The 65,564-nt window shown below is 44.6% G+C and overlaps 2 protein-coding genes across 2 annotated transcripts; one reads left to right on the top strand and one right to left on the bottom strand.

Annotated features, from left to right (window-relative positions):
- Nucleotides 1-7,317: 7,317 nt before the first annotated feature.
- Nucleotides 7,318-27,048, bottom strand: PLEKHJ1 (pleckstrin homology domain containing J1). The gene is made up of 6 exons (XM_044268970.1): nucleotides 26,856-27,048; nucleotides 25,553-25,620; nucleotides 20,011-20,077; nucleotides 16,052-16,142; nucleotides 8,260-8,323; nucleotides 7,318-8,180 (listed from the first exon to the last, which is right to left on the bottom strand). The coding sequence occupies exons 1-6, from the start codon at nucleotides 26,947-26,949 to the stop codon at nucleotides 8,115-8,117; spliced, it is 450 nt and encodes a 149-aa protein (XP_044124905.1). The 5' UTR covers nucleotides 26,950-27,048; the 3' UTR covers nucleotides 7,318-8,114.
- A 14-nt stretch (nucleotides 27,049-27,062) lies between these two features.
- Nucleotides 27,063-43,019, top strand: SF3A2 (splicing factor 3a subunit 2). The gene is made up of 9 exons (XM_044268962.1): nucleotides 27,063-27,124; nucleotides 31,273-31,435; nucleotides 32,743-32,814; nucleotides 33,507-33,553; nucleotides 33,650-33,759; nucleotides 33,835-33,884; nucleotides 34,106-34,246; nucleotides 40,056-40,124; nucleotides 42,372-43,019. Exons 2-9 carry the CDS (start codon nucleotides 31,310-31,312, stop codon nucleotides 42,927-42,929), a joined length of 1,173 nt encoding a protein of 390 aa, XP_044124897.1. The 5' UTR covers nucleotides 27,063-27,124; nucleotides 31,273-31,309; the 3' UTR covers nucleotides 42,930-43,019.
- Nucleotides 43,020-65,564: the final 22,545 nt, after the last annotated feature.

Here is a 65,564-nt window from a genome sequence, read left to right as displayed (position 1 = left end):
CTCAGAATGCAAACTGTGTTGAACTGTTCTGTTTCCACTACACAAATACTATTTTGGAATACATTAAATGATGCAAAAAAATAAAAATAAACTAGCCTTAAGGCAGGCATGGCCAACCTGTGTCTCTCCAGCTGTCGTAAAACTCCAACTCCCACCATGTGCTGCTGTAGGCAGTCTGGGCACGCCGAGAGTTGCAGTTTTGCAACAGCTGGAGAGCCTCAGGTTGGCCATCCCTGCCTTAAGGTCTCATGCACAGGGCCATGTTTTGTGGATCCCAGCTGTGAGCATGCTGTCATCCCCCCTCCCTCAGCTAAAGAAAAGTCCTAGAAAAGCCACGGAATGGACTTATGGATGCAGACAGCACAAGTGTCCACATAGAGATGAAACGTAGATCGGATACAGACCAAAACTACAGCTGTGTGCATGAGGCTCTATCCAGCTAGATTTATGGAAAATGTTAGGTCTTAAAAAGGTAAGTCAATGAAAACATCCTCATAAAAACAGACCTGGTCCTGACCGGGTTAAACAAGACTTTTATACGAACAGCATTGATAGTTGTCATTGTATGCATGAAAACACAAACCACACATTCATTGTATTCTTTTCAAAAATGTATATAATTTTATTTTTTACATTCAAATAAAAAAAAAAATCTACTAAGCATTTGATGTTTAGATTTTTCTTTTTTAATGCCATCATTTTACAAAAAGTAAATGTCAGTGATTTCTTTACCCTACATATTAGGGCTGTTTTACACGAGCGAGTCCATTGCGGGAATCACATGCCGTGTGCGAGTGTGATCCTCCGCTCTGGACTTGCAGGAGCGCACGGCATTATCAGGATTTATAATGCCACTGCCTTCTCACGGTTTTCCATAGACCCAGTGACCTCACTGGCACATAAAACTAAATGATTTTAAAAAATAATTAAATTTTGACCAGGATGCCATGGCCCTCAGCCGATTTAGAATCCAAATAGACTATTATGGACATGCACGGGCAGACCACAGCTACCACAAGCCTGCTGTAATTTTTTTGGGGAAAACTGCTATCTAACTGACCAATAAATTAGTTATATTCACTGAACCATAAGGGTACAACCGCGCTGCAGGACAGTACTGCAGTCTGCAGATTTGCAGGTGCTGAGCAGCCATTAACAATGCAGACTGACTTAGGGTAGGTTCACACTAGCGCTAGGGATTCTGTTAGAACATGTTTAGAATGGAAAACAGAATCCATAAGACGGAAGGACGGATCTGTTCTTCTGCCCATAGACTTGTATTATGACGGAATGCAAAACGGAAACCTTTAAAAAGGCATTCAGTTTGCTTTCTATCCTAATAGAAGTCTATGGGAATCAAAATTGATCCGTCTGGGTCCCGTTATGCAAGACTGAAAACAAAGTCCTGTCAACAGGACTTTGTTTTCCGTCTTGCATAATGGGACCCAGACGGATCAGTTATGCTTTCCTATAGACTTCTATTAGGACTGAAAGCAAACTGCATACCTTTTAACCTGCTCAGGACCGCCGTACGCAGGATTGCGTCCTGCCGGCGGCCCTGCTCTTCTGGGTGGACGCATATACGCGTCCTCCCGCGAGAGCCGAGATTTCCTGTGAACGCGCGCACGCTCACAGGAACGGAAGGTAAGCGAGTGGATCTCCAGCCTGCCAGCGGCGATCACACGCTGGCAGGCTGGAGATGTGATTTTTTTAACCCCTAACAGGTATATTAGACGCTGTTTTGATAACAGCGTCTAATATACCTGCTACCTGGTCCTATGGTGGTCCCTTTTGTTTGGATCGACCACCAGAGGACTCAGGCAGCTCAGTAAAGTAGCACCAAACACCACTACACTACCCCCCCCCCCCCCTCTGTCACTTATTAACCCTTTATGAACCACTGATCACCCCATACAGACTGACTCCCTGATCACCCCCCTGTCAGGCTCCATTCAGACGTCCGATCGGATCCGCAAAACGCATACGGACGTCTGAATGGAGCCTTACAGGGGGGTGATCAATGACAAGAGGGTGATCACGCATATAGACTTCCTGATCACTTCCCTGTCATTGATCACCCCCCTGTCAGGCTCCATTCAGACGTCCGTATGATTTTTACGGATCCATGGATCGGATCCGCAAAACACATACGGACGTCTGAATGGAGCCTTACAGGGGGGTGATCAATGACAGGGGGGTGATCACCTCATATACACTCCCTGATCACCCCCTGTCAGGCTCCATTCAGGCATCCGTATGTGTTTTGTGGATCCGATCCATGGATCCGTAAAAATCATACAGACGTCTGAATGGAGCCTTACAGGGGGGTGATCAATGACAGGAGGTGATCAGGGAGTGTATATGAGGTGATCACCCCCCTGTAAGGCTCCATTCAGACAAGTTAGCGGAAATTTTAATTTTTTTTTCCCTTCTTACAAAGTCTCATATTCCACTAACTTGTGTAAAAAAAAAAAAAAAAAAAAAAAAAAAAATTAATCTCACATGAATTCACCATACCCCTCACAGAATCCAAATGCGTAACATTTTTTAGACATTTATATTCCAGACTTCCTCTCACACTTTAGGGCCCCTAAAAAGCCAGGGCAGTATAAATACCCCACATGTGACCCCATTTCGGAAAGAAGACACCCCAAGGTATTCTGTGAGGGGCATATTGAGTCCATGAAAGATTGAAATTTTTGTCCCAAGTTAGCGGAAAGTGAGACTGAGAAAAAAAGAAAAAAAAAAATATGAAAAATTAAATATATATCAATTTCCGCTAACTTATGCAAAAAAAATAAAAAATTCTATGAACTCGCCATGCCCCTCATTGAATATCTTGGGGTGTCTTCTTTCCAAAGTGGGGTCACATGTGGGGTATTTATACTGCCCTGGCTTTTTAGGGGCCCTAAAGCGTGATAAGAGGTCTGGGATCCAAATGTCTAAAAATGCCCTCCTAAAAGGAATTTGGGCCGCTTTGCGCATCTAGTCTGCAAAAAAGTGTCACATGTGGTATCGCCGTACTCAGGAGAAGTTGGGGAATGTGTTTTGGGGTGTCATTTTACATATACCCATGCTGGGTGAGATAAATATCTTGGTCAAATGCCAACTTTGTATGTAAAAAAAAAAAAAGAAGAGGGAAAAGTTGTCTTTTGCCAAGATATTTATGTAAAATGACACCCCAAAACACATTCCCCAACTTCTCCCAAGTACGGCGATACCAGATGTGTGACACTTTTTTGTAGCCTAGGTGGGCAAAGGGGCACACATTCCAAAGTGCACCTTTCGGATTTAACCGGTCATTTTTTTACAGATTTTGATTGCAAACTTCTTCTCACACATCTGGGCCCCTAAAATGCCAGGGCAGTATAACTACCGTGGACTACCGTGGACTATAGTGGAAATTCACATTTTTGTACCATAGTTTGTAAATGCTATAACTTTTACCCAAACCATTTTTTTTTTACCCAAACATTTTTTTTAATCAAAGACATGTAGAACAATAAATTTAGCGAAAAATTTATATATGGATGTCGTTTTTTTTGCCTAATTTTACAACTGAAAGTGAAAAATGTCATTTCTTTGCAAAAAAAAAAAAATCGTTAAATTTTGATTAATAACAAAAGTAAAAATGTCAGCAGCAATGAAATACCACCAAATGAAAGCTCTATTAGTGAGAAGAAAAGGAGGTAAAATTAATTTGGGTGGTAAGTTGCCTGACCGAGCAATAAATGGTGAAAGTAGTGTAGTGCAGAAGTGTAGAAAGTGGCCTGGTCATTAAGGGGGTTTCAGTTAGCGGGGTTGAAGTGGTTAAAGGCTTCCGTTTTGCATGCTGTCTGGGGATTCTGTTATTTTCAGTTATAACGGAATCCCTAACGTTAGTGTGAACCCACCCTTAACAATGTGGTCCTAATTAGAGCCTGCTGCAGCTCATGTGGACGCCTCACAACAGCAATGCAACTGCACCATATGGTTGTACCCTTAGCCCAAGATGACTTAACAAGCTTCTTCTAAAGCATGCAGTCTCAATGTAATTCATCTGCATAGCTAGTTTCCATTTAAAATAAAAGGAAAATAATTATGTATTACAATGTAATTTCCATGACTGCTTTTCCATTTAACAGCATCCAATAAAATGAATATGCGGCAATGTAATATGGTCCTTCATAGGTAGCCATTAAAGGGAACCTGTCACCAGGATTTTGGGTATAGAGCTAAGGACATGGGTTGCTAGATGGCCACTAGCACATCCACAATACCCAGTCCCCATAGCTCTGTGTGCTTTTATTGTGTAAAAAAAAAACTATTTGATACGGATGCAAATTAACATAAGAGTCATATCTTACTTGTGTGTCCAGAGAAGAGTCATATTTTCAAGCTCTGACTCATCTCAGGGTAACTTGCATATGTATCAAATCTGTTTTTATACACAATAAAAAGCACACAGAGCTATGGGGACTAGATATTGCGGATGTGCTAGTGGCCATCTAGCAACCCATGTCCTCAGCTCTATACCCAAAATCCCGGTGACAGGTTCCCTTTAAGCAGTTCTGGCCAATAGAGGGATGCGGGAACCACTAATCCCTTTAGGACAGGGAATCGGCAACTCCCAGCACACACTCTTCTTGTAACTCCCATATAAGTGAAAGGAGGATTCTGGGAGTTGTCGTTTCAGAACACCTGGACTGCCAGAGGTTGCGGATCCTTGCTTTAGGGTAGTTTCACATGTCGAATTTTGACTTGTGAAAATACCCTAAAGCAAGGATCAGCAACGTCCAGCTGTTCTGAAACTACAAACTCCCAGAATCCTTGGTGTCCATTCTTGGTGCGGTGTGGAAAACCGCACGTGAAAATACTAGGTCGCATAAACTGTAACACAGCCTCCCATTGAAAACAATGGGATGTGGTTTTAGCACAGAGGCCATGCCGAGACCAGTGCCAAAAATCCAATGTGTGAACATATACTTTAAATGTAGCTGCTTTTGCGGTGTGTCGTAAAATTCTGTCTGCTGATCCATAGCGACTGAAGAAAAATCATTAAATGATTAGAAAAAAAAGGCTACTCTTGTTTACAACCCCTTTGTCAACACATGTGGAGACAGTGGTAATATGCAGTCCATGGCTGAAAGGATCTATCAGAATAATGTGGCAAGCAGTAGGCTTTAGAAAATGTGGGGTGATGCTTAAAAGGGACACTGGATTATAGTGGGAGGAAAAATAGGAAGAGAATTAATGAACACCATAGGAACTATATCCACAAAATGATAAACAGTCATACTACGAATGCTATTGAAATGTGTCAATTAAAGAGGACCTTTCACTGGTCCCGACATTACAATATTAGCACCTGGCCGTGTAGGGCATAGTAAGTAGATGCCCGTGCACAATTTTTTTTTTAGAGATGCGCTGCTCCGTTCCCTGTATGCCAATTAATAGCAATCAGTACAGGAAGGAATCTTCTTCTGTGATTGGCCAACTTACAGCAAGGAAGATGGTGGCGTTTCTCAAGGGGCGTCTCCATCTCCTACTCCCTGTTCCAATGCCATTATTTAGCATACAGGGCAGCAAAAAACAAACGGGGGGGGGGGGGGGTACAGCGGGGGAATGGAACACACTGATCATGCTCTACACTGCCAGGTACTAATATTGTAAAGCTGTGTTAAACAGAGTGCATCTTTCTGAAAAAAAACATGCAACTTATTTTTTTCTACTACAATTAGGCCCCATGCACACCGCCGTTCTTTTGGTCCGCATCAGAGCCGCAGTTTTGGCAGCTTGGATGCGCACCTATTCACTTCAATGGGGTCACAAAAGATGCGGACAGTACTCTTTACTGGAGTGCTTTATAAAACAGCCTACCAACCGGCCTATGAGTGGGGAATAGCCAACAGGCTGTAGTCGGAGCACTCTCCCTGAAAAGAGCGACCCCCAGCTGCTGGAACCTCGGGCCTGGACTAGAAATTCCTTCTCTCTCCCATCATCTAAGAGCACCATCCAAGGCCCGAGGTTCCAGCAGCTGGGGGTCGTTCTTTTCAGGGCGAGTGCTCTGACTAAAGCCTGTTAGCCATTTCCAACTCAGGCCGGTTAGTAGGCTGTTTATAAAGCACCCCATTAAAGAGTACTGTCAGGACGTCTCCCTGCAAAACCGATGAGAGGTGAACAGGGCCAACTGCCAAAAAAAAACCACCTCTCCAACAAAGGAAGTGTGTATAATAGGATTTTTACTAACAGTCTCACTTACTTTAGTAGAAAAAAAAAAAGTTATTTTTTTCACAAAGATACACTCCGTTTAACACAGCTTTCTTTTGAGACCACTGAGTAACTGGAGGGGAAGTCAGGTACGACCATCCACCTCACATAGTGTCCTATTGGGTACTAATATTGTAATGTCAGGACCAGTGAAAGGTCCACTTTAAACAAGGTATCTCTGTGGCACCTAAACCAACATCCTATAAGTTCTACATAATTAATATAAACTACCATTGTATGTGACAGATCGCTTTTGAGCTCCATAAGGTGACCATACACATGAGTTTAAAGTTAATCAAAACAAATTTTCCTTTCAAGTTCGCTAGTTCACAATCTTTGATAAATGTCCCCTATTATTTCAAACTGGTGTAAAGTAAAGCTGGCTTATTTGCCCATAGCAACCAATCAGATTTCTCCTTTCATTTTACAAAAGGAGCCATCAAAAAACGAAAGGTCGAATCTGATTGGATCAGCAACTAAGCCAGTTCTACTTTAAACTAGTTTGATAAATGACCCCCAATGTCCCCAGAAAGCAACCTGAACAACTAGTGATAAATATGGATATGAATTAAAGTCGTATGGCTGCAACTGAGTGACAATTCTTCAGCAGACGATTGCTTGGTCAACCAAAAATCTAACATGTAAAGGGTCATCAGAAAATGTCCTGTGTACAGTAAATCATGTGTTTGTTATATAGTATTTTTTTATTTCCATGTTACTATATAAAAAAAAAAAAAAAAAAAGTATATAATCCTGCAGGTTTCACAATGGTCATGATTTCCTTGTCTGTACAGTAGTGGCCATCTCGTTATGTCAGGCAGAATTACAATAACACCTCTGTATAGATACATTCAGTACTGGTGACATCACCAGGGGTGTATCTATCACAAGGCATTTGCCTAGGGCGGCACTTGCCAATGGGGCAGCAAAATGCCTTGTTTGCTTAGTGATAGTTACACAATATGCTAAATATTTTTTTGTCCCTTGTCCGATCCGATCCTTCACTATGCGAGCGGCATCGCCGGCGCCATATAGTGAAGGAGTTGAAAGACTTACTTCCTCCTCCTCACTTCCTCCAGACCTCCCCTGCCTTTTGCGTCCGCGCGTTAAGGGGTGCCCGAGTTTAGTCTCGCCTAGGGCAGCACAAAACCAAGATACACCACTGGATATCACAGTTTATTTGCTCTCTCCTGAGCTCTGCTTGGGTCACAGAGCATGCCTAGAGAACCCTCCCATGGAAGTCAATAGGGTCCCCTCCAGACCAGTGTTTAAAGCTCATGTAGCTGCTCTCAAAGAAGTGGCAAGTGCAAACACTAAGCGACATGGAACAAAAAAAATATGCTAAGAAAATGTTTAACATAAAAATGTAATTTGAATAGGTCATTTTCTGATGACACATTCCCTTTAAGACTGTCACAGTATCATTACCATTGTATCAATTCATAGAGGGACACAATTCACACACGTTGCTGCTCAGAGGCATGAAATATACAGCAAGTAGACAAATGGTAATGTCAGTGCTGAAACTACTCATAGAAACATAAGTGCACATACATCTTTAAATTAAGACTTATGTAATAAAAGCATTTACAAACGAGCACAGGACAAGGAATGACATCTGCTATGAACTGATCAGCTTCTGCATCATTAAGCCTGGCGAGCACCCAGTGTGAGGTATGATGTCAGGTACAGTCTAGTACTGATTGTGCAATGAAATGACATCCTGAAGCACAGTCCAAAGCTCCAGATGGTGGCTAAAGCCAAAGCCGCCAAGAATGAACATTTGGCTCCTAATTATTTTTTTTTGTAGCCTGGAGCGCAACATTCTGGACTAGGACGATTGTGGTGCTTGAAAAGACAAGACTTCAGATGCCTGAGGGTTCCAGCTGAAACCGAGATTCCTCCGATATCCCGTACTGCTCCAAAGGATCCTACATAGGACAAGCCAAAGTTATCAGAGAGACACCCCCCAAGTGATGTTTAAAAATGACCCCCATCCCCTTAACTCACCTTCCCACTAATCTTCAGAATTTCATTCCTATAAAACAGGAGACTTTTCCTCATGAACTCGTAGCTGAAACACAACGAAGCTTGCTAAATCTACATAGCACTTTTAATGTACACACTATTTTGAGTCTGTGTAAAGCACAATCTCTTTAATCTGGTATCCCATTATGAAGAAGTCCCAATAGTCTATTAAAATAATGCAGATCAGAAGCAGAACATTTAATTTATGCTGCCTTCCAGTAGGTCCAGTTCTGAAAAGGGTTGGCCCATTTCATACATTGGGGGCATATACACAACTATTTCTAAATCTGAGCCCACAGAGAGGAGAGCATACCACGCACATGTGGCCGCCCTTCAATTAATTCTATGGGACTGACGAAAATAGCCAAGCGCTGGCTCAGATATTTCCATTAGCCCCATATAAGTGAATGGAGCAGTGGCCAAACTTGTGCTGTGCTCTTCTCATTAATTTCTATTGGACTTCTGAAAATAGCTGACCACACTGCTTGGCCATTTTCACCACTCCCATAAAAATGAACGGAAGGTGGCCGTACGTGCGTGGTCTGCTCACCTCTCTGCGGGCTCCGTTTTAGGGATTGCTGTCATTCTAATGACAGCATTGAAAATGTATAGGGGGCAGGGCTGGATGATAAATTGTATATAACCTACATAGAAAATGCCAGACCGCTTATAATGAATCAATACTTTATTACAAAAATCACAAATTGACAAACATTATTAAAAGACAATGGTGCAAGAGATAAAAAAACGCCATCACTGGAGGAAACATACAGTGCATATAAGTCCATATACAGTTCATCATGATATTACAAGAATCAATAAAGTGCAAGTGCAAACAATTCATTAAAGTCAGAGGACATAGGACAATTACCCATACTGTGTCTCCACCAGGATGGCGCCAACCCCAACGCGCGTTTCGGCGTACCTTCGTCTGGGGGTGGCGTCATCACTGGGAAACATGGGTTATATACAGCTACCAGCCAATCAATACATACTGCTTATTACTCTGCTCCTCCATCTCCGCTACGCCGGAAGTGACCTAGAATGTTATAACCCGGCGCCTCACAAGTCATGTGTTCTCGATTAGATCACATGTTTCTACTGTGATCATGTGATGAGGATGTTGCCACGTAAACAGTGTACACGAATGCCGCGGGTTTGTGGCCCCACCCTCACAAGACAATGCGCATGTTAGAAAAGTGATGGAGCAATTACTTATATGCAGCGGACCATGAGGACATAAGAGTATGATAAGAGTTATAGAAAAGGTAGAGTGTCTCTTGCAATTTCATGTAATTTTGAAATTACAAGAGACACATTATAAACTGTTATCGAGGTGGTATAGAACACCGGTCCTTCTAAATAGGATCAACAGCAATATACCTGCAAATTGTTGGAGATGTGATGGCCAGGGAGGGTTCCCTCTTTCCTATTTGGGTTTACTACGACAAAATTACACCATTATGGGAAAAATGTAATCTTATTCTATCCGAGATATACGGTTACTCTATTAAGCTAGATAGAGAGATGATCCTATTAGGCCTGGCAAAACAAGATCACCGCCTTATGAGAGACAGATTATTCCCCTTTCTCATCACCACCTTTAAATCGTTAATACCAAAACACTGGAAGAGTACGGACATCCCGACTATAAAAGGAATGGCTATCAGAAATTAACATGACAAATAGCTTTGAAAAAATTAAATGGTCTTCTATTGGTAATTACAAAAAAAAAATACCTCGAGATCTGGTCAAAATGGAACAATTTCATTTCTTCGGAGAAAATTAACGTATACTTAGACTAACGGGTTCTCCGTTAGTAAGGGTTTATTGCAACAAAGGGTTGACATACATGTGACATTATTTTCTGTTATATGTTCTTGTTTTTGTTTGTTACCCTGTTTTCCCCATCTCCAACTAATCCTCCTTCCCCTTTATTCCCTCCCTTCTCGTCCTGGATAAGCAGGTATTATCCGTTATTTCATAAATAGACGGAGGAACAAGAAGGCTAGCTAGCAGGTTTCAGAGTATTAGGATCCTCCTTTACATTTTTATTTTTTTTCGTTCCTCTGGCCTTGATCCTGTCTAGCACCTTAAGGTTCTAACGCTTTTTGTACCAAATACATTTGCCAATCCTTCATAGTGGGAGATGATCTGAGAACATTTAATTTAAGGTTCCTTATAGTATTCTTAATCAGATGATCTCTTACTATTGGGAGATTATTGGAGTTATACAAATATTCTTTGAATTGTTGAGACACCAATGTTAATGTAATCCTGTTATTAAATTCTGATGTGATTACACTTTGTACTTAAGTAATTTGTCTTGAGGTACAGGGTTAGGGAGACACCATTTGTCTGCGTTAGCAGACTGACCTTTGAGTTATTTTTATGATTATCTACTTCACCAAAATTTACCCACACTTGGGGGTAATAGATTTTTTGAATGAAAATCTTTTTGTCAATCATTGTACTCTATGACCTGCTTTTCCATTGTTATATTGATTGGCTTTGTTGCAAAAATTTTTTTACTTTATAAATTTTTTTAATAAAACTTAAAGTTACAAGAAAAAGGTAGAGTGGCGTCCGCCTTCTTCAGATATAGAAAAATAGATACACAGGAATGGGCAAAAATCAACAAATTAGTCGAAGTGTGTATGACATAAAATTATTCAACAGTGTTCAGACATACATTACAAAACACTAGCCCCATGGCAGAGCAAATTCAGAGAGTGATGAGGGAGAATTGGAATATAGTGGAGAAGGATGAAAGCCTAAAAGGGAATGAAAGGTTCTAACCCCTTAGCGGCTTTGGTTAGAAGTTGCTTTGTAGAGTTAAAGTGTGATATGTGGTTGAGAGATTGGGTACCCACTGGAAACCGCCGTTGCTGAAACAGTTCTTATTGTAAGTACAACCCCCAATGGGTTTCATTAACCTTTGAGGGTTTGCAATATAATTACTTTGATCACATGCAGGAGCAAATATGTTGTTTATATCATTTCATGTATTTGTGGCAGATTTTATGAAAGGTTTAGAGAACATTTGAACTCTATTCACACAGGGAAGAGTTGCCCACGATTAATAGAACATGTGAGATTAGAAAATAATAGTGACAGCAAGGTGTTGACGTTTGCAGGGATCGAGTGAGTGTGTAATCCACCACAGGGAGGGGCGATAGACTGAGAACAGATGGATACTGAGATCCGGAGCTATGGGCCCATTAGGCTTAAATGACAATTGATTTAGGCCTATTGCACACGGCCGTTTTTTTTTCCCGTTTACTGGCCGTTTTTTGTGTTCCGTATACGGTCCGTATACGGAACCATTCATTTCAATGGTTCCGCAAAAAAAACGGAATGTACTCCGTATGCATTCCGTTTCCGTATTTCCGTTTTCGTTTTAACATAGAACATGTCCTATTATTGTCCGCAAATCACAGTCCGTGGCTCCATTCAAGTCAATGGATCCGCAAAAAAAACGGAACACATACGGAAATGCATCCGTATGTCTTCAGTTTCGTTTTTTCTGAACCATCTATTGAAAATGTTATGCCCAGCCCAATTTTTTCTATGTAATTACTGTATACTGTATATGCCATACGGAAAAACGGAACGGAAAAACGGAAACACAACGGAAACAAAAAACACGGAACAACGGATCCATGAAAAACGGACCGCAAAACACTGAAAAAGCCATACGGTCGTGTGCAATAGGCCTTAGGAGTATTTCTGTAGATAGTACATCCCTTTGGTTTGTGAGCTCTCTTTTGTTTTTAGGTTATGTTGTAATACATGTTTTTATGTATAGCACCAAACATCTAGTGACGTCTCTAGTGTGTACCGCGCAGGGGTTCTGATGCTTTAAGATGACATTTGCACGTCAGTGGCCTGAGGAAGCGCCGAGGCGCGAAACTGCCGTCGCCTACGGTATGTTGATCCGCCCTATGCCTGTACTGATGTGAAGGTTCAGAAAGAAAGAAACACATCTTCTTGGCGTTTTTCTTGTGTGGGATATATGTATGAAGACTTGAGAGCAGAGCACTGCCGTTAGCGGGGTGGAGACCAGACTAGAGATAGTGGCGATAGGCTGTTAGATGTCACCCGATGTACCATTTATATGGGTACACCTTAATAAAATAGGAATGGTTGGCGATATTAACTTCCTGTTTGTGGCACATTCGTATATGTGAGGGGGGAACTTTTCAAGATGGGTGGCGACCATTTTGAAGTCGGCCATTTTGAATCCAACTTTTGTTTTTTCAATAGGAAGTGGGTCATGTGACACAGCAAACTTATTGGGAATTTCACAAGAAAAACAATGGCGTGCTTGGTTTTAATGTAACTTTATTCTTTCATGAGTTATTTACAAGTTTTTGACCACTTATAAAATGTGTTCAATTTGCTGCCCATTGTGTTGGATTGTCTTTTTTTGCACACCTCCTGACCATACCCAAGAACAGTCACCAACCCAGACGTAAAAAAGGTGGGAAATGTAGGGGTGCTGTCATGAACTCCTGAAAATCAAATTACCGGTAAGAGTAATTATCATTTTCCCCCATCGTCCATGACAGCACCTTGAGAGATCAGAGAGAAAATCTAGGGTGGGACTACGGACTGGAGAACCATATGACCAAAGGACAAGTCAGAAGAAAGATCCAATCTATAATGTTTATAAAAGGTAAATGGAGATGACCAAGTCGCGGCTTTGCAGATGTCTTGGATTGAAGCTTCTGCTCTCTCTGCCCAATAAGTTGGCACTGCTCCTGTTAAGTGAGCTGACCATCCTCAGGGGAACCGGCTTCTGCAGGGAAACATAAGCTAAACAGCCTGCCTTATCCACCTGGCTAAAGAACCTTTGCTAGCCAATTTCCTTCTATTAGGGCCTGCAAACTGTACAAACAAAGAGGTTGCCTTCCTCCACTCCCTGGTAGCCTCTAAATAGGCTAACACACATCTCCTAACGTCCAAATGATCAGCTCAGCTTTCTTAGGGTGATCACAAAAAGGAAGAATTACTTCCTGACCCTTGTGAAAATCCGAGACTACCTTGGAGAGAAATGCTGGATCGGGGCGAATACCATTCCCATGAAAAGGGAGAGAGGAATATAATTAAACGTGGAGAGCGCATATGGGCAATTCCAACAATATTTACTTAAACTTTAGATTGTGTACATTAATATTACACACATAGTGTTTTTAAATACAATTTCATTTTTGTGTGATGGGGTTGACATTTCCATGGAATTGCCCATATGGCTTCAGTCAAGCAAGTAAAGTCGGATGATTGGATTATGGAGGGCTTCTTGTCTCTGAAAACCACTGAGGAAGGGAGAGGCTCCTCTTTTATGCCTGTGGGTTTCCTGTTATGGGAGGCAGACCCTCTCTCATGGTGCTGTCATGGACTCCAAAGAGTAATTATTTATCTTTTGCTACTAATACACGCCACAAAAGGATTTAGAACATATAAATGCACCGCTGAATGGCAAATATATTTTTCTTTTGCCACTAACACACGACAAAAAGTGCAGTAATTTTAGCACTTCGCCACACCAACAGCCCTTTTTTTCCCCCCCAATAATACAAGTCAAAAAATGCTTTAGAACATATAACTGCACCACACAAGGGCAAATAAGACTTAGAAATATCTCCTTGTGATAAGCCCTGTTAATGGCTGTAACACCCCAATAACAAGAACGGTTTGCTGGAATTACAGAGCTGTATAATGGCAATTTGGGTGCCCAGTCAGTGCAGCAAAGTGTAATTGGATTGTTCCTATTACCCAGGCTGTAACCTACCCTACTGAACCCTGTTCAACATAAATGTGGTGGAATGATTCCTCCCCATCCTTTCCCTATACCTTGAATAATCTTTCCCTGCACTTACAAAATTTAATTTTTTTTCCCCCTCACTGCACCAAGTACACTGGAAAATGGGAGAATCCAAGATGGCCAAGATTAAAGATTGCAGAACTTCTTACCGACAGAAGAACAGAGGCAGAATTTAGTTGGAGTCAATAGTGGCGGTAGGGCAGAAGGAGAAGACCACATGGCAGCCTAACAGGTTTGCACAATAGAAACATTAGCCCTCCCCTCCCAAGAGGTAGACTGCGCAAGTAGAAAAGGTTTCCATACCTTCTCACTATTGCCTTTGCTGAATGAATATCAACATCTTTTATCCATGATCAACTGGTGTTACAAGAATGTATTAGACACCAAGTTGGGTAATTTATGAAATACCTCTAAATATTGCATCTATGTCCCCTGATGAGCCCACTTTACACATTGGGGGAAAATCATTGCGATAAAAGGGACCTTCAAATAAATTGCGATGACCTTTGATTCAGTAGCAGTCCCTCACACCGACACAAAGCTGTCCCGTCAGCCATGTGGAGCTGTCCGCTGATCAACACACTAGATAAACTCAGCAGCAGAAGTAGACAGCAAGAGCCGTCATCCCAGCAAGTAAACAGCTTCCCAAGTACATGAGGCCACCAGACAGACTCCAACCAGGCCCCAAAGCCCTGAGGCAGCCAACCAGGCCCCAAAGCCCTGAGGCAGCCAACCAGGCCCCAAAGCCTGCCAACCCAAATATTTGGTGTGTAACTTAAGTAGAGTCATTACAAGGAATGCCTTCTTTCACAGCCATGGGAGCTGCATGATCTAGGCTCCTTCTTCCTCGTCTGAGCCGCATGCTGGAGAATACATGTTCCCATGAGGCAGACCCTCCATGCGATGGAATGCAATACCCCTCTGGGCTGCTTCCTCTTACCCATGTACCTGGGCTTTAAACATCACGTGGCCTTACTCCACTGAGGGGCCCACGCACCTGCTGCAAGAACCTGACAGAGGGCCTTTTATTGTGCAGGTTTCCTGTCCCTGGGGGCGGATCCTCTCTCTCTCTCTCTCTGGTGCTGTCGTGGGGGAAGGGAAAAAGGCGTCTCTCCCCCCCCCCCCCCCCCCCCCCCAAATTCATCTTCAAAGTAGGAATCGGAATCCATTACCTCACCTTTTTCATCCTCATTAGAGAAGTCAATATCGAAAAAATTTGCAGGTGTAGTGGAGTTCACAGAACATGTATTAGGCAGATGTTTCTTAAAAACCTTGATAGAACTAGACAAGAAAATCTGTTTTATGTTCTGGATTAAAGATGGTGCATCTCCCTCTGCAGACAATGCTGAAAAATTGACTTGACATGTGTAACAGACTCATTTTACATATTGCACATACTCTCCCTTTAAATTTGTCTGCTTAGGAATGGGGGTGTCCTTAGCTCCCTATAAGATACAGAAATAATATTGGGAACTAATATACAGTTTTGTAGAGTATCACAGACAATAGTTTTCCCTTCTGGGACAGTTTCCGGGCTTCCTTTTTTTCTTCATTATGCAAGCAGGAAGAAAAAGAATCCTACACAGGATTGATGTAGGACTGGCTGATCTCTGCATCATTTCCAATGCACCTAGAATCCATTACTGCATACAGGAGTCCTGCCCCACTTCCTGGATGACTGACCAGAAGGAGCAGCATATTGTGAAGAAACCACATCTCCCATGTGATTCCAGGACTGAAATCTATGGGACCAAGCTCTGGGACTCCTGCATGGCAGGAAGAACCCCAGCATATCCTCAGAAGCCTTTTCCATATTAGAATAGGAAAGTAAGGATAAGCATCCCTTTTCCCCATCCAGTAGAACAAGATGGCAAAAAGGAAAACTTGCACAATCCCTTTAAGTTCTTAATAAAGGTTTTTCTACTGTAACTTGCATGTAGTCCTCACCTTGCATTGGTCAGTACTTCTACCCACTCATCACGCTGTTCTTGACTGCTGCATTCAAACATGTACCTCCTGTCTGGCTCATCAATGAAGGCTAGAGATAAAGACATTGGTAAGATTTTTTACTATGCATAAAAGTGAAGCTGGCTACATATAGATACTAGATATACCAAGAACTGCTGTAAATATGATTAAAGGATAACTGTCATTTTTTACCTGCTAGTTTATTAGAGCTAGGCATGTATACCCGAGTTAGGCCTCATGCACACGACCGTTGTGTTCATCCATGGCCGTTGTCCGTTTTTTTCCGCGGACCCATTGACTTTCAATGGGTCAGTGGAAAAATCTGAAAATGCACCGTTTGGCAGCCGCATCCGTGATCAGTGTTTCCTGGCCGTGAAAAAAATAAGACCTGTCCTATTTTTTTCACGGCCAACGGTTCACGGACCCATTCAAGTCAATGGGTCCGTGAAAAAAAAAAAAAAAAAAAAAAGATTGTCATCCGTGTCCGTGATCCGTGTCCGTTTTTTCCTATCATTTCAATGGCAAACTTGACTTAGATTTTTTTTTTCATTTTTCATGTCCGTGGATCCTCCAAAAATCAAGGAAGACCCACGGATGAAAAAACGGTCACAGATCACGGACCTACGGACCCCGTTTTTGCGGACCTTAAAAAAAAACGGTCGTGTGCATGAGGCCTTAGTCTGTCAATGATTGCTAAAAAGATCTGCAATTACCTTATAACTAGAAAATCTACAATTTCTGGGGAAATTGTGTGAAGTGTTCTTGCCTCCACCAGTAGTCTACAACTGGAGTGGGTGCAGTAACTGGGTGGAGTGGCTTGAGTAACTGTTGTGTGGTTGGAGTGGCTGAAGTAACTGTGGAAAGGTTGGACTGGGCAGAGTAACTTTATGGAGTGTTTGGAGTGAGTAAAGATGGTAAACATTACACTAACCAATTGATTGATCAAATTTAAAAAGTGCACATGGCAAGCTTGATAGAGTGAGAAATGCATTTCAACTTTTATTTACATAGCACATTTAATTGCAATGTTGTTGCCCAAAGTGCTTCACAGTTACATTAAAACATACATTTATAAAAAAAAAATCATTAGCAGCCAATTTGTATAGGTGGGCTTGAAAATGAGGGAGCGGTGGCAGTTTAGAAATCATCTCCTGATTTTTCAGCTCACACTCTAGCTTTTGTCACTCTGCTGGCTGCTTACACACCTGGGTGCCTATGGCAACTCGCGCTACAGCAAAGGCAAAGCGCGGTTAACAAACAGCTCCAACTTGCTCACTTCACTGGTGGTTGCCATAGTCAAAACAGTTGTAGTTTAAAAAAAAAATTATAAATCCTACAGCAAAGAGCTTTAGGCCTCATGCACACGACCGTTGTGTTCCGTTCTGCAAAATGGGGTTCCGTTGTTCCGTGATCCGTCGTTTCCACGCGTCTTTATTTTCGGAGGACCACCAGACATAAAGGAACGTTAAAAAAATAAATAAAAATATGGATGCGGACGACAATCTTGTGGTTTTTTTTAGCAGTGCCATTGACTTGAATGGGTCCGCAAACAGTTTTCCGCAAAAATAATAGGACAGGTTATATTTTTTTGACGGAATGGAGCCACGGACGCGGATGGCAAACGGTGCATTAGCCGAGTTTTCAACAAACACATTGAAAATCAACGGGTCCGCAGAAAATCACAAAAAACTGCGCAACGGACATGGAATAAAACAATGGTTGTGTGCATCAGGCCTTATATTGTGAGAATCACAAGACCCAGACCTATATTTTGATGCATAGTAGGTCTCTGAAATATTAAAAATGAAGCCACAGTCGCAGTTTAGAAATTGCCCTTCAAATTTGAGGTGGCTAGAGTGGAGTTTCAATGAATGTCAATAGGTGGCGCGAGTTGCAAACAAATAGTCATATTGTGAAAACTATTAGGCCTATGGCTCAGCAGCATTTTTAGTGGCAGCAGGAATAGCTGAACATTTTGATACTAGATTTGTGTAGGTGGGCCTGAAAATGAGGGAGTGGTGGCAGTTTAGAAATCATGTCCTGATTTTTCAGCTCCCACTGTAGTTTTGAACATTCCGCCACAAAAACGCCGATATTTTGTGAACCATTCGGCGAAACATTCCACAAAGTAATAGCACACCAATCGGGAACAATCTGCACGTCTCGGTATATCACTGTCTATGTAGAGTAAAAACTGTGGGAGGAATTAGCGTGGTAAATTTGGCTATAATAAGAATATGTATGTGAGATAACAGTAAGTGGTCTTGCCATGCAAGAACATTTAATAACAGCTTTCATTAATGTCCTCTGTCCCTTTCCACTGCTCCCTTAAAAGACCGTTGCTAGGGCTTATCAGTCTCTGGCTAGGAAGACAGAGGGGCGGTCCTTCACACTGCAAGCCTGCATAAGGCTTCAGAGTGAGGAGGTGTGTCTCTCAGTAGTCCAATCTGATTGGCTGTCAGGAAGCTGCTGGGTACAGCAAGCGTGTATGGGAAGTAAGGTAAGGCAGTTTTGGCCTCAGAACTGGCAAGCGAGCCATCTTGAGAAGATCCTCATATTGTAGGATTCAGGACAGTCGTAACTAAGGGGAAAACTCAAGGAAAACAGTGGTAAGTGAAGAATCTAAAGATTGCTTTACGCATAATGCTGCTGCAGCAGTAACATATGCTAAAATTGTTTTTTTTATGAAAACATGACAGTTCTCCAACATTCTGCACACCAAACCGTTGATATGCACAAAAGTGCTTTTGAATATTTTTTGGAACTTATTTCACAGCAAAGAATTTTCATTCATTGCATTTGGAATCTGAGTTTCTTTGTATATTGTATTGCATATTTTCCCCAATAGTACACTGGTTACTTATTTTTTTCTTAAAGGGTTTCTGTCATCAGAAAAATACTTATGTAGCTGGCTGACATTAGCGATGCTAATGTCAGCAGAACATAACTATAATGACTTATATCTCCCTGCCTGCCGCTGTTTGCCCTAAATAATGACATTTACAATATGCAACTGAGCCTCTAGGTGCTACTGGGGCATTGCTGCAGCACCTAGAGGCTCCGTCCTCTTACTGTTTGGCACGCCCTTGCGGCGTCCATTTTAGTATTCGGTGCAGTGAGTGAAGGACGGCAGCAGGTGAGCATCCTTCACTCACTGCGCCTAATACTAAAATGGATGGTGCAGGCGCAGGATTTGCGGGGCACGGAGGAGACCGAGGAGGTCAATCACCTTTACAAGGGCGTACCAAATGGTGAGAGGACGGAGCCTCTAGGTGCTGCAGCAATGCCCCACTAGCACCTAGAGGCTCAATTGCTTAGTATAAGTGTCATTATTTGACGCGAATGGCAGAAGGGAGATATAAATCAAACAGTTATGTCCTGCTGACATTAGCACAGCTACATAATGATTTTTCTGATGAAACACTTTAAAATTGAGTTTGACCATTAGGCTGTGTGAAGCCTGACCCCCCCCCATAGTTAGCTCCCAGATGGGAAGGTGTTCACTTGATGTTTTGCGTTATGCATTATGTGTGCAGCTTCAACCAAATGAAGGTTAACATGATGCCCTGTATTGTGTTGCGCTGGATAAAAAAAAATAAAGCACTATTTGGACTACCAACCCCGAAGTCTGAGAGTGTCATCGCCGACCCCATTGCAAGTAGACAATCCCTACAGCACTTTTATGTAGTTTCTCTTTTTTTGGAGTACTTTATTTTATTTATTTAACATGCGATTTCATGAATACCAACTGCCTTGGTTTTACAAATTGGTAATATACATCATGACTGTCCCCCCAACTCCTCCTGCCTGGGATGGGGGTGGAAGAGAGATGGGCCAAGAGAAGAAAAATCTGCGCCTCTAGATATAAATATTCTATTCAGCGGTCACCCTTTAAACACTAGCTAGTCAAACTGTAACAATAAAAATAAAGTACTTACATATTGAGAAACTTTTCTCCTCTTCCTTCTTCACTATACAGTGTTCTAAAAGCAGTGCTCCGATGGGCTAAAATAATAAACATACAGCTTGTCTATGACCCACAGTGGTTACTATAAAGCACATCTGTAAATGCTGGCAAGATGGCTCCCCTCCAATAATAATTAGAAAATAGAATAAACATAAAATCTATTATCAAACAAAAACAGATAAGGTTTTAACTAGCAGGAAAAAATAAATAAATACATGTGACACATTCCCTTTGGAAGGTGAAGATTTCAAACTTAAAAATAAAATAAAGTGTAATAGCCCTTTAAGTGTGTTTGTATATTTATATATTAAGAAATCATACAATTTTCTTATATGCATGTATGCGTTTACAATTCTACTAATCTACCTTTCTTTTAATCAGGCAATAGACCCCATCTGCATAGTAGAATGTGTAGAGCCCAATGATGGCTAACCTCCGGCACGCCAGCTGTGGTGAAACTACGACTCCCAGCATGCTCCATTCATTTCTATGGAGTTTTGAGAACAGCCAAGCAAGTGTGCATTTTGGGAGTTGCAGTTTTACCACAGATGGAGCGCCAGAGGTTAGCCATCAGAGGTATAGTCCATTGGAAAGGTCCTGTACAATATATCCGTGGTCTAAGTAAAACATTCCATGTCATGTGACCTCTGACCATTTGTAATCAGTGTTACATGACATACATGTGCAGGGACTGCACAAAGGCCACATTCATGTCACAACTAGAATAGGAGTAATTGTGGAATAAAGATTGTGTTTTTACAATAACTACTTGACTGCCTGTCCCTAGGTGATATTAAGAAAGTTAACTGTAAAAAAAATTTAAACACAGAGGAGACACAGAACAGTTTTATATGCGCTTCTACACAGACATGATAAAATGCTGAATGTATTAAAGGGGTTGTGTAGTATCAGCATATGAATAAAATAAAACACACTGCAACAGCACTCTGCAACAGGGCCGAAACGATTACTTGACTGAATCGAGTAATTCGACACAAAATGCTTTGCATTGAGGATTTGTTTGTGTCTTATGACCACAGAGCAGGAGTGAAGCGCTTGCTACTACTTATCGCTCCATGGTCACCCGCCGGCCCGCACTGCGCTTTCCTCCTGACACATCGTCAGGTCATAGTGCACAGAGCCAATTGGAGGGGGGACACAAAGGGTTATGGGGACCGATGGCTGGGGGTCTGATGAGTTTTTATAAAGGAAAACAGTCTATTCATATTTTTTTTATTATTAGATTACTCGATTAATCGTAAAAAAATAAATCAATAGAATACTCGATTTCTAAAATAATTGATTACTGCAGCACTACTCTGCAAACATAGAATATATGAACTAATGCTATAAAACATTATATAAAATAAATGTGAGGTACTTGGTAAATATATTTAGATCAAAATTATTTGTGCCCATCCTCTCTCGGTGCCAGCAGACCTCCAATGAATCCGGGGAGTTCAGACTACAGATATATGTATTGCACTTATTAAAAACATTTATTTCTTTTTACAGGAAGTGCTGATTTACTTTTGTTTTTGCAGTATGCACTTGGGGGTGTGCCTCCATTTTGGTCATGCCCCTTTCAGACGAGCAAGTTCCACGCATTGGACTTGCAGTACGAGTATGCCGCAGCTACAGTCCTGACAGGATCACATAGAATTATATTCATTTATAATGCTTTGTAACCCTTACCACTCTGGAATGCAGTGTATAGCACTGACATAATGCTGTCAGTGTCATCCAATACATTCTAGAACTGTAAGGGTTACATAGCATTCTAAACCAATATAATGCTATTTAACAGTCAGTGCAGGGAGGTCAGGACGGGAGCTGCTGCATACTCAGAGAGTCCTATGTGTGGAACTCACTTGTCTGAAAGGGGCCTAACCATCCTCAGGTCATCTATATACGATTGGTGGGGGATCCACTCCCGTCACAACCCCGCTTATCTGTTGAAGAACCCATGACTATACAGCTCTCCTGTGAAGCATTACACAGGTCACAGTACAATTTTTCCAGAAGAGTAAAAGTACTCTAATTACCATTTTTGAGGTGTACGAAAGTTGAAGCAATACTAATAAAAATACATAGGCTTACGCATCAGCCTTGGAGGCTCCGTTGCAGATTCTGTCAAAAAGACCAGACTGGCTGCCATGCAGGACTTTTGTCTGGTAAAGACAGGATCTTAAATAAAAATTGGACTCCATCATAGTCAACCAACCTTGTTCCTGTCAGTTATGTGGCCAATCCGGCAGAAATAAATAGTGGTGGTGTGAAAGTACCCCAAGAGGTGGGTAATTATGCAGGTAAACCATTACTAGTCTAAATAACAACCCCTCCCTCAGTTGAGCCCCCTCCAAAAGTACAGTTCCACGTAAATAACCTCTCCTTTCCTGTCAGCTGCACAAACATACAGTCCCATGTATATAACATCTCTCCCCTCCCATCAGCTATTCCAGCTTACAGTCCCATGTAAATAACATTGCTCTCCGCCCTCGGGATGGGCTTAGCAAGACCCTGGAAGGGATCTGGAGTAAATACTCCATAGACAATTATAGCCAAGTGATACAGTACAGTCCAATATGGCGGATCCTCCCTGTACTTTACTACTTGGCTAGAATATCCTGCTGTGTGTTCACTACACACATCGATACATTATACACTGCACCGTCACCTTGTAGTACACATCAAACTGATGGCTCCACTGCCGCCATGTTCACCGGGCGCACAGGTTACAGGAACGGCCCAGAAGCAAACCTTCCATGCCAAGTACAGCCATTATTCCCACTAGCTGCCCCCTGCTCCCCATCCCCGCCCAATAACAAAGCTCATTGTTGTATGGAGCTTTTTTATTGGATACTTCAAGCAGCATCTCTGCGTTGCCTGTGCCGTTGACAGCATGGCCTGCTCTCCTGAATGGCAGGAGTAAAAATGGAATGAAGGTGCATCCATGATGCTTGTACGGGTGGGATTTCGATCTCTGCACAGGACTAAAATGGACTGCAGCATTTCTTCTCTTCAGAGAGGCTTTTGCACAGATGTAATAAAGGTCTGCGAGCAAGTGGAGAAAAAAAAACAAAACAAAAAAAAAAAAAAACCAACAGCACTGCCGTATTCCAAACTGGTCCACTTTATTGGAAGAATTTTTTTAATAATTTTTAACAGGTGTGAGGCGCATCTATGGGGGGCAAATTCTCACCTTCTTTAGCCAACCTTTTCGTGGCGTGGTGGGAGGAGTCTATATTTTTTTTAGAAGATACTTCCTTATCACCATACCCAATATGGTATGGCAGATTTATAGATGACCTCCTCATTATACAGGGGGGGGGGGGGGGGGTTATTCTTGCCAAGAAGACATCATCTCTTTTGTTGGAACCTTTATCGATAACCATGATTGCAACTTGAGTTTCATTTTAAATTATGACACAACGAATATGAATTTTTGGGTATTTGTCACTTACTACATATAATCACGATGTTGTTTCTGCCACTTACACTAAACCCACTGCGGGTAATTCTTTACGACATGCAAAATCTTGTCATCCGTTACATATTGTTAACAATATTCCGAAGGTTGAGTTTATAAGGTCTAGGCGTAACTGTTCAGATGATGCGACTTTTTAGAGTGAACGCCCAAGAATCTCTAGTCCTTTTTTTAGCAAGAGAATATCTCACCTGGTCATTGGATCGAGGCTTTGAATATGCCTCCCGAACTAGGAGGAGGGACTTATTGGCTTCATCTTTTAGGAGTACATTTATGAGCCTGCCCGAAAAGAAAGGTGGTGATTTTTTCCCAGTATATAGCTTGGAGTACAGGTTGTCAACATCATAAATACATATATTCCCATACCGTACCAAGATGAGATTTTTTCAAGAATTTTACAGGGGATATTAAATGAGTTGCTAAAAGGGCCCCTACTGTAGGTTCTATACTTTCCCTTAGCATGTTCCTCTCTGAAAAAACATCATGTACTTTTTAGGTGTGGACAAAAAAAAAAAAAGTTGCCGTGTTGCAACAAAAAAAAACTTTTCATCATATAAAACTAACATCAGTTATAAGATATCTTATATTAATTGCAACACGAAATCCGTTGTGTACCTCATCTGCTGCACCTCTAGACTGCAGTACGTGGGATGTACTACTAATATCTTAAAAACCAGGATTCGGAAACATTTATCTGATGCAAACAATGAAAAGGCATGGAATGCCTCTGCGGTTTCTCGACATTTCCTTCTCTAGAATTGAAAGGGTATTTAAACCACAAAGAGGGGGCGATCGCAGGAAAAAGTTATTGGCAAGGGTAACCTTTTGGATTTTTTGGGCTTGAGACAGATTTAAATAGGAGGAATGTTATTTATTATTATTATTATTGATATTAATTTACCATCTTTATTTCTAGTATCTGTTCATTGGTGTTAATAATGCATCCTGTGTGTGTCTGGACAGTGTTCTATTCACTTGTGCTGATGAATTGTTGAAGCGCATTTCATCCTGTTAGGCCCCTTTCACACAAGCAAGTTTTCCGCGCAGGTGCATTGCGTGACGTCAACGCATAGCACCCGCACGGAATCCTGACCCATTCATTTCAGTGGGTCTGTGTACTTTTTTTTCATGCATCAGTTGTGTGTTGAGTGAGAATCGCAGCATGTTCTATATTCTGCGTTTTTTTCACGCAGCCCTGGCCCCATAGAAGTGAATGGGGCTTCAGTGAAAAACGCACTGAATCTGGAAGAGAGTGCAGATGCGATGCGTTTTTTCACTGATGGTTGCTAAGAGATGTTGTTTGAAAACCTTCCGTGTTTTTTTTTTTTTAATCTAAGGCGTGAAAATGCATTGAAACGCATTGTACTCGTGCGGAAAAAACTGAACTCAATTGCAGACAAAACTGGCTAAACTTGCTTTCAAAATGGTGCGAGTTTCACTTAATGCACTCTGACCTAATCCGTCACGCTCGTGTGAAAGAGGCCTAACCCTAGAGCTAATTTAACACCAGGTTTACTCCCACCTGTTGATGACGTGTCCTCTCTCGATAGGCAAATCTATTTTCTAACGTGTATTTTAACTCCAGTTTTTTCATGATCATGCCATTCTTTTGACAAAGGGCCCGGGTGCCCGAAACGTGTCAAGAAGGTTATACTTTTTATTGCTTGAGTGTTTTTTCTTCCAATAAAGTGACCAGTTTGGAATACTGCAGTGCCGGGTTTTTTCTCACTTTCTCACCGTGACACACCGACAGCCTTGTGGATATTGTGGTTCTCTGAGCTGGTAAGGGGGAGATTCCCCGTATCGGGTTTCTTTTTGTACCATAAAGGTCTGCGAGCAATACATGTATATTACACTATTGTATGGCTTCCTATTCTCTAGTCGCTCAAGGCATCATGTATACCGTGTGTGAGGTCTAGTGCGGTATCCCAGCACTGTAATAGGCATATGACCAAGTGCACTGGTTTGGCTTAGGGGCTTGTTGGTTATTAGACATAGGAAGTAGTAGTCCATTACGTCCACCTACCTCCTCTTCATCAGCCCGGAAGTAAAATAGAAAATTCACAACCAATTTCACCAGACGCTTCTTCAGTACTGAATGAAGAGAAAAATATACAAAAACTGAGTCCACCTGGTCCGCTGCATAAACTGTACAAACTGGCATCAAACACACTCCCATAGACTGAAGAGGCTGGGCAAGGCATTATGGCACAGAAGTAAATCAATAATCACTACTATCAGGGCTGTGCTGAGAACGCACTCCCCCTCTAAGGATGTGGGGTTAGGACTTCATTTTCTTTACTGGTTTCCATTTTCAATGCTGCAAACAGAGGACAAGTTCTTATTCTTTAAAGCCTATTGAGCATATTGCTTGTTCACATTCATTGGAGGCCTCCATCACAGATTCCACTAAAAGGGCGGACAAAAAAGTCCTTCATGCACCCGAATGGACCCAATTATAGTCAACGGGGTTTGTTCAGATCCGCTTTAAAGGAGCAGAACAACTGAACACATGAACATGGCCTTGTTAAAGGCCATGTGCACCTTAGGGGCATTTATTTATTTTTTTTTAAATTAATTATTGCATTGCACAAATTTTTTTTTCAATTAGTCTTTATTAAAAATACAGTGTCCTTTTTTTCTGTGCAGAGCCGACTTCCGCTAGTAGCCCCCTTTGGATTTTCTGTCTGTTCCGTCAGCCCAGGAGCAGACAGACGCCTTATCTCTGCTCTCTGACCTTAGACAGTCATTATTATAGCTCAGTTCTTATCTTACTGATAAGAATGTGGCTTAAATAACTGTTTATGATCTCTCAGTAGTTTAGAGACAAGAGTTATTAGATGACCAGCACAAAGTGAAAGTACCAGTCACACAGTTACAAACAGCTAACCCTTTGTGACAGAATGGCTCACTATTTTTTTTTTTTATAAGGACCAATTGAAAATATGATTTTAGCCAATAATGAGTAAAATGCAATCAAACAAAAATTGCCTCCGAAAGTGTGCATAGCCTTTAAGTATACAAGAGGAGGAGATCCCTCATGAGTTGTATAACGAGAAATCAGTATAGGAATACATGAGCTAGTGAAGGCAGCAGCATCCTGGACACACAGAACTTGGCTCTGTTCTCACCACCATTGGGGGCTCTATCATATTTGATGGGAATAACAGTGTCTGCTCTTCCTGTCAAAATAGCAGAACCCACCTGACACTATTGTAAGTACAGGCCCCTGTCATTATGACTGGTACCACACAAATGGAAGAGTGACCAGACCCTCCCACCCTGCTAGTGATGTCTATGGGAGAAGCAGGGGCCCTCCTGTCACTCACCGCTGCCTTTCTTGGGGACCCTCATGTTCAGCTCCGCCGCTTTCTCCGCTCTCTGTCTGGAGAGAGACAGCAGCTCCTTCTCGTTGTACCGCATCCTGAGACCATGACACTAACACCTGCACACGCTACGGCCGCCCATATTTACATTACACCTGAAACCGGAAGTGCACGGTTTGTTCCGAGGAATAAAGTTATGTTATGGGTGACGGCATATCCGGCTAGTTGAGACGCACTTCCGGGGGAGCGAAGAAAGCGGGGAGCAGAAAGAGGTGAGGGGTTAGCGGGGTTCTGTGTGTCGTCCGTGGCTTTTCAATGTCTGCACACATGTGGCTGTTGGTGATGAAGCAGCCATGCCCGGGGCATCCATTTCTGGTAGGGTTGGACCCTCATGTCTGTGGCCCTCTCATTGCAGCCAGGGGTCGTGCAGTGAATCAGAGTTCCCATTGAAGCTGGTTCTTTGTGAATGGGGTTGGGCAGTTCATATTACTAGTTGCACATGCGCTAGTAACAGTACCTGCGTGCATCTAGTAATAAGCATTACTAATGTGTAATCTGAATAATACATGTTTATACCCAGGTCCCCTGACCAGCGTGCCAGCGCTGGGAACATGATGGAGGGTTCTGGCTTCCACCATGGAAACTAGCGCATGCGCGGTCTGTCCCCAGTATAAGTGAATGGAGGACGCAGATAACCTCCAGCATGGGTTGATCCCCAATCCCTTTATCCCACTTTTCAAAACTAGAGTGAGTGGTGTAAAAGTACAAACTGTCACAAAAAGTGTCTGCAAATGAGCCCAAAAAGTTGCGAACCCCTATTTTGTGACTTTTTGGAGCCAGTATTCTGATGTGCACGGTGTGTTGAATTCCTTGAAATGTTTGTTCCATTTATTAAGGATAAAGAGTTGTTGAAAGCTATACCACCCATGTGAAAAAGTATTTGCCCCCCTTAAAAGTGGGTGATTGCAGTTGTTGCTGCCAAGTGTGGCCTTTGAGAGCTTGTGATTAGTGTTTTACACCACTGTGGGGACTCTTTGTACAACTGTTTTACTGTCTCCATGGGATTCAGGTCTAAAACCTTCATTTTGTTTCTTTTGAGCCTGAGGCGGAGTTGCATGTGTGCTTCAGATCATCATCCTGCTGCATAAACCAACTGCGCTTGAGCTTTAGGTCCTGAACCAATGGGCAGACCTTCTCTTTCAGGTTTCGAGTTTTGATAAGAAGTCCAGGTCCTTCAGAAGCAAAGCAGCCCCAAAACATCACACTACCACCGCCATGTTCTTACGGTGGAATAGGTGTTAGCTTTACACCAGATGCAATTCATCGCTTCTAAAAAGTTTCAGCTTTGATTCCTCAGTCCACAGAATATTATGCCAGAAGTCTGGGCATAGAATTTAGCAGAGCGGCTAGAGGAGCAATGTCTTGTGTGAGCCCTTGGCAGGTTGGAGCGAGTGCAGGGCAGAAGCTCACACTGCTCTCCTGCTTGTGCCAGCTCTGCTACAGCCTGATATAGCACATCTACTCCTGCTGTACGGGAGTTAGTTGGGCAGCCGGAACCCGTCAATTACCCCTCAGGTGGCACACCTGAGGAGTAAAATGATGGGGTTTGGCTGGATCGCTGTTCCCCACCATTACCGCCACATAATTTGTATTCACTGGTAAATTATAATCATTGGTGGTGCAGTGACCACAGGCCCCCCATCCTAAGTATTTTCATTGCTGGCAGCTTCCGATCGGTGATATTGAGGGGCTCCGATCCGTTACCATGGCAGCCAGGACCCTACTAAAGTCATCCATGGCTGCCATGGTAAGCTCCCTGCTTCTGTGTGCACAATGCACAAGGACAGTGTAAAGTCCTATTCACCCTAATAGAGCTCTATTAGGGTGAATATATATATATATATATATATATATATATATATATATATATATATATATATATATATATATATATATATATATAATTTTTTTTTTTTTTTTTTTTTTTTTTTTAAATTGCCCCCCTTTCCTAATTTTGCATATAAAAATATGTAAACAATAAAAAAAACATTAGGTACTAGGCTACATGCACACGACGGCCATCACAAGTCTGTTTTAAGAGCAATAATAGTCTATGGGGTTATTCACACGGCAATTTTTTTGACTGTCCGTGAAAAACGGACATAAAAAAATAGAACATGGTCTATCTTGTTCGTTTTTCACTGACCGACTGTCCCCATACCATTGAATGGGTCCATTTTTAATGTCCGTTTCTCAGAAAGGCATCAGTGAAATAAACGTCCATGAAAGATGTCAGTTTTCACTGTCCTGAACTTTAGCTGCCTGTTTCACAGGAAAAAGTAAAAAAAATAAAGTACAGTAGAAATGATTATTTTTAGGCATTCACTATAGTTTTAATAAAGTGAAGGTTTAGGTCCACTTTAAGTGATGTGTAAATTCAGCAGCTCTGGCAGCAGTCATACCTGTGTGCGACTAGTGAAACTAAAGGTCCCTTTAGATGGGACACATCAGCAGGCGATTGTTAGACAGCACAATCTGCTGCTGGCAAATGACGATTGGAGTCCATTCACACGTCTGCAAAATGGGTCCGCGTCCGTTCTGCAATTTTGTGGAATGGGTGTGGACCCATTCATTATCAAGAAAACATGTGGACAGCACACTTCCGTTCCGCGGCCCCGCCCAAAAAAATAGAACATGTCCTATTCTTGTCCGCATCCTCGGAAAAGAAAAGGCATTTCTATTATAGTGCTGGCTATGTGCAGACCGCAAAACGGTTGCAGATGTGTGAATGGACCCTTAAGGTGTCCGCACAAACAATCCAATTATCTAACAGACGAGTGTTCCACTCATACATTGGGTAATCGCCAGCACCTTTAGGCTAGGTCTACACGACGACATTTGGTCGCACCAATGTCGGACGACAATTATTATAATGATAGTCTATGGTGTCACACTGCGATAGTCGCAAAAAAATCTATTTGAGATGGATTTTTCTGCGACTGTCGCAGCATGTTGTATTGCGACACCATAGACTACCATTATAAAAATTGTTGTGAGACAAATGTTGCAGTGTAGTTGTGCCCTATCTGTCGCGCGGCTTATTGTCGTCGTGTAGACCTAGCCTTACACCACCGGATAATGGCTAATGAGTGTTTCTATGAATTCTTGTTGGCAGATTTTCAGCCCATAGTTTGGGTAACTGGTTGGTTGATTTAGTAGCTAAGGGGACAGTTACTTTTTTGCATACAGCCGGGTAGGGATGAACAGTATTTTTCCTAAAATAAGTGAAATCATGATCTAAATACAGCATGTTGGCCAGAAATCTAAGGGTACTTTCACACTTGCGGCAGAGGATTCCGGCAGGCAGTTCAGTCGCCGGTCCGGCAATCCTGATGCAAATGGATGGCATTTGTCAGAAATACCGGATCTGTTACTCCGGTGTCATCCAGAAAAGCGGATACAGTATTTATAATTTTTATTTTTGCATTTCTAAAGGTCTGCACATGTACAGACCAGAAAACCTGATCCATTTTGCCGGGACACTTAATGCCGGATCCGGTACTAATACATTTCAATGCAAAGGCAAAAAGACTGAACTGAAGACATCCTGATGCATCCTGAACGGATTACTCTCCATTCAGAATGCATTAGGATAAAACTGATCAGTTCTTTTCCGGGATTGAGCCCCTGTGACGGAACTCAATGACGGAAAAGAAAAACGCTAGTGTTAAAGTAACCTAAAAAGTGGCGCAATTTGGTGCATCTAGGGTTTCTGCACTTCCTGGCAACATGCTCGACAAGGGCATGTGGCTTAGTTGGAGGGGGCGGTGCTTTGTGGGAAAGGGGGCTGGGCATAGTATGCACCATTTTGTGCACATTTCTGGTGTAAAAATGAAGATAGGCCAACAGATATTTGGTATACAGCTAGACAAGTCTGTCCCTGCAAAAGACTTTGGTCTCATGCACATGACTATTTATTTTGCAGTCTACAAACTGCGGCTTCACAAAATATGGATACCAGCGGCATGCATTCCATCCGTAGATAAGGTTATTCTTGTCCACAAAATAGACAAGAATAAGAATAGGACATGTTTTATAATTTGTGAAATGGCCACGTGGATAGTACACAAATGAATGGGTCCACTGGCAGTCTGCAAAATATGCATACCAAAACTGTAAATGGATGGACATATAAGCAGCACAGAGCCTGCACCGTTTTCGTGAATGCCCTGGCCCTTTAAACGAGCTGAACACCACAAACCTGGTATTGCTAGTGGCTGCCAATATACTGAACACAGAAATAATGTGCAATGCAGTCTCATGTTCCAGAGTGACTTTTAGAACTGTACTTTATAAAGATTTAATATTCAGTGAGGAACTTCTGATTAATTTAAAACAAGTGTCATCTTTTGTCATTCAGGTTTCTTTCTTAGCGTGTCCCCAAAGACCCGCCAACCATGGATTTCCAACATAGAGCTGGTGGGAAGACTGGCAGCGGAGGAGTTGCCTCTGCATCCGAGAGTAACAGAGATAGAAGGGAACGTCTCAGGCAGCTGGCATTGGAGACAATTGATATCAACAAGGTGTGACAAGAAATATGCACGATATGGGAGGCAATGGGCCGGGTGGCCTGTTATGCTAGCAAATGTAACAAAACTGTAAGCAGTGTTTGAACAATGCCATACCTTGTTTTATTAGCTGGTAAGACACAGGAGCATTGTGCTCTTTTCATAATTGGTCAGATTTGACTCTTGTTTTAGAATCTTAACAAATCTTGTGCACATTTTATGCTTATGACTGGAATTGTGCAAGAGATCCATGCAATAATCCGAGTGAAAACATTACATTGAGTAATAATTGTATAATATAAAGGGGTTGTCCCATTACAACATATCTCCTATCCACAGAATAGGGGAATAGTGTCTGATTGGTGGTGGCCTGACTTCTGGGGCCCCCACTGGTGATAAAGGAGGCCGTGTTGAATTGAGTGGCAGCCACATGCATGTCCACCACTCAGATCTATAGGACTCCTGTAGATAGCTGAGCACACCTGCACAGATATCCTTGGCAACCTCAGAAGCGTGTCCGCTGCTCCATTCAAACAGCAGAACATAGGCCCTCATTCTCATGGTAAGCGGAGGGCCCTAGTAGTTGGGGCAGATTAGAACTAGGCCCAAAATTATACCCAAATTAATTTAATAATATATCTGTAGATATTTTTTCATACAGATGTCCATGTGCCCAGCTTTTACACAATCCTCTCTAAGGCCAGTTTCAGACCAATGAGGTGGGAAACATGCTCAATGTGGGAGTGTGATTTCCTGGCCTGAATTCTGTAATGGAACCTCATTATAATGATGCTGTTTTGTCCCTGCCTAGCATCAGCAGTAGTAAATTGTACTGACGGCATTATGTCAGTACTATTTATCACAGCCAATGTTGGGCAGGGACACACAGCATTATAAACCATTATGATGCTACGTGGTTCTGTTACAGGAGCATAGTTCAGGATGGGAAATCATGCCCCAAACAGTGTTTTCTGCAGACAACTTGCTCATCTGAAACGGACCTAAAAAGAGCTTTATGTGCATATATCAATGCAGTCCCAATCACTGAAGACACAGAAACAACAGGAGACGGACAAAGTTTGGATGTCAAACATGTGGACATATGTAAGCAGGGGCAGTGTGTCTCCTGAGACTCACTCTCTTATGGAAAAATACAAAGGTGCATGCTTGGCATTTATTACGAGATTTATCTTTTTCCCCAAATCGGAATAAGAAAAAATAATGTCGAGGAATTAGTGTGGGATGATGCCGTGTGTCTCATAGACTGTTTCCTGATCTGTACAGTATCTGTTGTCTTACTATACTCCTCACATGTCTCATAGGATCCCTATTTTATGAAGAATCACTTGGGTTCATATGAATGCAAGCTGTGTCTTACTCTGCACAATAATGAGGTAAGACCCATAAACCATTTTTGATCTGTGAAAACGTCCTGCAGACGTCCCAACCTGGTGTTTGTTTTACTATAATGTTTCCTTTATTTCAATGCTTTCTGTATTTCTACCATTTCTCAGCCAGTATTTTACATGTTTCAGTATCTTAGCTTGTAGATCTGCTGTTCCCAGTACAAACAGAGGAATGACTATCAGACGAGCGAGCGTCTCACTGCGGACTCGCAGAGCAGCACCCGTCCTGAACTTCCAGCACTGCTGGGGTCCCATAGCATTATATTGATTTATGAGGTTATGTAACCCTTACAGTTCTGGAATGTATTAGATGACACTGATAGAATGCTGTCAGTGTTATCCAATACATTCCAGAACTGTAAGGGTTACATAGCAGTATATTGATCTATGATGCTATGTGACCCCAGCAGTGCTGGAAGAATAGGATGGGTGCCTTGTTGCGTTGCGAGACACTCGCTCGTCTGAAAGGAACCTTAAGGTCCCTGTACACCCAACCCCCCCCCCCCAAAAAAAACAAAAAACTACTGTATGTATTTGTCATGCTTGTAGTCAATCCCGTGGCTTCTTGGATTGCCAGATGTGGATAGACATTGATGCAGGAACTCATACATGACCGAATCATATGCAAACACAGTGCACCCTAAGACACTTGGATAAATATGTCTTTAATTCCTCTTTAGGGAAGTTATCTGGCACATACACAAGGAAAAAAGCATCAGACCAATTTGTAAGTTACTTGTTTGTTTTCTGTGAGATAAGTCTGATTGGACGAAGTCTGAGTATGATTGTGGGATTTTTTGGCTCACTTTCTTGTTATATGTAGGGCTCGACGGGCAGCAAAAGAAGCTAAAGAAGCCCCTGCACAACCAGCCCCTGAAAAGGTTAAAGTTGAAGTAAAAAAGTTTGTGAAGATTGGACGACCTGGTTATAAAGGTATGAGATTGGAATCCTGTTTGACCATTTGCATTCATTAAGTGTTTCCTAATTTCTTGTGTTTTTAACTTCCAGTGACAAAGCAAAGGGACTCAGAAAGTGGCCAGCAGTCTCTGCTCTTCCAGGTACCAGCTCTTACAATGGGCAGAATTTATCAACAGATTTGCTCCAGAATGTTGGAAGTGGACAACAGATGTATAATTTTGTATCGTGGTACCCGAGTAATTCTGGTGTACAGGAGGAGTGTACCACATCCTATCTAATATTGTTGGCCATTCCAACATAGGCTAGAAAAAAAAATGGAAAATATTCCATGAAACTTATATTCTGTCATTATCTTTTGCAGATTGACTATCCAGAGATAGCAGAGAGCATCATGCCTAGACACCGATTTATGTCCGCTTATGAGCAGAGAATTGAACCCCCAGATAGGCGTTGGCAATACCTTCTAATGGCAGCAGAACCCTATGAAACCATTGCATTTAAGGTTTGTATTTATTTATTTTGCTATTAATCAAGTTAGAGATACATAGGATGGTACCAACTAATATCTCAGAATGCAGTGGACTCTTAGGTATAAGGATACAAACGTGTACATCAGTAGTCATTGGGAAGAGGACAGAGGAGTACTATGCTCGTGAGTTACTCATAACTGTCAGTCCACTGTTATTCCTTCTCAGCTGTTATTTACACCACACAACATATATTTTGTGCCCTGTTTAGTATATTAGCCCACCAGACCTGTCATTATATTTTAATGATGGATCTGCGTTGTGTGCCTTTTTCACAGCCCTGCACACACTTTAGGCGTTCAAGCAGATTCGGCAGGCTGTTTCAGCCGGTAACAGCCTGCTGGTTCGGTCACTGCCAGAATTTTGTCTGGTCCCATTCACTGTAATGGGAAACAACGACTCAACTGCAACCTAGCAATTATGCTGAGACTCGACTGGACAAATACCACTGCGTGCAGTGACCGACCCAGCAGGCTGTTTCTAGCTGGAAAAGCCTGGCAGATCTACCTAACGCAGATGTGAAACAGGCCTTAGAACTACTCAAGTCGCGCTTCAAGTAAAAACAGGATGGTCTTTTCAGCTTGACTTTATTGCCCTTTTATGCTGAACACTATTCTCATATTGCAAAAATTGAGACAAAAGGAGCAGATGCTTTAGCACCAGTGGTGTTGACCACATCAAACAATCTGGAAAGAGGCTTATCCAGGTCATTCTGAGATTGTTGTTTTGTCACATATTGTACTTCATGACACTGGTAAAATGGAGTCTAAATATTTTAAGTTTCAATTTCTCTACTTCTAAAATACATAGTAATACCTACAAAAATAGTTATTACTTTACATTCCCCATATGTCTACTTCATGTTAAGATCGTTTTGGGAATGACATTTTATTTTTGGGGGACGTTACAAGGCTTAGAAGTTTAGAAGCAAATCTTGAAATTTCTATTAAAAAAAAGTTATAAAAACCAACTTTTTAAAGGGATTCTGTCACCCCCCCTAACCCAAAATCGGATTTTAAAGCAGTCATGCAGCACAGCTTACCTTGAATAGGCTGTGCTCTTCTATCTTGTAATCCGTCCAGTAGTTTGAGAAAATCGACTTTTATGATTATGCAAATTAGCCCTGAAGGTGTCCGATGCTCGCTCTTCCCTCAGTCAGCCTGCTGGGCACCTTCAGGGACGTCACTGGGCTCGGCGCATGCCCAGTGACGAGGATGAAGCTCCTGCCCTCAGTCTCCTGCAGATCGCACTGGCGCAGCCCTCAGTGGGTACTGCGCCTGCGCGAGAGTTCGTTCGGCCGTGAGGGAGGGGGAGGAGAGGGATGAGAGGCTGTGGGAGGTTAGGCAGTCGGAAGGAAGGCGGGCTGGGCACTGTAAGAGGGGCGTTACTGGCTAACCTCCCACAGCCTCTCATCCCTCCCCCTCCCTCACGGCCGAACGAACTCTCGCGCAGGCGCAGTACCCACTGAGGGCTGCGCCAGTGCGATCTGCAGGAGACTGAGGGCAGGAGCTTCATCCTCGTCACTGGGCATGCGCCGAGCCCAGTGACGTCCCTGAAGGTGCCCAGCAGGCTGACTGAGGGAAGAGCGAGCATCTGACACCTTCAGGGCTAATTTGCATAATCATAAAAGTCGATTTTCTCATAAACTACTGGACGGATTACAAGATAGAAGAGCACAGCCTATTCAAGGTAAGCTGTGCTGCATGACTGCTTTAAAATCCGATTTTGGGTTAGGGGGGGTGACAGAATCCCTTTAAGGACCAGTTCAGGTCTGAAGTCACTTTGTGAGGCTTAGGGCTCTTTCACACTTGCATTGTCCGGATCCGTCGTGTACTCCATTTGCCGGAATTACACGCCGGATCCGGAAAAACGCGAGTGAACTGAAAGCATTTGAAGATGGATCAGTCTTCAAAATGCGATCAGTGTTACTATGGCAGCCAGGACGCTATTAAAGTCCTGGTTGCCATAGTAGTAGTGGGGAGCGGGGGAGCAGTAACTCCAAAAAAGTGGAAACTACGGGATAGGGTGGCAGTTTTGTTGGTACTAGTTTAGGGTACATATGATTTTTGGTTGCTCTATATTGCACTTTTTGTGAGGCAAGGTAACCAGAAATAGCTGTTGTGGCACCTTTTTTATTTTTTGTTATTTACAACATTTATCTGACAGGTTAGATCATGTGGTATTTTTATAGACCAGGTTGTCACAGACACGGCGATACCTAATATGTATAATTTTTTTTATTTATGTAAGTTTTACACAATTTCATTTTTTAAACAAAAATATCATGTTTTAGTGTCTCTATAGTCTGAGAGCCATAGTTTTTTCAGTTTTTAGGCGATTATCTTGGGTAGGGTATTATTTTTGCGGGATGAGATGATGGTTTGATTGGCACTATTTTGGGGTGCATATGACTTTTTGATCGCTTTTTGTGATGTAAGGTGACCAAAAATGGCTTTTTACAGTTTTTATTTTTTACGGTGTTCATCTAAAGGGTTAGGTCATGTGATATGTTTATAGAGCTAGTCGATATGGACGCGGCGATACCTAATATGTATACTTCCTACCAATTATTTTTTACTTTTATTTGGGGAAAATTACGGTTTGGTTTTTGAAACTTTTTGTCCCATTTTGTGACCAACTTTTGGGGGTCTAATCCCCTTTACAATGCATTCCAATACTTATGTATTGGAATGCATTAGCTGTATGAGTAATACAGTGTGTGTTACTCAGACAGCTTCCGGCCTGTGAGATCCAGGGGGCTGGATCTCACAAGCTCGTCACCGGAAGGCATCGCGCTGCCTTCCATGCCATCGGGTCCTCCCTACAGCCACATGGGGACCCAATGGAACCGCCGCAACCTGTAAAAGCCGCAAACCGCAGGTCTGAATTGACCTGTGGTTTGCTGCGATCGCCGACACGGGGGGGGGGGGGGGGTCTTAGGATTCCCACCCCCCGCGCATTATCCCCGGGTGCCTGCTCAATGATTTGAGCAGGCACCTTGTTCCGATCACCTCCCGCCGCCACCATTACCGACCACTCAGATCAGGTTCTCCATTACTTTCCCCAGATTACTATGGTACCTTCCATATTGGAGTCCATCGCCGATTTGCTCCAAAAAAAACACTTTTATACCATATGGTAATTAGATTCTGAAGCACCTTCAGGGGCTGCGTTCATGCGGCTGGTGCACAGGCCCCTTAGCGCTTTGCTTACCAAACCCCTCCTCTTTCACCCCTCTGGCCCGCCCTTGTTTAATCTGATTACCTCCTCCTCTCTGTCTGAAATCCCGCGTCCTCGCCGCGCCACACATTCCTGGCCCGTGCGCACTGCATAGACCATTATGGGCAGAGGAACAGGGACTTTCGCACGGAGAGGGGGAGGTAATCAGATTAAACAAGGGCGGGCCAGAGGGGTGAAACGGGTTTGGTAAGCAAAGCGCAGAGGGGCCTGGGCACCGGCCACATGAACGCCGCCCCTGGGCACCTTCAGAACCTAATTACCATATGGTATAAAAGTATTTTTTGGAGCAAATCGGCGATGGACTCCCATATGAAAGGTACCATAGTAATCTGGGGAAAGTAATGGAGAACCTGATCTGAGTGGTCTGTAATGGTGAAAGACTCCCTTTAAGTACCGGGACGTCATGTGTCCGCAACAGGTTAATTTCCCTGGTTTTGCACATAGCCATATGACTGAATGCTAAAACTGTAGCTGGTGGTTTTTGGACCTGTTTAGTTTAACCTTTTTTTTTTTTGCATATGCAGGTTTTTTCCATAATAAAATTCAGATAATTGTTGCAACCTATTTTCTGTGATATGCAATGTTCAATTTTTATGTCATCTTTATTTGTGTGTTTTGTTTAATTATTATTTTTTTGTCTGGACATGTGAAAAAAAAACTTTTTTTTTTTTTTTTAGAAACATTTTTTAATTGAAAAATTACGGAACACCTCTCCATCCATGACTAATTGGTATGAGGTCCTGTTCTCGTGATAGGAGCACATTCCAGAGATATGGGACATGCACCTATCGGACATTTATTCCATAACTGTCCAGATGGGACAGCCCAGTAACAGAAGGAATAGGCTTCTAGGCCCTCATTGCAGAGCTGATCTGGATGAGCTGAGACCCAGTAGCTTCTGCAGCTACCCGTATGATGCAGGTTCCAGATCTTTATACACAGTGCTCCATAATTGCCTTATATACCGTGGTTGGGAAGGTGTGGATGGTAATAAACCATCTCTGCCTGACTTTCATTGACATCATTCTCCCCCCTCATTGATCTGAATTTCATCTGTCAGGTCTCCTATTCTCCCGAATCTTAAGATAGCATAGAATAAGAGGGGACTATATAGCTTTGTTATTTGATTTATTTTCATGTTGAAGGCTATGTAAATGCTGCTGAATGATAGACATATATAAATACTAGCTGAAGGACCCAGCTTCGCTCGGGTATATTTAATCTATTTCATTTAATGTTTGTGTGTGCTGTTAAAAGATGTCAACACTATCCACTATAACAGTGACATCTACAGCACACCGCCCCTTAACACTGGCCCCCTCTACAGTGCCCCATCCCTTAAAATTGGACCTTTGCAGCAGCCCACCCCCTTAACTTTGACCTTTGCAGCAGCCCACCCCCTTAACTTTGACCTTTGCAGCATACCACCCCCTTGACCGTGACCTCCACAGGGGCCCTCCCCCTTAACAGTGGCCTTTACTGGATCGGGGGTGTGTCCTCTCGAACAGCTCACTCTAAGACAGCAGCATTGTATTGTCGGAGTGTGAGATGCAGGGAGAATGTCACTCTCCCTCCTACCCCTGCATCTGACAGAAGTAGATTTTTACCTTCATTTTTTAAATCCCTGTCGGCTAAGGAGTGGAGGGGGCGTAGCCTAACCAGATATCTCCTCTGCTGCCTGGTTACTGCTGTCTCAGGCTGCTGGTGACCTTACATGTCAACCTACTGATGCCTGTGGGGGAAGGCAAGTGTCAACAGTCCTGTGCCCATCTCTGATGCTGGTATATCCCTGCACCCTGACATCACACCGCGCACACCAGCCACGCACGTAATTTAATTTGTATGTAATTCAAAATTTAGCATAGCCACTGAGTTACTCAATAAAATGTATCTGTATAGCGCCACCTGTTTGCTTTTTTCCTTAGGGCTCATTCAGACAGCCGTAAACTGTCTGCAAAAATGAGGATCTGTTTTTTTTTTTTTTTTTATTTTTTTTTGCTGATTAGATGTTGTCCCATTCATTTTTTATGGGGCCCTTTTCTTCCATTGCACAGCTAATCAAAAAAAATATAACATGTCCTATACTTGTCAGTGAAAATCAGGACATGGCCCTATTGAAGCAAATCAGCGAAAAAACGGAATGCAATCTGTTTTTTTGCAGACATGCTGAACTGTCCGCAAAAAAACTGATCCGCATTTGTCCATACAGCAGTCTGAATGAGCCCTTATTTATTTGACCTCCCTGAGAAGCCCGCACATGCCCAGTGTCCGCCTCCTGAGCTGTGATAGGGAGAGCATGGACACACCCCTTTAGCTGCAGCAGAAAAGACATTCCCGGTGAGCTGTCAACTTGATATAAATCTAGCAGAGCAATGAATGGAGAGATCTCTGGATCCATGTAAGGTACAGGGCTGGTTCTAGCTTTGTTAGTAAGAGATTGTCATGTGCTATATGAAGTCTGATTTTAATTTTTTACATTTGGTCATGTATCAACCACTTTAATGAACTATAAAAGGCGACCTTTATAACATTGTCTGTGTTTAGGTTCCGAGCAGGGAGATTGATAAAGTGGAAGGAAAATTCTGGACACATTGGAACAGAGAAACTAAACAGGTAACAGGGTTTATCTAATATCTGCAGCTAACCTCACTGTATAGCTGTACACATGCAGGAAGGAACCTAGATACACTCTACAGTAGCAGTTCCTTCATATAAATAAATTGCTATGTGAGAGATCAGAGTCCCAGTAGCACTCCTGCAGTAAGTGCAATAAAAATCTGCACATGACCCAGATATTAATATGCCTTTGGCCTCATGCACACAATCGTTGTTTGGGTCCCCATCCGAGCCGCCGTTTTTGCGGCTCTCATGCGGACCCATTCACTTCAATGGGGCTGCAAAAGATGCGGACAGCACTCCGTGTGCTGTCCGCATCCGTTGCTCCGTTCCGTGGCCCCGCAAAAAAAAACTAGAACATGTCCTATTCTTGTCCGTGCTTTGCTGACAAGAATAGGCATTATATTGACGGCCGCCCGTTCCATTCCGCAAATTGCGGAAGGCACACGGGCGGCTTCCGTTTTTTGCGGACTGCAAAAAAACCGGCACGGTCGTGTGCATGAGGCCTTTCTGTCTGGGTGTGTTTGGTGCCTACAGCGTTTAAAGGGTTGCTGCATTTTTTTTATTTTTTTTTAAACTGATCTATCCTCTGGATAGATTATCATCATCTGATCAGCAGGGGTCTGACACCCAGGACCCCTGCCGATCAGCTGTTTGAGAAGGCAGCGGCGCTGGCAGTAGCACTACGGCCTTCTCTGTTTACCGCTGGCCCAGTCACGTGGGGCTAAGCTCTGTTCACTTGAATGGAGCTCAGCTTTGCCCAGGCCATTGGATACTAGTCGTGACGTCACTGGGCCTGCAGTAAACAGCGAGAAGACCGCAGCGCTACTGTCTCAAACAGCTGATTGGCAGGGGTCCATGCCTGACCAGTTGCTCTGTTTATCTCAGGGGGGCTGCTGAGGGTATGGGGCCCCCGTTCTTGTGATCGGTGGAGGTCCCAGCAATCTAATAGTTATTCCCTATTTTGTGGATAAGGGATGACTTTTAAGAATTGGAATACCTCTTTAAGTTGAATTTCCATTTTAATACAAAAAAATGGTGTGTTTCTGGCACATGATGTGCATCTAGTTTTCAACCTATTCATGAAATGTGGCCATAATTATCTGCACCCCACTAAACAAGCACAGTAAGTATGGCTCAGCAGTGCAAAGTAAGTCAACCAATAGGTGGTTTAAATGTACACCTGTTTTTATGATTGCATTTTACAAATTTTTTGCTACATGGAATGATCTCCTCCACAGTATGGGGAGGAGAGGTCGCTAATTCCATTGCTAAACGACTATTTTTGTGTATGCACGAACAATCTTATTACCCGATGAACGAACCTTACATTTACACTGCCAGATAATTGCTAACGAGCGTTCCGTGTAAAGTGCCCTTAAATGTACCACATTGTCATTTTAGGTCTGGCATTCTGTGCTGGTTAATTTCATATTATAATATCATTAGAGTGGCCCAAGCTCAAGTTACTATTATACAAAGCTTTAAAGGGGGTTGCCTCATCTGAGACAAAAATCATATCGATAGGACATGCCCCCATTGTCTGATAGTCACGGGTCCCACCGCTGGGACCCGCACCTATATTGAGAACGGAGCCCCGCAAAGTGGTGGCTGGAGAGGACTCCGATCCGACAACAACCAAGCACTCTCCAATAGAAGTGAATGGGAGCACACAGCGCATGACCGGCCACCGCTCGGCTATTTTTGTCGGCCCCATAGAAATGAGAAGTGAATGGAGGGCATCTTTACATGTGCAGTGTGCCCCCCCCATCGCTTCCGGGAGTTCCATTCTCGATATAATTGCGGGTACCAGCCAGCTCTCGGAATGAAGGGTACCAATGTCCCCCCAAATGAAAGGAGCAGTGGTATAGCATGTGTGCCACAACTCATTTCATTCTCTGCAGGATTGCTGGAAATAGCAGAGTTCAGAACAGTTAGACCCCTGCAGATAGGGCATACATTGTAATCTTGGTACAAATGCTTTAATGGTAGTATAATATAGTACAGACTTGAGCTATCGTTCATGTAAGCTATCGGTCATCTTACCTTGCCAAGAAGATTCTAGTTGTGAATCAAAACAAACTGATAGGACTGGAATGCAAGGAATATTTTGTCCCATACAGTGTTACTTTGTGTTAATTAATTTTTATACACATTCCAGAATGGTGTTACCCTCTTCTTAGTTTTATTTTAATACTTTGTTTCCAAATGCAAGATGTCAATTGTCTTATTTTGTATTTTCAGTTCTTCTTACAGTTTCACTTTAAGATGGAGAAACCGCCACCTGTAGCCAGCATAGCCCCTGCACCTCCTGGTGTTAAACGGCCCCCGCCACCTCTGTTGAATGGAATGCCACCTCGACCACCCCTTCCAGAAAACATGCCTCCTCCACCTCCAGGTGGAATGCCATTACCTCCTATACCACCTCCTGGAGCACCAGCTCCCCAAGTGCCACCACCTCAACTTCCTCCCACTCCTGGAGTGCCACCTCCTGGTGTACCGCCTCCTGTGCCACCTCCATCCTTACCACCTCCGGGTGTTCCACCTCCTGGTGTACCACCGCCACCACCTAATCCTTCTGTTCCTCCACCTGGGGTACCTCCACCAGGAATTCCTCCCCCAGGAATACCTCCACCAGGGGTACCTCCACCACCAACCCCTGGAGTCCCTCCTCCTCCAGCTCCAGGTGTGCCTCCTCCAGCACCTGGGGTTCTCCCACCTGGACCCATGCCCCCAATGATGAGGCCTCCTCTGCCAAGTGAAGGACCAACAAATATCCCACCACCACCTCCAACAAATTGAGTCTATATGTGTTCTTGACTATTTTTCAGAATTTTTTTGTAGGATATTTTGTTTTTTGATCATTTAATAAATTGATGATGGTTTAAAGAACAGGGACTAGTTTCATTTATTTTTCACATAAATTAGAATTGAAAGATTATCCCACAGAGAAGACCCTTCTATTCCATTACCTCATTATTTATACTTTCTGTGGTCAGGTCCATCATACCACAACATTCTAATACAGATGTGTTTCTTTAACCCTTAGGCTACCAGCGTGTAAACATGACACCTGCTCGCACGTGCAGTGGGCGTCATGTCCAGCAGATCTCTGCTGTTTCATACAGCAGAGACCTGTGGCTAATTACTGTGACGGTCAATAATGCCGATCGCAATAACTAAATACTTCAGATGCCTTGATCAAGTGCGATCATGGCACCTAAATGTGCAAAAACATGGAAGCTTGCACTTCCGTGCTTCTTGCCTATGTGCCGTGTGTCAAATCCGGGCATAAGTAGTTGTGCTGAATGTAATGTGTGAGGTGAACGCATTGCCCCCGCACTGAATCCGGACCCATTCATTTCTATGGGGCTGTGCACATGAGCAGTGATTTTCATGGATCACCTGTGCGTTGAAAGTCACAGCATGCTCTATTTTGTGTGTTTTTCACGCAACGCAGGCAGGGGCTGTATGAAAATCGCAAGCAAGTGTGGGTGCGGTGCGATTTTCATGCACGAATGCTAGGAGACGATCGGGATGGGGAATAATAGCATGGTTAATACAGAATGCATACTAAAATGGGGCTGAAGGGGTTAAAACAATAAGTTAACTCTCCTTAATCCACTTGTTCGCGCAGCACGGCTTCTCTTCTCCTCTTTGCTGTGCAGGAGGAAAAGGACCTGTGGTGACGTTACTACGCTCATCACATGGTCCGTCACATGATCCATCACCATGGTGATGGGCCATGTGATGAGCACAGTGACGTCATCAAAGGTCCTGAAGAAAGAAGAGAAGCCGGGCTGCGCGAACAAGTGGATTAAGGTTAGTTAAATATTTTATTTTGTATTTTATTTTTTGTTACCCCTTCCCTAAGGGAAACTAATACAATCTACACAACACCTAATCCAAACCCGAACTTCTGTGAAGAAGTTCGGGTTTGGGTACCAAACATGCCGATTTTTCTCTCGTGCGTGCAAAACGCATTAAAATGTTTTGCACTTGCGTGGAAAAATCGTGCATTTTCCCGCAACGCACCCGAATCTTATCTGGCCCAAATCCATGACGCCCATGTGAAAGAGGCCTTACTGAGTAAGCTAACAGTATTCAAACTGCTATTCTCATTTTGGCCACCAGATGGAGGGCCAGGATAAGAAATGAGCAAAAGTGAGCAATATAAGCTAATAATAAATTCCTGATAAACCAAATTTAAATAAATTTAATAAGCTCATCTATAAGGCACATAATGATCATAAAAAATATATAAAAGTTTAAATCACCCCCCTTTCCGTATAATTAAATAAATACCTACGGTAAATAACAAATATAAACATCATGGGTATCACCGCGACTATTAAGATAGAAAAAAAAATATTCCAATACGGCGAATGGCGTAACAGAAAAAAGTGTAAAAATGGCCATTTTTTCATTACTTCTTACCCAAAAAAAGTTATAAAATGTGATTAAAAAAGGCACACATACTCAATGAAAAGTACAGATTGTTCCACAAAAAAATGAGACCCTAAACAGCTCAGTAGACGTAAGAATAAAAAAGTTATGGGGGTCAGAATATGGTGATATAAAAAAAAAAAATTTCCTCAGGAAGTTTAAAATTATTTTTACACTATTTAGACATAAAAAACCTATACATATGGGGTATCATTGTAATCGTACTGACCCACGGAATGAAGGGCATGGGTCAGTTTTGCTGTTATGTCCTCCAGTATGTTCGGGGACTTGGTTATAGTAGGCGGAGACTGCCCTTCTTCTGCTGGGCGTCTCCTTCTCCTAGGCTGCAGTGCTGGCCAATCGCAGAGCTCACAGCCTGGGACGTTTTTTCTCCCAGGCTGTGAGCTGTGCGCTGCGATTGGCCAGCGCTACAGCCTAGGAGGAGGAGACGCCCAGCAGAACAAGGGCAGTCTCCGCCTACTATAACCAAGTCCCCGAACATACCGGAGGACATAACGGGAGAACGGAGCGGCGCCCAGGGATAATAGTAAGTGCAGTGAGATCCCTGGGCGCTGCTGTATATGTCAGGATACTTAGTTCATAATGTTTGGACCAATGAAAGGCCCTTTAACTCAAAGGATCACCACACTATCTATAATGGTGTTCCAGGTGGGCGATTAATAGTACGAATAGTAAGTTGATTAGAGCAGTTCCAACATATCGTGGGACCATTTAATACTATATATGCAATAAAAACCATCTAAAGTGCTATGCCATACATGTACAAAGGGTTGCATATACAATAAATGTCATATCCAAGAGCATGGTAGAGTACAGACCCCCCCCCCCCCCCGACGTATGTTTTGCCCAGCTTCCTCCTGGGGACCCCCTGTACTTGCAGTCTAGGTGGGAGGGCTCACTTTGTGAGTCCATACTGCTTTTTTCTTTTTTTCTTGATCTTCTCTTTTCTATGAAGTAAAAAAGAATGTATTTATACTTTATGCGTGGCTTTACATTTTTGGCATGTCTTATATTGTTCCCACACCGTGGTTTGTACCGTTATAGCAGTTGGTTGTCTCTTACACGGCAAGAGGTCTGACAGGTTTTTCCTGTAGAGAACAACCTGCCTGAGTTTTCTGGATTGACTATAATGAGGTCCAGTGGAGATCCGGCACACACCCGACAAATATGCCAAGAATCATCCGGACAAAAACCACTGTGTGCAGCCTGCTGGATCTCTTGTCGCATATGTGAAACTAGCCTTAGCCCCGATGAAAAGAATGAGCAGCTTCATGAAATTATGCTATGGCTCTAAGAGTACACCTTTCTTACCCCACTAGTCATGCTGCAGTGCTCCAAGGGGAGTTTATGCAGTCAGGCTCAAGGCCTACTTGGTTCTATATCTTGATAAAAAAAAAAACACCAGCTGATATTGAGTGGGGTAAGTTCTGGGTTGGCATGTCTAATGGTAAATCTCCCGCCTACCATACAGAAAGATCTGTAAAATAATGTATTTATTGCAGCCTGGAATCTTACGGTTGGATTCGGTGAAGCATGTATTTAATCCAGGTTTCTTGTAAATTGCTTGATTACCATTTATGTTTGCTGGGAAATATCTATACGAGTTGGTTTAGACCAGAATATGGAACCACACCCATGGCTACAGGTTAAGGTTGTTCCTCCTGTGTTCAATAAAGAATAAAAAGATTGAGACCTTGCTGAAAACATTTCAGTGGATTCAAAGGCTGACATTATAAAATACTAGCAGAAGGACCCGGCTTCGCACAGGTATATTTCATTTAATGTTTGTGTATGTCGTTAAAAGATATCGACAGTATCCCCCATAACATTGACCTCTACAGCACCCCACCCCTTTAACACATCATGTGACCAAGTTTTTATTTGCCAATGCATTTTTGGGGAATGTCTCAGGAACGGTACGTCCTAAAGAGCTGAGACCCCCGCAAGGGATGTGTATTAGGGATCGACTGATTATCTTTTTACCGATATTCAGGATTTTGAACGTTATCGGCATCTATTTTGCCGATGATAACGTATGGGGAACAAGGATCGCGCCACCAATGAAGATAACGCTCTCATTAGTTCATATAAAGGAGGCGGGAGCTGGCTGCAGAATCACATAGCTGGCTCCCGACCACTATGACAAGTAGCTGCGGTAGTTAATCCGCGGATCACAGCTACTTGTCATAGAGGTCGGGAGCCGGCTATGTGATTCTGCAGCCAGCTCCCGCCTCCTTTATATGAATTAATAAGAGAGTTATCTTCATTGATGGTGCAGCGCCCCCACCCCACCCCACCCCACCCCACCCCAACCCCAGTATTAGACATTGGTGGCGCAGTGCGCCCCCTCAACCCCAGTATTAGACATTGGTGTCGCAGTGTGCCCCCCTCCCCCCCCCCAACCTCAGTATTAGACATTGGTGGCCCAGTGTGCCCCCCCCCCCCCAAACCTCAGTTTTAATCATTGGTGGCAGTGGCCACAGGGTCCCCCTCCCACCAACCCAAGCAATTTCATTGGTGGCGGTGGCAGTTCTGATCGGAGCCCCAGCAGTGTAATCGCAGGGCTCCGATCGGTTACCATGGCAGCCAGGACGCTATTGAAGCACTGGCTGCCATAGTCAGCTCCATGCTGCTGTGTGCACAGAGCAGCAGGGAGTGTGTGAAGTCCTATTCACCCTGATAGAGATCTATCAGGGTGAATAGGACAAGGGTTCTAGTCCCTAAGGGCACTAATAGTTAGTAAAAAAATAATAAAAATTAAGTACAAAAAAAAACACGTTAACAATAAACATTCATTTTCAGCAGATTTGTGTAGGATTTATAAAAAAATTTAAAAAATGAAAGTTTACTGAATATATGTTATCGGCCTGAAAGTTCACAGATTATCGATATCGGCTCTAAAAAAAATCAATATCTGTCGATCCCTAATGTGTATACCAAGTTTCGGTGAAATCGATGGCAGTTTTTTTTGAGTGATCGCGGAACATACACGCATACATACATATATATATATGTCCCTTTTTTTTATATATATATATATATATATATATATATATATGGGATTAACCATCTAAACAATTAAATAGATGGGGGGGGGGGGGAGGGGGCAACCAAGAGCGGAGTTTGTGCCCTACTATCCCCAAGATATCAGAATGACTATAACTCATTTAGGTTTATAAGTCTACAGTGCTCTGGGTTATTTGCGTGACATGGTTGAATTTTTTATTAAATATGGGGCTGTAGCCTCCTAGTACTTGCCTAAGGTTGGAAGCTAAGCAGAGTTAAGTTGTATTTTAGTCTGGATGGGAGAACCATGCCTGCACTCAGCAATATACTGTAGCTGTTTAAACAGCACGTGGCGAGTTATGTTTCTGACTAGGACCTGTGTTATGGACTATTGATACAAAATGGACACTTGCTTGTTCAGAACTATACTGTAGTTAAAATGGCGGTCAGGTACCCAGCCAACGCCTATAACAAGAAATCTTGTTCTTTGCTTTATCATGTGTTACAAGACTGTTTCCGTTCAGCTCAAGCAAGCAGCTTCAAAGAAAGAAGAAGTAACGACTTTACCCACCAGCAAGGGGGACGACGACGACTTCCTATTGTCATCAATGTGACAGAAGATATACACGAAACCTTACACTCCCCACTCCTTTCTGTCCTATATACTGTATGCTGTTCCGCAATAAACCAGAGATCCTGTTATAACCCAGCTGTGTGTTGTCTCAGTATTGATCTCTCAGTATACGTATACTTTAACATTAATTAATTTGGAGCAGTACATCAACCGAACTGGCAGCTTGACCAGAACCAGAACAAATTTGGAGCCCAGCGTGGGGCTCGAGGATTGGACCCTCTGTTTCCGTACCCCCGGAGACTAGACGAGGAGAGGCACACTAACGGACACCGGGATCGCGACCCGTAATACGAGGTAGGAAAATTTAGTCATCTTGCCTATAAAGTGTCCCTTGGTGTAGCCTTTTGGTGTTCGTCTGAGTGAGGGGTGCGGCAGTAGTCTGGGACGTCCTCGAGGGCATGAAAGTAAGAACCCCATATATATTTTTTTTTTAAGTCTTGATGTACTGTGTTGTGCCTATAAGTTGTGAAGACCCTGTTGACAAGTATCACTGACTGAGACACGGAGTTCTCCTATGTGTCTGTATCGGAGTTCAGCCCGGCGTCTGACTCAAATCTCCATAAAGGGGACGATCACAGATGGGGGGAGAGTGGTCCGCGGTAGCCCAGAGTGTGCTGACCGGGACTCAAAGGTCTTCACGTCCAGTGATTACTCTATAGAGAGGTCTTTAGACGGCTCCAGTAGGTGCGAGAGACGATGGGACAGTACTCAAGGGTTCTTCCTTGATGTATTGTGGTTTATTGTTTTTAATGTGCCACCCTTTGTAACAGAAACACAGACTGATAGAAACCCAAAGGTCTCTCGAGAGACGACAGAAGGGAGAAGACCGGCCAGTGTGTGACATTAGGCTCAACGTGTTTTCTCGTACATTCCATTGGGGGACACAGACCATGGGTATAGCTTAGAGGTATTACTAGGAGGGACACTATGCAAAAAAGAAGCTCCTCCTCCTCGGGCTATACCCCCAGACACCTCCAGGAGGATCTCAGTCTTTGCTTAGTGTCCGTTCAAGGAGGTTGTTTTCAGATGGGGACGCAGGTCAGCATTGCGCTTTCCTGGCCCCCGTGGAGTGTCTGCCACTGTCTTCTGACGTTTCCTGGCTACCTCCCATTACCCCACAGAAGAAAAGTGGATCCAGGCTCAACCTGTCAACTCTGGCATCCCACCAGCTGCTGGGACACCTGCTGCCTACCCTCCACCAGAGCACTGTTCTCCTAGGTTGGAGTCAGAAGTCTGGTCCGGACATCGAGGGAGCATGCTGAGCAGATAAGTATTGCCTGCTTCCACCTCTCATTCCCCCCCCCCCCCCCCCTCCCTACCCTCCCTCTGTGTCGCTTCTGGGGCCGCCTGGGTGAGCTTGAGAAGGATCCCTGCTGGGGGCATTTTCCTTTTGGGGGCCATCTTGGGCTCTGGGGGGGCTGGAGACTCTTCTCCGTTTAAGGAACAGACGCATAGGGGGCGTTCGCTACAGGCTCTACAAAGGCAGCCATGTCCTTTTCCCCTACCCACCTAATCTATCGGCGCCCATGGCACTTCTCATATTAATTCAGGCCCATGGCCGCTGCGCTCTCCGCAGCACCCGCCGGCGGACCGCTCCTCCCTGAATTCTATTAACCCCTGCTATGCCGCGTTGGGCGAAGGTGTATTTCAAATCGCGCGCAGGCTTATTTCGCGCTGCAATGACGCGTTCGGGGGCAGAGCCTCGGCGTCCCGCTCTGACTCTCCCTACACCGGAGACTCTGCTAGATTGTGGCCGTGCAGCTCATCGCTTCTCTACACCGGAGACTTCTGCTGTTGCCTGGGTGGTAGGATTTTCAGCTGTCCTTGCAGCAACTGGTAGATCTTTTACTCTTTGGATTCCATCATGCCAAAACCTGGGGCCCCTAAGTCTGCCAAAGCTTCCTCTCAGGCTCCTCTGGGGTCATGTAAGGTGTGCCTTCTGCCTTTTTCTGTCACTGGTTCCTGTGACTCGTGCCCTGCTCCTGGACAGGATCAGCCTCCTTCTCTTGCTCAGCCCGGTCCCCCCTCTGCCCCTGCGGAACCAGCGGTACCCGCCTGGGCTTCCGCCATGTCTAGTGCGGCAGCGGATCTGGCCTTAGTTGCCAAGGCAGCCATGTCCTTTATGGAGCGTATGGCAGCTACTACTCCAGTAGCATCCACCACTCCATCTCCTCTCAGTGATTCTCACAGGGGGCATCTGACATCTAAGTGGCAGCGTGAGCGGCAGCATTCCTCCTCGGATGACTCCGCTTCTCCCCCCGCCTTGAAGCATGCCCGGTTGACTCTCCCTTTCTTAGGGAGCGCAAATCCGAAGGGGAGCTGTCCGGATCGGACGAAGTCACGGAGCGGGAACCCCTGCCTAAGCTTTCCACCATGGTAACCAAATTGATGGAGGCTGTCCGTGACACTTTTAATATCCAAGGGGATTCTCCTCCCTCCACTAGTCGGGAGTTCTCCCTTTTTCTGCCTAAAAAACCGGAGTCCGCTGTGTTCCCAGTTCATGAGGAATTCACCACGGTCATATCAAAGGCTTGGGACCGCCCTAATCTGAAATTTTCGGTCACCAAGCTCATGGATACGCTTTACCCTTTTTTCTCTGACACAGTGGAAAAGTGGACTTCTTCCCCTAAGGTAGATCCTCCGGTGGCCAGGTTAGCCAAGAACACGGCCCTTCCCGTCCTAGACGGTTTCTCCCTGCAGGATGCGGTGGACAGACGTCTGGATTCGCTTTCCAAGTCCATCTTCTCCCTGGCAGGCGCTTCCCTGCGACCGGCCTTTGCGTCGGCTTGTATCGCCAGAGCCCTTACGGCGTGGTTGCGGCGCCACCACCAGGATCTGACGGAGCAGGACGCCCCTGCATACAGGCTTCTAAATATCTCTGTGAGGCTTCGATGGATATCGGCTCCCTCTTTGCCCGTATTTCGGCCCTCTCGGTCATTCAGCGCAGGGAGGTTTGGTTGAAGGTGTGGGATGCTGATGCTTCATCCAAGCGTTCCCTCGCTAACCTTCCCTTTGAAGGGTCCAGGCTCTTTGGGGCCCAGTTGGACAAGTTCATTTCTGCCGCAACGGGGGGCAAGAGTACTCATCTGCCTCAACCCAGGACCAAACGCCCTTTTCGATCTCGGGCTTTAGGTTTCCGGGTCCAGTCCTTTTGTCGCTTCTCCACTGCCAGGACGTCATCGTCCTAGTCAGCTGGGGGATCCCAGGACTCCCGCAAAAAGCCTTTCTTCAAGCCCCAGCCCTCTTGGCGACCACAGCGCAGTCAGCCCGTCCTCCTGCTCCCAAGCAGCCCTCCGCATGAAGGGGTGCCCCCACCCCTCGTGGTGGGGGGCCATCTGCTCTCCTTTCAACAGGTCTGGAGGGCTCACGTTCAGGACGCCTGGGCTCTGGAAATTGTGATGTCCGGTTACAAGTTGGAGTTTGCGTCCAGTCCGCCGGAACGTTTATTCCCTTATCGCGTTCCGGGGGATCCGGCCAGGGCCTCGGACCTCCTTTTTGCGGTCTCCTCTCTTCTGGACCATGGTGTCATTTTTCCCGTTCCCCCGGAAGAACAAGGGACAGGTTTCTACTCAAACCTGTTCGCCGTTCCAAAGAAGGAGGGGTCAGTGCGTCCGATCCTGGATCTGAAACTTCTCAACAAGTTTCTACGGGTGCGGAATTTTCGCATGGAGTCCCTTCGCTCCGTTATTGTTTCTTTGCTTCCAGGGGAATTTCTCGCGTCTGTGGAAATTCAAGACGCCTACTTACACGTCCCTATTGCATAGTCTCACCATCGCCATCTGGGGTCGTCATTACCAGTTCATCGCCCTGCCTTTTGGGTTGGCGACTGCCCCTCGAGTTTTTACCAAGGTTCTGGCGCCTCTCATGGCGCTTCTTCGCACCAGGGGCATCTCTTTGTTGCCCTACCTGAACGACATCTTGATAAAAGCCCCGTCTCTTTCACAGGCCGAGGACAGCGTCCGAATCACCGTTCAATCACTAGAACGGTTTGGTTGGCTGATCAATCTACCCAAATCCTCTCTGCGCCCTTCCCAGAGACTCTCTTTCCTGGGGATGGTCTTGGACACCTCGATTTCTCGGGTGTTTCTTCCGGATTCCAAGTCCTGCCAGATACGACTGGCAGTGTTGCTCCTTCTACGATCTCCGCGTTCCACCATTCGGGAGTGCATGCGGGTTCTGGGCCTTATGGTCGCCTCCTTCGAGGCGATTCCGTGTGCCCAATTCCACACTCGACCGCTACAACAGATGATCCTTACTCTCTGGGACAAGACCTCTCGGGGTCTGGACGTTCCCGTCCGCCTGTCCCGGCAAGTTCGGGCGTCTCTCCCTTGGTGGCAGTCCTCCCTGAACCTATCGTCAGGAAGGTCCTTCCTTCCGTTCTCCTGGACGATAGTCACCACCGATGCCAGCCTCATTGGTTGGGGAGGCGTTCTCCGGAACCTCACAGTTCAGGGGGTCTGGTCGACGGAGGAATCCCGTCTACCGATAAACGTTTTGGAGCTGAGGGCGATTTTCAACTCCCTCTCCCACTGGACTCCTCTCCCTGCAACTCGTCTGGTGCGTGTTCAGTCGGACAATGCCACGGCTGTGGCTTACGTCAATCATCAGGGCGGAACGCGCAGTCGGGCAGTGATGCGGGAAGTGGCGAGGATCCTCCTATAGGCGGAGTCTCATGTTCCAGTATGGTCGGCAGTGTACATTCCAGGTGTCGACAACTGGACGGCGGATTTTCTGAGTCGCACCAAGGTGGATCCGGGAGAGTGATCTCTACATCCGGAGTTTGCGTCCAGTCCGCCGGAATGTTTTTTCCCTTATCGCGTTCCGGGGGATCCGGCCAGGGCCTCGGACCTCCTTTTTGCGGTCTCCTCTCTTCTGGACCGTGGTGTCATTTTTCCCGTTCCCCCGGAAGAACAAGGGACAGGTTTCTACTCAAACCTGTTCGTCGTTCCAAAGAAGGAGGGGTCAGTGCGTCCGATCCTGGATCTGAAACTTCTCAACAAGTTTCTACGGGTGCGGAATTTTCGCATGGAGTCCCTTCGCTCCGTTATTGTTTCTCTGCTTCCAGGGGAATTTCTCGCGTCTGTGGACATTCAAGACGCCTACTTACACATCCCTATTGCATAGTCTCACCATCGCCATCTGGGGTCGTCATTACCAGTTCATCGCCCTGCCTTTTGGGTTTGCGACCGCCCCTCGAGTTTTTACCAAGGTTCTGGCGCCTCTCATGGCGCTTCTTCGCACCAGGGGCATCTCTTTGTTGCCCTACCTGGACGACATCTTGATAAAAGCCCCGTCTCTTTCACAGGCCGAGGACAGCGTCCGAATCACCGTTCAATCACTAGAACGGTTCGGTTGGCTGATAAATCTACCCAAATCCTCTCTGCGCCCTTCCCAGAGACTCTCTTTCCTGAGGATGGTCTTGGACACCTCGATTTCTCGGGTGTTTCTTCCGGATTCCAAGTCCTGCCAGATTCGACTGGCAGTGTTGCTCCTTCTACGATCTCCGCGTTCCACCATTCGGGAGTGCATGCGGGTTCTGGGCCTTATGGTCGCCTCCTTTGAGGCAATTCCGTGTGCCCAATTCCACACTCGACCGCTACAACAGATGATCCTTGCTCTCTGGGACAAGACCTCTCGGGGTCTGGACGTTCCCGTCCGCCTGTCCCGGCAAGTTCGGGCGTCTCTCCCTTGGTGGCAGTCCTCCCTGAACCTATCGTCAGGAAGGTCCTTCCTTCCGTTCTCCTGGACGATAGTCACCACCGATGCCAGCCTCATCGGTTGGGGAGGCGTTCTCCGGAACCTCACAGTTCAGGGGGTCTGGTCGACGGAGGAATCCCGTCTACCGATAAACGTTTTGGAGCTGAGGGCGATTTTCAACTCCCTCTCCCACTGGACTCCTCTCCTTGCAACTCGTCTGGTGCGTGTTCAGTCGGACAATGCCACGGCTGTGGCTTACGTCAATCATCAGGACGGAACGCGCAGTCGGGCAGTGATGCGGGAAGTGGCGAGGATCCTCCTATAGGCGGAGTCGCACCAAGGTGGATCCGGGAGAGTGATCTCTACATCCGGAGGTGTTCGAGGACATTTGCCACCGATTGGGCCGTCCGGACGTGGATTTAATGGCGTCCCGGCTCAACAACAAGGTGCCGGTGTTTCTAGCCCGCACTCGAGACCCGCGGGCGTGCGGAGTGGACGCACTGGTATCTCCATGGCAGCGATTCAGCCTCCTCTATGTCTTCCCTCCACTTCCTCTGTTGCCGAAGGTGCTGCGCAAGATCGAGGCGGAGGGGAAACTGACCATTCTCATCGCTCCGGATTGGCCTCGCCGCGCCTGGTTCTCTAACGTCGCTCGAATGCTGGTGGACGTTCCGTGGCCTCTTCCCGACAGACAGGATCTCCTGTCTCAGGGACCGCTCTTCCACCAGAATTCACGGCAGCTGCGTTTAACGGCGTGGCTATTGAGACCTCCATTCTGAGGAAGAGGGGCTTCTCTGATGCGGTGGTGAGAACCATGATCAGGGCTCGGAAACCAGCTTCTTCACGGATCTATTATCGCACCTGGAGGGCCTATCTGACCTTTTGTGAGAAATCCGCCCCTTTGTTTCTCTGTCCCAGTGGTGCTGTCTTTTCTCCAGTCCGGCCTCGAGGTGGGGCTGTCGCTCAGTTCTTTGAAGAGTCAGGTTTCGGCCTTGGCTGTCTTTTTTCAAAGGTCCATTGCCTTTTTGGGACCTGTGAGAACCTTCCTGCAGAGGGTGGCGCATTCGGTTCCTCCGTATGTTCCTCCCTTCAGGCGGCGCCTTTTGAGCCTCTGAGGGAGGTCTCACTGGTCTTACTCACCTGGAAGGTAGTTTTTCTGGTGGCCATAACCTCCATCAGGCGGGTTTCAGAGCTGGCCGCACTTTCCTGCCAGGAGCCTTTTCTGGTCTTTCACCAGGATAAGGTGGTGCTCCGGCCGGTTCCTTCTTTTTTCCCAAGGTGGTTTCTCCCTTCCACCTTAACGAGGATCTTGTCCTGCCCTCCCATTGTCCTTCTCCGGCGAACCCCAAGGAACGCGCTCTCCACTCCCTGGACGTCGTCAGGGCCCTGAAGGTGTATCTGGGGGCTACCGCCTCCTTCCGTCGTTCGGACTCCCTCTTTGTGATTCCTGAAGGGCCTCGTAAGGGTCTGGCGGCTTCCAAGGTCACTGTGGCGCAGTGGATCCGTTCCCCTATTGCTGCGGCCTATCGCGCTCGTGGCCAGGATTACCGCTCACTCCACAAGGGCAGTGGGAGCTTCCTGGGCTAGACGCAATCGCCACTGTAAGGCCACTTGGTCGTCCTTACATACTTTCACGAAGTTCTATCAGTTGCACTCACTGGCCTCGGCTGATGCTGTCCTTGGGCGCAGGGTTTAGCTGGCTGTGGTTCCTGTTTGACTGCTGGACGTTTCTTCTCCTGGCGGTGTTGGATTTTTTCTTTTTTCCCACCCCATGGACTGCTTTTGGACGTCCCATGGTCTGTGTCCCCCAATGGAATGTACGAGAAAAGGAGATTTTTTGTGAAACTCACCTGTAAAATCTTTTTCTTGTCTTTTCCATTGGGGGACACAGCTCCCGCCCCCTTTTTTCATTTACGCTTCATGGTGTGCTGATGTGATGGTTTCCATTGTGTTTTTTTCCATTCTCCTTCTCCTACTGCTTTTGCAACGAATGAAGTCCTCCTGGAGGTGTCTGGGGGTATAGCCCGAGGAGGAGGAGCTTCTTTTTTGCATAGTGTCCCTCCTAGTAATACCTCTAATCTATACCCATGATCTGTGTCCCCCAATGGAAAGGACGAGTAAAAGATTTTACAGGTGAGTTTCACAAAAAATCTCCTTAGATCGGGTTTCTGTGATGTCCAGAACAAGATGAAGGATCCAGAAGATGGGAAATGAGGAAAGTGTCCCAAAGGGCTACTGTGTCCGTGTGTGGTTGGACTGTAGTAAAGAATTTGAACAGACAGGGGGGGGGGGGCAACATTTTGATGAGAAAAAGACAGAGATATTTCTGTAAACCTGGTGCTGCATTGATACATGACTTGCCACCGCCCTATAATGGCGCCGGGAAGAAAGCAGGTGGGTGGACCTGCAAAACATGTGGTCAACAGAATCCCTCCTCCCGTGATAAGTGCCTTGCCTGTGGGGCTCCCCACCGACAAAACCACACCTTGGTAACTACTCTCCTGCACGTCCCATCACTTCCCATGTTAGCTAAAGCGCCATCTTGTCCCCAGCCAATGCCCATGAATGGACCTTTAATATCATTTAATCCGGACCCCCCCGTCACTCCTATGTCACCCCTAGTGTCCCTGTGATCTCTATGCTGTACCCGATGATAAACCCTGATGGCACTTTTTTGACTCCCCATTAGATCATGATCCCCCCACACACACACCCATAATGGTGGGAGGTCAAACAGAAGAGCCCGATCAAACGCAGTCTGATGGGGCGGTAGAATTTGTGTCGGGCACAAGGACTCCCACCCTTCCCCAGATCTAGAGAGGGGCAATTACAAAACCCTTAGGAAAGCCCTGGCACTAACACGTCCCCAGGGCCTGCCCAAATATGTGTCTTTCACTCCACAACAGTTTTTCACCATAGTGAATTTACTGCCTGACCCTGAGACACACCCAATGCCATTTTACAGGAAATTGTCTCAAGTGCACCAAACCTATGGATGTACGTGGTCTGATTTGCAAAGTATAGTGGAGAATAAGACCGGTGAATACTGCTCACTGATAATTTATTTATTTATTTTATGCACTTATATAGCGCTACTATATTTCGCAGCGCTTTACAGACATTAGCAACCAACTGTCCCCAATGGGGCTCACAATCTAAGTTCCCTATCAATCTGTCTTTGGATACAAATACAGGGAGTACATACAAACTCCATGCAGATGTTGTCCTTGGTCAGATTTGAACCTGGGACCACATTCCCATCCCTGAGCTGAGGGGTCAGAACTTTGACCCCTGGGATCATGAGTCTGTGGAATACTTTATAGAGAAATGGGCAAAAGCAAAATTAGCAGATCATTCCACCACATTGCAGGACAGCTACGGGGATCAGTTGACCCCCACCTTTTTTCAGAAGTGTTAGTTTCTTCTGTGTTAGTTGAAGATCCTCTTTCTGATAAGAAACTGTCTTGCTTCTTGGTCTTTGTGGTTTTCACTAAAATTATGTGACACCCACGGCTGCCGGATGTCTGACAATACAATTCTGCACTGATTCATATGAGCAAGGGGATTCGCTGCAAACCATTTTGCATCTCATCCCCGATACTTTCCGGAGGACCCCAGGATATCAGATGCCTCAATGTCCCACCAGTCACTGTGACTCTGAAGGCCCCCAAAGTCCTACCATACAAAGAGACTGGACCTAGTAGCCAGGGCAGCCCCTTCCTGTGTCAGAGCTGTACATGCAGCCAGTGCCCTGCTGGACACCACTTCTGATATGGTACTTGGCCACCCCCTCACTATTCTAGCTCCACATGACACTTCTTCAATTCTCCAGCAAACACAACCTAGGCATCTGACTAATCAATGTCACCTACGGTTGCAAGGTAGCCTGCTCCAACCTGATAATGTCACTATTCAAAGATGTCACATCCTCAATCCTGCTGCTCTTCTCCCTCTTCCAAGGGGGAGTATACTGGAGAATCTGAAGATTTTATTGATCTACAGGCACACTCGGGCTGACACCTCTGAACCCAGAGGAAAAGCCCTAGTTGACCAAGCAACAAAGCAAGCAGCAGTAAAAGAGGAAGAAGAACAGACCTCGCGAGTCTTTATGGCAACAGAGTCCACAACAGACCTAACACAGAAACCAAAAGAGGTCTCCTAGGACCTGCTAGTCCAGTTACAGAAGCAGGCCACGCCACAAGAAAAATTGGATTGGCTAAAAGAGTCAGCCCAAGAAGAGAAAGAATCTGGACTGTGGACCCAAGGAAAACCAGTATCTCTGCTCAAAGCTCTCTATCCTCTGATAGTTTCAATAGCTCATGGGCTCACCAACCAATCTAAGACCATCATGAAAGAACTAATTGACAAAATATGGGTGGCTCCAGGGATAACTCCTGTCCTGGTGAGGCATACTCAGTCTTGCCTCGTCTGTGCGCAGTGCAACCCGGGAAGAACTGAGCCTACACCAACCAAATGTCTCCCCAAAGCCCAGTACCCGTTCCAACGGATTCAAAAATTGACCACATCCAGATGCCAATGTGCCAAGGGTTTCAATATGTGCTAGTAGTGGTAGACTTGTTCTCTGGGTGGCCAGAAGCCTACCCCGTCCGAAATCAGACAGCCACAACAACTGCTAAGAAACGAATGCAGGAAACTGTTTGTAGGTTCCGAGTACCTAAGGTCATTGAGAGTGATCAGGGCCCAGCATTCACTGCTAGTTTAACCCAAGAAGTCTGGAAGATTGTGAAGTCACACTTAGCCTATCACATGCACTACAGACCCTAAAGCAGCGACAAAGTCAAACGACCGAACGGGGTACTGAAGTCCAGGATGCTGAAAATGACTAGGGAGACAGGGCTCAGTTGGGTACAATGCCTGCCAATAGCACTATTTTCAGTTAGACAAGAAGAAAGACAAAAAAACACAGTGCCTCATGTGTGGTACCGCCTTATAGACAATATAAATTTATGGTGCGTGTTTCGCTTACCGGATTCTGTTGTGAGGAGTCACAACAGCTGGATGAGCCTTAGCTGGTATATTTCCCCACCAGCATCAGGGGATGCCGCGCTGCTGCCTGGGTCTATTCCTGTCCCAAGGGTTCCAGGAAAGTAGATATGCAGAAAATCTTAAATGTCAGACCACTATCCGGCTCTGCAGGCATACAATTCAGTCCTTTTGATTAATAAGATTCTTTTTATTTAAAGTCAACGCGTTTCAAGGGCAAAGTGTCCTCTTCGTCAGGACAATATACAGAATGAGGATTCACTTATGATGGGGATATTTAAAACGCTGTTTTGGCGGGTTAAACTGGGGGAGGTTCGGGGGTGGGATGGGCGTGTTTAGTATAATGAGGCTAATTGCCGGTATCCTTTAGTGATCAGTGGAAAATGGTGTTAAATGTCTGACACTTTCTACGATGTGCGCTTCATAGCATGATTACATACATTGTTTCAACAGTAGATTTCATGATACACATAATGATACATTAAATGATACATTTCATGATGCTTATAGTAATAGTAATATAATATAAGCATCATGAAATGTATCATTTAATGTATCATTATGTGTATCATGAAATCTACTATTTTCAGTTAGACACACTCCTAGGCCTCCACACAAACTGACTCCATATGAAATTTTGGCTGGGACAGGGCCTAGGATGGGGCAGTACTTCCCACAGCAATTGCAAATGAATTATGAATCTGTTGCAAAATATGTGATTGCCCTGAGTAAACAATTGTGTAACATACGTGCACAAGTTTTCTCTTCCATTCCAGATCCTGACTCCCTAGAGGGAAGCCACACTCTGGAGAGTGGGTGGTGGTCAAGAAACAGATCAGAAACACCCTTGAACCACGATAGAAGGGGCCGTGCCAGGTGTTGCTGACTACCCCGACCTCTGTGAAACTCGAAGGGAGACCCACCTGGATCCACGCCTCACATTGTTAATGATCTTTTGGGGGTCTCCAAGGAGACACCCTTAAAGCTAGACCGTGCTCATCGCTTGCTTGAGCCCAAACCTTTGGATGTTAACCACCCCAGGGACGTCCTATGCAGAGTTCGGTACCAACAAAAAGAGGCCATCATGTGGAAGGCAAGGGAGATTGGCTCAATCCAATATATGGCTCCTCCATACAACTTCTAGCAGATCTCTCCCTCCACACTTTATTGAAGTACAAAGCATTGCACCCCCTTTGTCTCTCTTACAACACCATGTCACATACACCTGTGGCTTTAAGTTTCACCTTCAAGTCCAGGTAGCATTCCGCTCTTTCCGCTAGAGATCTCCCACCCTTTATCTTGGCACTGGAGTTATCCCAGGTTGACTTCTGAGAATGGCTCTTGCTTCTGGAAGGTCCACAGTTGGAATTGCTACCATAGCTACAGAGGGAACCCAGGCAAATCAGTTTTTCAACTTTTGCAGACTGCTGCCTCTGGGCTTTGCCTTACAGCTTCTGAACGTCAGCCCACAGCTGCCGCTTACTCAGTTTGTCCGCCTGCGTGGAAGCTTAAAGTAACAATTGAAAATTACACTAAACTCTATTTAAAAAAATGTATGCAGTGATAGTCTTTTGATATTTCAGCATGTTCAATTTAGCTTTTATTATGCCCCTTGTGTTAGATCCCTCCCTAAAAATTAGTTTTTTTGCTATATCTCAGTGCTGTTGTGGAGAAAACTAGAGAAACGTATAACTGCACTTGCCTGTAACTGGTTTTCCCCCCAGTGCTCTTATGAAGTTATTATAATTTACTCTTGATTTGGAGGTTCTTGGTAAATCATTGAAGGGGGAGGAAACTTTTAAACTTCTCTTCGTGTGTTCTTCAGATCCCTACAGGGCAGGGTATTCTCAATAGTGCTATTGTGAAAGAAACCCTAGATGTGCCACTTTTTTAGACATTTTTGTCCAGAAAATTTGTAAATCTGGGCCATTTTTTCCCCTCAAAAAAACTATGTATAAATGCTACTTGAAGCTTATGTTCCTTTTCCTTATGTTCCTTTAGGATATGTTCATACACGTATGACTTCATATGGATTTTGACGCGGCTTCCATGCCTAAATTCGTATCCCATACGTATGTACTCTGATCACTTATTTTGGCTGAAAAACACAGAGGATTAGCCCTATTGAATGACAATAAATAACTATGCAAATGTGCTGCACACACTGCAGCACATTTGCAGCAAATCTGCATCACAAATCCAAGAGTAAAATCATGGAAATGTACTTTAGATTTCAATCCAAAATATATTCATACATCTACTATAGGAACATCATGCTAAGCACCACCCCTTCTGAAAAATGATTTCTTCGTAAAGTAAAAGAAATGAACTTACTAATAAACCATAATTTACTTCTAAAAACTGTGTGCATCATTCTATTCCAGCACCTGTCTCACATTCGCTGAAGTTCGGTGTTTCTGCCATTTTGAGAAAGGCAGTGAGTAGAGATGGCCTTGCGGTTCGCCCGGCGGTCGTTTCGACGTGAACTTTGCGTGTTTGCGATTCGCCAAACATGTGAAAATATGGAAATATTCACGCCCGCCATATTCTTTTACATTGTGAAGAACTTTGACCCATGACACATCCATCAGGTGGTACAGGACAGCCAATTGAGACGTTTCAGCACATGGACATACCCCCTACCTTATAAATAAACCTGATCTGGCCGCCATTTTGCATTCAGTGTTTTGCCAGTGTAGGGAGAGGTTGCTGTGTGGAGCAGGGACAGGCTGTTAGGAACACCAAACGCTAGCTAATAGGGCCACAAAAGTCTTTTTAAGGACTGGTATAGGTGTGCTATCGATAGGTGCGATACACAGAGGGGTGTAATATACTTATAATATACTTTTATAATGAGTCAAAAACACATAGATAGATCTATATAGTGATCACCTAGAAGTCAGGGGCCTAGAGGCTAGGGGCTTACTAGGTCCATTTTTATATAGGGTAAGGTTCTGGACGGGGTCGCTCTTATCAGGGCGGGTGGTCTGTGGTTAGGCTATCAGGGCCAGAATAGCATCCTCCTGTAGGGCCATATCAGGGACAGTTCTTTGCCCACCCTGTCCTTCAATACCACATCATCATCTAGCCCAGGGATAGATGTTTTTTGCTTTCCTTCCAGGATTCATGGCTGTGCACTGGAACCCCCCGGATTGTGGTAGGACATATGGTTTCTGATTTGGTGCCGCCGAGCACCTGATTTAGTGCCGCTGAGCACTTGTTATTGCCTACCACATCTATGCTTTTTGCTTAACTTTAATAATACATTTTCATTTTGAGGGATATCTTTTCCATTCACACATCCGCAAAATGGGTCCACATCCGTTTCGCAATTTTGCGGAACCTGTGCAGACCCATTCATTTTTAATGGAGCCAGAATGTGCTGTCCTCATCCGCATTTGCACGCTTCCGTTTCCACAAAAAAAAGGAAAATGTCCTATTCTTGTCCGCAATTGCAGACAAGATTAGGCATTTTCTATTATAGTGCCGGCGATGTACGGTCCGCAAATTGCGGAATGCACATTGCCAGTGTCCGTGTTTTGCGGATCCGCAAAACACTTACGGACGTGTGAATGGACCCTCATAGTAACATTATTAAAGGTTACATTTTATCTTTATGTATATTCTAATGGATTGCCTTCCTTGTACAATGTTATAATATACTTTCTATGTTAGAAAGTATATTATAGTGCATTTGTATTGTGCGGTTCTGCTGCGATACTGCAGGTATATAGAGGGACAAGCGTTATTGGAACAGATAATTGCTACTGGTGTGATATACCAGTCCCCATCCAAAAAAACTGATTGAAGCAGGGTGTTATATACCAATATACTTTATAGTGCATTTGCGCATGCGCGTACGTGAAAATTATATTGCTGATATTTTGCATAAAAAAAAAAAAAAGGAATAGAGATCGCAAATTCGAATAATACATCTGGTATGTCACTGTCCATGTTGTGGGACTATTTGTGCACTTCTAGTAATTATTTCTTGGCTGCAAATATGAGCTGAAGGTTTTTCTGGTTCGTCTGCCATTAAAATGAATGGGACCCGCCGCGAACTCGCGGTTCGCGAACATTTGATCGTGTTTGCGCGATCGCGTTTTCGAACCGTCCCGGCAGATGTTTGTCCATCACTAGCACTAGCCTGAACCTTTCTGCATCATACTTCTGTCTCTCCGGTACTGGGATGTGTAGGAGTGCATGCACAATCTATCTCTATCTCAATGAGTCTGCTTTGGTGAATGAACTGATTTATACGAATGGACTCACTCATCTCTAATGCATGCATAGCCATGTCCATAGTAGGGATGAGTGAATTGATTCTAATGAATTCATTTGTCTCATCAACCAGAGTTCTTCACCTGTGAGGGGCCATTCCTGCTGGTGAAGAATCTCCCCTGTCGCTTTTTTGACAAGGCAAGACATTTCGCCCAACCCTGACAATTTCAAGCCTGAGCTACTGCTTTAAGTAGCAGTGCACACGCAGAGGATCTACTTCTACAACTGGAGCAGCAACTGTGCATGTGCCCACTACACGTTCAGATAGTAGCATATAAACAGCCTCTGGTCTGGAAGTGGAAGCAGAGCCTCTGCACTTGCAATGCTACTCAGAGCATCAGCGCAGGTGTGAGATTATCAGGGATGGGCAAAATGTATTGCCCTGTCAATCAAGGAATCAAAAGATTCTTCACTAGCAGGGAGGCATAGCCCTCAGAGGTGAAGAACTCAGGTTGATGAGACAAATCTATTTGCTCATCCCTAGTCCATAGCCTTTAAGTGTCTTCACATATGAGGCATCTTCAGGTCTATTATTTTAGATGTCCACATGCATTTGGTGGAATTGTACTGTCCTGCGCCCCTTTTTGAACTTTATGCACAAAACCATCGGAGAGGTGACTGGCATTCCTGTGCTGAACTCCCCTGAAGCTCTTCTACTATTTGTACTCGACCTAAATATCCCTGCCTACAAAAACTCACCCCGGAAATACATGATTCAAGCAGCAAAAGCAGTTATTCCCCTACACTGTAAATCCCCCTCCCCTCCTTCACCAGAGGACTGGTTCGAGGAAATCACTCTATACCAGAGAATGGAGGACCTTATTAGTGTTACGCCCCTAGACTCCTCACGTTTCTTGAAAACTTGGGGCCCATGGGACGCGTTCCGCTCCTCGGAGATGTTCTGGAATATATAGATGTGACTCTCCATATCTGACTCCCTACCCCTACTTACCTTCCCCCTCTCCCCCCGCGCTATTTCATACTGTCTTTTGTCTGTCTCTCTTCTAGTGTTGATCGAGCACCAAAGTGCACTTTGGGATGCTCGGGAGCACAATGGGAGAACCAGAGTATTAAACCAGGCACCCCCTGCTCTTAAGAGGGGAGGGTGTCTGGTTCACAGGAAAGGTCAGAAATTGATGGAAACACCACTGAAATGGTTTGGGAACAGCCTGGGGAGGATGTCTGGATGCATCTTGGACGCTCAGGTCGCTGCTGGGAATGATGTTGTCCGAGTAGTACGCCACTATTACAGACTGACAATAATACGCACAAAACTGAAGATAAAATCGATTTTAGAGGAAAAAGTGTTAGGAAACATTCTTTCCTGTATATTTACTGTATTTTTCGCTTTATAAGACGCACCTGATTATAAAACGCACCTAGGATTTGAGGAGGAAACATTTTGGTGAATTTTGAACTAATGGTGGTCTGGGGATGACATTGTTATGGGGGACCTGTGGATGAGGCACTGTTATGGGGGTGTCACGGAAGGTGTACAGGAAACAAGACAACACAAAATGAATATATGACTCACTGGATCCAAAACTAGGGAACAAAAAGGGAGACCCCTGCATCAGACCTGGCACTCTCCCTGACTGCTCAGCCTATGCGAAAATCCCAATGGTAGATGATCGCATATCCTCGTACCTTGACTGTATAACACCTGAACACCCTATAATAGTGAGGGGACACGACCACCGGCTCCCTACACTAGACACAAAGGGAGTCAGAGTCACCTGGGATCCAGCAAACAGAAAAACACAGAAGAATGCACAACACTTATCTTGTAGAAGACTGGGAAATAGGATCAGCATGCACACACACTCCAGGAAGTTGTATAAACCACACACTAATGCACTATGGGGAGGAATTTAAAGGGATGCAATCAGTCCAACTACATGACAGCTGAGAGAGGCTAACGAGATGAGGAACTGAAAGCAAAACAAAGGAAGCTCAAGGAGGAGGTTCTGAAAGGCATCTGTCAGAGCTTCTCAGATGTCTGGTGGTGACAGTACCCCTCCCTCTACGAGTGGACTCCGGACACTCAGAGCCCACCTTCTCAGGATGGGACCTATGGAAAGCCCTGATGAGACGAGTGGCCTTAATGTCCGTCACTGGGACCCACATCCTCTCCTCAGGACCATAACCATCCCAATGAACGAGGTACTGGAGAGAACCACGGACAACACGAGAATCCACAATCCTAGAGACCTGAAATTCAAGATTACCATCAACCATAACCGGAGGAGGAGGCAAAGACGAGGGTACAATGGGTTGAACATAATGTTTTAATAAGGACTTATGAAAAACATTATGGATCTTCCAAGTCTGAGGAAGATCAAGACGGT

The sequence above is a fragment of the Bufo gargarizans genome, chromosome 1 (assembly GCF_014858855.1).
Source record: "Bufo gargarizans isolate SCDJY-AF-19 chromosome 1, ASM1485885v1, whole genome shotgun sequence".
Classification (NCBI taxonomy): Eukaryota; Metazoa; Chordata; class Amphibia; order Anura; family Bufonidae; genus Bufo; species Bufo gargarizans.
This window is presented reverse-complemented; position numbering and strand designations above follow the sequence as displayed.

What these genes read in the sequence shown, in the direction of transcription:
- PLEKHJ1 (XM_044268970.1), bottom strand. Translation starts at nt 26,949, where the DNA reads ATGCGGTACAACGAGAAGGAGCTGCTGTCTCTCTCCAGACAGAGAGCG. An exon ending in GAAGTACTGACCAATGCAAG is followed by an intron (nt 8,324 to 16,051) that starts GTGAGGACTACA and finishes GTTGTGTTTCAG; the next exon opens with CTACGAGTTCATGAGGAAAA. An exon ending in TTCTGAAGATTAGTGGGAAG is followed by an intron (nt 8,181 to 8,259) that starts GTGAGTTAAGGG and finishes TGTCCTATGTAG; the next exon opens with GATCCTTTGGAGCAGTACGG.
- SF3A2 (XM_044268962.1), top strand. Translation starts at nt 31,310, where the DNA reads ATGGATTTCCAACATAGAGCTGGTGGGAAGACTGGCAGCGGAGGAGTT. An exon ending in TGGACGACCTGGTTATAAAG is followed by an intron (nt 33,760 to 33,834) that starts GTATGAGATTGG and finishes TTTAACTTCCAG; the next exon opens with TGACAAAGCAAAGGGACTCA. An exon ending in ATGAAACCATTGCATTTAAG is followed by an intron (nt 34,247 to 40,055) that starts GTTTGTATTTAT and finishes GTCTGTGTTTAG; the next exon opens with GTTCCGAGCAGGGAGATTGA.